At 38.0% G+C, this 72,089-nt stretch overlaps 1 protein-coding gene across 6 annotated transcripts; it reads right to left on the bottom strand.

The window, feature by feature from the left end:
- Positions 1-22,841: 22,841 nt before the first annotated feature.
- LOC132121500 (protein phosphatase 1B-like) lies at positions 22,842-68,009 on the bottom strand. 6 transcript variants are annotated; one of them, XM_059530971.1, is made up of 7 exons: positions 67,590-67,954; positions 33,228-34,073; positions 32,065-32,182; positions 31,606-31,717; positions 28,481-28,538; positions 24,905-24,967; positions 22,842-24,744 (listed from the first exon to the last, which is right to left on the bottom strand). In XM_059530971.1, the coding sequence occupies exons 2-6, from the start codon at positions 34,056-34,058 to the stop codon at positions 24,938-24,940; spliced, it is 1,149 nt and encodes a 382-aa protein (XP_059386954.1). In that variant the 5' UTR covers positions 34,059-34,073; positions 67,590-67,954; the 3' UTR covers positions 22,842-24,744; positions 24,905-24,937. The 6 variants fall into 6 exon arrangements, with proteins under 6 accessions (XP_059386954.1, XP_059386953.1, XP_059386952.1 ...); XM_059530970.1 differs by having other exon boundaries at positions 22,842-24,667; XM_059530969.1 differs by lacking the exon at positions 22,842-24,744 and having other exon boundaries at positions 24,752-24,967.
- Between the last annotated feature and the right edge of the window lie 4,080 nt (positions 68,010-72,089).

Below are 72,089 nucleotides of genomic sequence, written 5' to 3'. Positions count from 1 at the left end.
AGAGGAATTACACCACCCGCCGGCGATATTAGAGCCAGCTTTCATTCCAAACATATTAAACTACTGGATGTTACATGTAAGGGATGACAAGTTGAAGAAACCATCATTAAATGCTTCTGTCTGTCAGTACTCCCTCCTGACCTCCATGGCCCCGTACCAAGCGATCGGCCCCTTGTCTAGGGGGATTCTCAGCAGGGTATAGGGAAGGAACTGTCAGGTCATCTCTGATGTCTGCCACGGTGGCCGCACATCTCCCCATAATCTGCCCTAATCTCTCGCCCGCTCACCTAATCAGAGCAATGAAACCTGAGTGATCGGCCGGAACAATGGGCGAGAAGAGCATTTGCTAAATTACTCAGCTAAAATCATATGTTGCCGCTTAATCAGACACTTCTTCCAGTCAGTTATGTTACCAGTTGATGTTCTAACCGATTAGGTGTTTATGGGTATGTGTGCTCTTCTGGAACTAATAGGGTTGACATGGTTTTTTTATTCACTTTCACTGAATTGATTTTAATTTTGTGATCTGCATTTCTGGTGCACCATGAGCTCTCCTTTGTTTAATCTCAATCATGACTTGGGTTTTGTGTTTTAGTCCTTTCTCAAGCAAATCGATTGACATAAATAATAATGAATTTCATATTTCATCTGATATTTAATTTCAATCCCAAAACTTGACTTTGTTCTGTGTGTGTGTGTTTTATAATTGAATTAAATTTTTAAGATCATTTGAGAGTTTAATTTTTATTATTTTGGCATTAAAATTTTAATTTACAATTTAATTTTATAGAAAAAAAATTAAAGTCATTTGAGAGTTTCAGGCATTTGAGAGTTACAGCAAAATATATTGAATAATTCAACATGATATTTTTATGGTTGCCAGTAAAGAAGCTTTATTTTTAATAATGTAACCTATATTCTTTTTAGTTTTTTTTCTAGTGCTATTGATTGAGCTTAACTTCTATTGAACATTTCTTTAAGGTATTTCCTCAAAAAAAAAAAAAAAAAAAAAAACGCCTTGCATTTTCCAGAGGTAGCTCATGTGTCTAAAATGCTCTAGTATAGTTTTCCATTTTCACGTGTACTTGGAGCACCACCACAATAGTGAGTTTTTCAGGAAAGCCAAGGCTGTGTAGTTACACTGAGTGGAGTTTCAAAATGCCCTTCGCTTTAAAGAAACAAAAAATTACTTAGACACCAGATCATCTAAACCCTTGAACAAATTGAAGGTATAAAATGTATGTGTGCGTGAGAAGAAAACTATTTCCTCCCACTCACTCCTCTTTCCTTTTGGCACTGCGTCATCGTCATATTTTGCAACCGTTTGCCGCTTCTTCCCTGACTACTGATGCATGAAGATGTTTCAAACAATGAAATGATGCTGTCACATCAGACCAGAGGGGAAATTATGTGATGCAATATCCTTTGTTACGGGGACCATCTGATAACTGTCATGGGGGCAAAGTTGCCCCCGGGCACGGACGGGGTGGCAGAAATGCGCTTCCCTAGTGGCTATTGGCCAGTGTCACCACATGTGTCACATAATCAGAGCGTCACAGCATCAAAACCGACTGCAAGCCCCTTTTCCCTCACAAATGTTCCCAAGCCACCTGTCAATCATTGTACTTCATATTTCAGCCCGCTCTCAATCTAAATCTTGCTTACTCTAAACCATCACAGTTCCTCACTGAGTAAAGGGAATTTGAACATCACCCCTGAGCTCTCGGAGAGGAAGCTGTGATCACACTGCTGCGCTCTGATTAATAATCACTCGTTATTCACACTCACTACACTAAAATTACGCCTGGGGGAAACACTATTTCTGCCCACGGCAGGGTGCCTCGACCAGCCCCCCTTCAGCCAATCACGCTGCAAACTTACAACCCCCTCAAACGACATGTTCAGACGGTGCTCCTAATCTGCAAAGACAACAATGGAAACTAATTACACGTTTATGTCTTCAATCTTTGCTCTGAGTGTAAATACATGACAAGGAGGGAGTGGAGGAAGAGGAGGAGCACTGCTCAACAGTTCAAAGTCAAAAGCTCTCTGAAGGACACAATGAAACACTTAAACACAGATCCTCAAGTCAAACATGTTTTTTTTTGCCCCCTCTATCTGGCTCACTCAAATTCAGCTCAGTGCAGCAGGACATATTCAGATGCTCTGATAGGATTGTTCATCTGGCTTGAACTGTATCTGTGTCCGTGAGGAAAAAATGGTCACAAATCCTGACAATCTGTCCTTATGTTATTTTTTCTTAAGTTGCAATCATTAAGTCACATCAGTCAATAGCTTTATTATCTGCTTGCCTGCGAGCCTCTATCTTGCTATCGCCCTGTAGAGTAATTGCATTGTGACAGGGGATGATGGGGACTGAAGAGCCTTTCATTTGCAGGTTGGCATTTATCAGTCAAAGCCATCACACGGGCTGTCACTCTGCCATCGGCTCACTCGGCCTGTCTGATGTCCTTCATGTAACTTTGCACAGTGGTTTTTTTAATTTTGAAATCTTTATCCTGGTGTTTGTAGAGGTAGGTGTTTGGGTGGGGGACGGAATTCAAGAAGGATCCTGGATTAATATCAACACAGTTTCTGAGATTTTTGCAGGTGCTTATTTATTTATTTTTTTCTCTACATTGCAAATATCAATTTGTCTTTGTGATTAACAAGTGATTTACTAAAAAACATTTACTTGGCAGAGACCTGAAATATAATTAATACTACAGTAAGTTAATGCTCAAATGTGTGACATCTGTATCACTTTGCAAACATAATTGGATATAAAAGTCTGAGACCATTAGAGACGCTTTTTTTTCAGTTGAAGTTTTTTTTTTCCTTATATCAAATTATTTAATTAACACATCAATTTCAATAAAAACTTGAATAGAAAAATATGAAAATTCTGTGATCATTCTTCTTCTGAACATAAAAGATGATATTTTGAGGATCTTAAATGTGGGTAACCAAACAGTTGGTCCCCATTGACTTCCTTAAAGCGGAAAAACAACTGTAGAAGGCAATATACACATTTCTAAGTTGCCTTTATAAAGCAAACTTTCTCATCTGGAATGGACAGATTGATTGTTACGTGTACAGACACTCATTAAGATTGGAAAAAGAAAATGTATCAATCAATTGCTCGGGTGCAATCGATGTCACAATTCTAGAATTCAAACGTTGATCTGAGTGCCTCGGACTAGAAATAATTGATTTATGGTTTTCCTTCACTTTGTTCCTCTTCCCCTAGAAAATCCTCTCTACATTCCACTCTCTCCTTTGTATTCATGCCCTTTAACGGTGCCCAGGTTCAAAAGAATTAACCTTGATTGGGATAATTGAGCCCAGGCCAAAGTGGATTGATTGTGTTTTATGAACATGTTCTCTTCTTCTTCCCTTCTCGTCTCTCCTTCACTGACAATTTACCTCACCCTTTCTAGATGTCACCATCATAGCCAAGATTTTATCTTTTTCCTTTTCTGTTCTGTTCTTTTACTACGATTTGAACAATTCAGTGACGCAGTCATTGTAAGACAGACATTGTGAGATTTTGCTTTTGTACGGGACATTCTGGACAAAGGCTGAGTGACAGCTATTTATTTGTCTTCACCCTCTCTGAAGGAATAGCCATGTTACAAAAGCTCAATACCATTTCTCCGGGAGAAACAATGCTGAACTGACCTTCAGTTGGTAGTATAGAAATGGGAATGGTGAACAATTTAATGATTCAGGTTCTTCAATGACTTGATCAAGGCTTCTTTAAGCATTTTTAAGTAATATTCATTTGTGAGATAGAAATGCTATTGCATTGCCAAATTCTTTCAGGAACTGAACAACACAAATTGCATTGTATGTTCTGTACTGTATGCACTGTATTGCCTTGTCCAAATACCCACTCTTACAGTCTTGGCCACTTGAGAGCACGTGCACGGGACAGGAAGTGTACAAGACTGTCCAGATCTTAAAAATACCAAAGCGCAGTGCTCTTAACGCACACTAAATCCACACTATCTAACAGGTTTAGTGTATCCCATCATGCATTATGTTGTGGAAATAAATCGCGAGACTTTTTGCCAAGATCACTAGAGGTCATGGAAACCTTTCCAATGTAAGTTAAATATGAATAATAATTAGATATTACATACAATTTGGTAGTAAAACAAAGTGCTAACTTTTATTGCTGCATATTAGTATATTTATTTTGTACAACATTTGGAACTGTTTTTATCACTTAATTAGAAGCACCACAAATTACAATTGTGATGTTATAGGGACTACTGAACAGACATTGAAGTTGATTTTAAAATGCAAAGTATAAAGCTAAAAATAAAGCTATGTAAACTCTTGCATTTTTACAATAATAAAAGTGTCTCCCATTAGGTAATGAAACGTTTGACACACTTGTGGTCTTCATCCTCTTTTGAACACTTATAGGAAATATACGTAAAAATAGTCAAGTGCAAAGACCGCAAGTGTGGGTAGGCTTTAATAATTTTGATTTACTTAAAGAACTGATTCATATGAATCCTTAGTTAGTAAATTGGACAACACTGACTGAGCTGAATGTTTTGGATTCACTATAAACCAACAGATTCATAAGAGTAATTCTCTCTGAAACTGACTACACTAATTGCATTGTATAAATTCATTAAAATATAATTAAAGTGTACAAGTCATTCTTGAATCAGACTTTACTAGTTTGATTCAGTAAAAAAAATTTTTTTTTAATCGGATTTCACTAGTTGTGCAGTATGGGTTGGACTCAATTAAAAGTTCCAAATCAAAAGAGTAATTTATTTGGGAAATTAACTAAACTAGTTCCATTGTGTGTTTTGAAATCACTAAAAAGAATCAATTCATAAAATCTATTTGTTCGGCAGTCAGACATCAATGATTGTGCTGTTGTGTGTTATGTATAGAAGTTGTGGTATTGCATGGCTGACAAATAAGTAATGAGTCGTTAAGTTCCAGAGTGTTTAATATTATTATTATTACTTAAAAAAAGATTAAAGGAATCGATTCTGAATAAGAATGGTTTCTCGATTCACTCTCTTAATCAATACCCAATGCAGTCCACTTGATGGAGAAAGAAACATTCTCATAGCTTTCTCAACTTTCATACAGTTTGAGTCATGAGGGACAAAATAAGAATTTTCTCATGACGACACATGACAGACTGTGTGAGTGTGTGTAGACCCATAAGTGGCTGGGCCACACTGAAAAGGAAAGGAACCAGGCAGTCAATATCATAAGCGGCTTACAAGCAGGCGTCCACTGCCTCTCACAACAGATAGAGAGAGTCTTGTATAGCAGCCCTCTCTGTCAGCTCAAGATTAGTGGCAGCGAGAGGGATTTCATCACCTTTATTCAGAGCGGAAAAAGCAAGGGAAGATTGCTACTCTGGAAATGTGCATGCACAAACTACTGTAACCCCCCCCCCCACTTCTGAAAAAACTGCTCTATCCTTTCTCCACAGAGGCCCATGATTGTTCCACACTTCATTGGACTTGGGGGCAAAGTCGGAAGGACAATAAGCCACAGCAGATACATTAAAGGCCCTCTAACACTGTCCAGGTTACTGACGGATGAGTTTCTGATAGCGAAGAGAGGGAACAGGTGAGGAGCACAGCGCTGAATGTGTGCGATTACAGAACCTCATGAACCTGCACAGCCGCACACAAAGCTCAGAGAGGTCTGTAGCGTCCCTGATTGTGGAGGAGCTTTCGGCAGAGCAATATACAGTATTTCCAGCATGCCATATTCAAATGAGGAGTTTAATGGAGCAAAAAAGTGGGTGGGAAGTGGTTAAAAAATAAATAAGTGATGCAGGTGTTGGGAATGTAAATGCATTGAGGAAAAAAGTAAGCTAAGCTTCAGTCAGCCAGTCTGCTTGGCAAAGCACATCCTTACATAGAGGCAGGCTAAAATCATTTCAGCTTCAATAAACTAACCGCCCCCCCTTCCGCGTCGAACAAACGCACACTTCTAAGAGGAGCCGAGGGGAGATCATTCACATCAGCTTAGGTTAAGGTTTTTGAAGCTGTGCGGAGTGTCAGAAACCTCGGGCTCAATCGACGAACATATCCCACATTTCTCTCAGAGACGGACAGAGAGGCCCATCTCTACTTCCTCTAGAGTCAAAGTGGACTTTACTTAACTTTATTTTACTAGTTGACCTACCAGACCTGCAAGGTTGAATCAGAACGTCTCCGAGCACTCATTTAGCAGAGCTAATCGTCTTACAAGGTCAGACAAAGAAATGTTTCAAAACGTGTTTTGAGATGGCAGACTGCACATTCACTGACTGTCAGAAGAAACACGCTAAAGCAAATCAGCCGGCAGTGCAGCTGTACTCACCTCTTCAAACATCAAAGTAAACACACATTTTCAGTCCTGTCTGACTTGACCTTGTCCAGATTTTTCTAAGTGCTGATGACCGCCTTTATGATCTGAAGCTCACTTTTTGTATGACAAAGCTGGCCTTTGGATGACAGGGGAGGCAAAGATCAGAGTATTGAAAGGAAATGTTACTTTAATTTGGACTCATCATGAATTGTCTCTTCCATTCTCTTGATCTTTTACATTCTCTGTGGATTCTTTCAGGTTAATTGCCTGTTAACCCTCCACTTACAGTAATTACTGGCCCCAATTACCATCTGACAGAAGCGCAAGGCGCCTGGGAGAGAATATATATTTTTTCCCCTTATTTTTGAATACTTTAATATCTCTAGTTTGTACTGACTTATAATTAGAATACTTAAATGTAACATTTTTAAGAAAGGGAAACTCATGTTTTACACCAAAGTTAAAAATATCTTCACAATTAAAATAAATAAATAAATAAAAATAAGTCACTATACAATAATGGTTCTCATTAAAATATCCCTGCTTCCAAAGTTAGGGGAATAACAGCATTTATAAAAAAGAAAGTTTCTTAAATGGTTCTTTTTTGAGGCTTCATTAAAAACTAATTTTCTTCTCTATTTTAATAATATAACCTTTTTTTCCCCATAAAGAACCTTTTATACAATGGAAAAGTTCCATGGATGTTAAACATTCTTCATGGAACTATAAATGCCAATTAGGAACCTTTACTTTTAAGAGAGCATAGAACTGATTTAGGTTCTCAAAATAACCTTTTTTTTCAGTATGAAGAAGATTTTAATAATCTGAATAAACCTTTTCTACTGTAAATAACCTTTTATGCTACAGAAAGGTTCCATGGACACTTATGCAACCATAGATGCCAATAAAGAACCTTTATTTCTAATAGTGAAAAGTGGTTCTTTAGATGACGAAAAGGGATTTTATTTCAAGAACCTTTGACTAAAAGGTTATTTGTGTCATCTTTATGTTTAAGAGTGTATAGCAGCACATTCTGTACAATGTATATTCTGTATATGTTTTTCCTTTTCACAGTGATTTTCAATAAAGGTTAATGTCAACAATATTTAAAACAGTATAATGTAACTCTCCAAAAGAGAGCATGCACACTTCTTAAGCCTTGCTCTGTTGTTACACAGTACATATAAGCGCAGAAAACCAAACAAGAGCTGAAGAGTCAACAACCCTTTTTTTTTTCAATGGTTAAAATGGATAGCGAACAAGCGGCTACAAAAACACAACGAAAGTCTGAGATAAGCCCAAGTGTTTGGTTTGACATTAAATAGAACTTACAGAGGACATGATGTTTTAAATGAAAACATAACTGCTTTTTTGAATATTTTATCTGCAGAAATGATTTTGTCAGAGTGCTGAAATGGCTCCCAGGGACCCTCGAGCACTTTGCATTTTCCTGCCTTTTCTTTCCAGCCATTCCCCACAGACGCTTCTTCGTCACTGCCTGGCAGATCCAACAGTCACCATTTTCCACTTCTTGCACCCCTAATTACAGGAGACACAATTGGCACAAAAACTTGCATGACTGTAAGTGTAGCTAACTTGCAGTGTAACAGTTGTCACTGATATAAGAATGAGGTCTTTAAACAATCACAACATTTGGTGGAATACCGAGAATCAATTTACAATAAGGTTAAATTCATTAACATTAGTAAATAAGCGAAGTAAAAATTAACATGTTTACAGCATTGAATGTTGTTTTTTCAGTCATAACTCATTTTCATAATGTTATGTCATTTGAAATGTTAAATATACATACAGAGAGACAGAGAGAGAGACAGAGAAACAGATGAAGAAATGCTTGTTTTTTGTTTTTTATCTTGTGCATAAACCTGTTTTCCCATTTCTTGCTTTTTTGGCATCAATACGTCAATACTGTACTTTAACTTAAAAGGAGCATAAAAGGATTCCTGAGACCATTTACAACTACAAATGGTCAGAATTTCACAAAGCCACTCAAAAAAAGGTCTTGAGAACTGGCATGCGAAAAAACCTTCAACTGATTTCAACTATAGCTAAGTGCCATGTTCAATCTGCTCTTTCCCGTCTCAACTAGCTGAACTATTCATAGAATGACAGGACGCAATTTAAAATATTATCTGATGAAACGTTTGTGCATCTCAACCCCAGATGTTCACAATCAAATGAATAAAAGAATCAAACAAATGTTTAGATCTGAATTTGATATGCAACACTTCTCCATGATTTCACAGCTCCCATTTTCTTCCTTACGACTTCGATTTGGCTTCCAAACCAAAATGCTCAGAGAACGGTCATGTGTTCCACTCAAGGTTAATGGATCTGCAGCCGTACAGACGATCTACGGAGAGAAAGATGACCCTCTTGTATTATGAAAGGTTTATTGCTTTGTGAGATCTAACGTTGCCTGTTTGGTTCAGTCTAGCTACTGGCATTCACCTTTTGGCCTATTGTGACATGCGGCTCCAGGAAAAGACAGTGTCTTTATGTGCACTGTTCAGCAGAGCCCAATGCAATGAAAAGCCTGTTATCAAATGCTTTACCCAGCTATTCTTTTACCCTCTTTGCTGAGTATTTCTGATTTCAACATCTTTTCAACAAAAAGCATCATACTGCTACATTTACTACTTTATTTAGATTTTTATACAATGCAAAAGACACATGCTTTGAGGCATTCAGTAAGGTTCTGTTAGGGGGAGAGTGACTAAGTGACCACACAAATATGCACATAGAAAACACACACACACACACACACACACACACACACACACACACACACACACACACAGCACATGTGGACTATCTGCAATCAGCATCCAACTGTTCTGCATTCCCTCCCGCGCTGTTAAAAATGAAATTTCTCATGGAGTGGTGAATATGAAAAACAAACACACACGTAAATCACTTCCACCAGTAAATTACCTGAGTCCCGATTACATCTGACCTTTCACCCTGCTGTCAGCAGCCAATTACAACCCCTCTCTGCGAACACGGCACAACCTTGGGATTGGGATGTCAGAAACAACTTCTTGAATTCAGATAGAGCTATGCAAAATCTCTGATCTTTGTTTGTACGGTCAACTCGTCATTTCTCTCATCTCATGACCTCACTATTTTTCATATGTGCTGCAAACCAGTGAATTTTATGGCAGTGAGTATTTCATGCTCACATATTTTTAGAATGTGTTCACAACATGGTATAAAAAAAATATGACTAAACAATTGAATTGTATATGTTTATATTTTAATTATTATTATTTTTAAATAAATATAACAACATAATTAAATTCATATGATATAATTTGACAATAAAAATAATAATAAAAAAGAATGTCTTGAATTAGGTTATTACATCATTTGCAAACAGTTTTTTTCTTCCCTTTTTAAGTGAAGACAAATCCTGCTTAAAACATGTTTAAAACAAGAAAAAAAAAATTCTCAATGATGAGATAAACATAATTCAAGAAATATTCAGATTATTTATTAATAGATACATAAGAATTTTTTTTAAATGCATAGTGCCAAAGTATTATTATACATTTTTTTTTTTTAGAAAATATATTTCTCTAAAAGTTATTTTCTTGTCTTTTAAGGTGTAAACACCCCTGCTTAAAACAAGGAAACATTTTTTGACAATGCTATAAGAATTTTTTTTTTTATTTAAGACGTATTTTCTGAAAATGTTATGCAATTTTGCTTCAAGTTAATTAATCTTGCTAAACATAAGAAAAATACTGATTAAAACCATTTTTGCATGTCAGATATACCATCTCAGACTTCAAGCAGTCATTATTGTTTAAACAAAACAATTAAGTTTCTCTACATCTCTATTCTTTTCTCCCCATCCATCTCTCTGTATTTTCACACACACTCTCTCCTCTGCAGTGCTAAAGTGCTGCATTAATCATCTTAAGTCTCTGGTCAATATGCAGGCGAAGAGCAAAGCGGCTCAGCTCTCTGCTTATTTAACGGCTCAGTGCTTTTCCACCTCTGTGGATTAGAGAAGAACGACCTGCATTTACACATTTATTCACTCCACAGAGACCTGCTCATCTTCCACTCTTCACTATCAGAGAGAGAGAGAGAGTGACCTCACTGGCCATCAACATACTGTGGAAAACACAGTATTCTCCAGTTTGGCTGCCTGTGCGCATATGTGTGTATACTCCAGTGATACCGCTGGAGAACTCGATGGATTGAAACCACACAGTGGATTAAATTGCTCTGTTATGAAATTGCCCTAAAAGTGATAAGATGAACAGACACAAGGGGAACAGCCGTTAAACATAATGGCAGCTTGACAGACAGCGCAGCACTTACATTTTAAGAGGCACTTAGGGGCAATAATTGAGTAATGTCTTCACGCGCCATCTTTTTGAAGGGATGCAACAGGCACATCATAGCTTTGACAGAACACATAATTTTTTAAAAAGTGACAGTCATTGTTTTAATGTTTTCGTTTTTGCCAGTCCTTTTGCGATAAGCTTGGTTCAGCCCGTCTTCATTAACTGCATTTTGTTATTAGAACTCTTGGAAGTAACCGGGCGAGGGTTCAGGTGTGTCTACTCCATACTGGTCCGAATTATGGGCATATGCCAGACCTGCATTTTGCCCAAACTGTGTCCTGTGAAATTCTAACCATCAAAAATGGGGCGCTGAGGATGCTTGTTAGATGGCATACTGGGCACAGCAGAGAGTCTGAATGGCGGGGTCAGTGGTTGGGCCTGTTTCTTTATGAAGGCCTGCTGTGGAGGGAGGAATGAATGGAGAGCAATGGAGGAAAGCGTGACGCACAGGGCAAAAGAGTGCATGGTGACAAGAGGGTTCATTTCAGTTAACGGCCTCCCAAATTTACAATGCCCATGCTTTCACAATCCAAACAGCCAAGTGAACGGGATCGACCAGCTGATAGGAGGTCATGGCGTAATTACGATCCAATTTTTACCTGCAGGGCTTTTTAATCCTCAGGTGGAGCTCACCCACGATCACTAGTGTAAAACGGCCCCTGTTGAATAATGAACAATATTGGCGATCTCTAAATTAAAACCCCATTACATGCATGTAATATTCAGAGGCTCTTATTCAGGCTTTTAAGAGGCCGCCCTGGACGCTTGCAGGATGCCCCGCAGCAAGCGCAATCTGTGCAGCAAGAACACCTGCTCGAAACGGTCCCAGAGTCTCCAAACGCATCCACCAGGGACTTGTTGTGCATGCAAAAGTGACGAGGGGAACCAACTCTGGTTTTAAATCTTTCCATGAGCCTCTTACCCTAATTTGGTCTGTTTTGGTGCACCTCTAAAAGACAAGCCATAATACAATAACCTAATGGGTGCTCGTTTACTATGATGACCTATATTAACATAGCAATGAGACGCTGTGACAGGGCTCTTCCTGTAATGAGAAGCTTGAGAGTTTTGGGGAGAGCTTTGCTAAATCCTGTCCCATTACAATATGAAATTAATCACAAAAGAGCAATTATATCAATATGGTCTTTTGTCATCAGAGAGGCCACACCTGCCACAATGCCGTCAGGGTGACCTGGGTAATGGCACACAGAAGTGCACCAGTCATCCATCACCAAAATTATGTGGGTTTGACCCCTCACAATGGGCAGCGACAATGCAAGCGTAATCCCTTAATCCAGAATCCTGATTGAGAACACCTTTCAGTTATGATTGCATTATGATAGACAGCAGGCCATCATTGAGCTTGTGGATACAGAGAGAGTGCGAAGACATCGAAATACAAGAGAGAGTAGAGTCACTCTCCTTATCCGTCAATCCCAACCGAGCTCCATGGACCAATCAAAAATTATTAGAGAATTATATTAACATCCTTCCACCAACCAGGTCCAGTATTATTGATCTGAGCCCTACTCGACTATCTCATCCCTGAGCCAAAATCACTGGCCAGAGCCAAGCACACCTTCCACTCCAATTAAGACCTGCATCCGATCATCAGAGCTCCATTCTTAATCTCATAATACCACACTCACACAGCACAGTCACGGATAAGACCTCCGCAGGTGTATCTGAGGGAAGAGGACAGAGGGAAAGAAGGGGAGATGGAGATTTTGGAAGGTGACAAAGTTCAGGGATTAAAGCAAGAAAGAGAAGCATTTCTGTCCATGGAAAAGAGAGAAAAGTAACAGGTGGAATGGTGATGGGGGAGTTATGAATCCCTTTTTGAGTGCTGTGTGAACAGGTCTGAGAGTAGAAGGCTTTAGGTATTGCTTTCATATGCATTAACTACCCTTTAGTCTTCTGGTTATTCACCACAGTACACTAGCAAAAAAATCGGTTTAGAAATTGGCAGTAAATTTCACATCATGTAACACTGAATAATGTGAATTTAAATAATCTTTTTTTAAATACATAAATCATTTACTTACCCTCATGTCATTCCAAACCAGTATGACTTACTTTCTTCTGAGTAGCACAAGAGGAAATTATCTTTCTATCTATCTATCTATCTATCTATCTATCTATCTATCTATCTATCTATCAGATAGATAGATAGTGTGATAAAACTGTAAAAAAATATATTAGTAAATAAATAAAGTTCTCTCTCTCTCTCTCTCCATACAATAAAAGTCAATTAAGACCATTATTGTGTTGGACCCCATAGACTTACTGTATACACAACAACAGTTGAAATATTCTTCAAAATATCTGCCAAAAGAAAGTGTTTTGCAAAAGAAAATAATTTATACAAGTTACAATGTGTAAATGATGACAGAATTTTTATTTCTGCATAAGCTGTCCCTTAAAACCAATGCACACTCCCTTGCTAGTTCGGTAAGTGTGTTTTGCACGTCAGACTTAAAGTAAGCTTTTCTCTGACAAGATTGCTTTTTGCTTTGAGGCACCCTGCAAATGAGCTCAGAGCTAAAAGCCTAAATTAGAAGCTGTGAATGTTGCATGTTTTACAAGAAGACTCTTACCAACAGGAGCTGTCAGGTTCTCAAAGACCACCAGAGGACCCCTATATGAGCTTCCCATGCAAACAGTGGAGACTGCTGCCACCCGCTGGTGACACACGGTAAAACAGCACCGCCGCCTGCACTTCCGTGTCTGTTATTGGATGAAAACATTTCACACTGAACAGTAAAGTAGGATGAAGCACTCAGAGCCACAGATCAGTAAATGTTCCAATCATTGGGAAGCCTCGCTAGTATGATTCAGGTTGATAATCCCTGTTACACTCGCAGGCTATTGTACAGTAAGTGCATTAGCACTGCTTGCTGTGTCCAATCTAATTGTATAAATTGAGATATGGCCAGACAGAGGCCAAAAGTGATCTAGCAGCACTACTGTTCTCATAGGACTAGATTACAGATATGTTACTTCATGTTATTATTTCAAAACTGAAACTAAAGTTTGAGGCTTTATTGGTTGTATACAGTGCTATAATGTTTGAATGCCTTTCTAAAAGTGAGAAAAGAGAATAGAGATTGTTGTAACACTGTCACTTCAAACACTAAAAAAAAAAAAGAAAAAAAGAGAGAGGTAAAGGGATCATACATAACCACCATTCTCCATAAGTATCTCTGTACAAATATAAAGCGGGGGAAAGTGAGGTAGAAACACTTTTGACTGAATTATTTCATTTGTGATCATGTTATTAAAGGATTAGTTCACCCAAAAATTACAATTATGTTATTAATGACTCACCCTCGTGTCGTTCCAAACCCGTAAGACCTCCGTTCATCTTCGGAACACAGTTTAAGATATTTTAGATTTAGTCCGAGAGCTCTCAGTCCCTCCATTGAAAACGTATGTACGGTATGCTGTCCATGTCCAGAAAGGTAATAAAAACATCTTCAAAGTAGTCCATGTGACAGCATCGAAAATAGATTTTGGTCCAAAAATAGCAAAAACGACGAATTTATTCAGCATTGTCTTCTCTTCCAGGTCTGTTGTGAGCGCGTTCACTGCAGTGTAGTGATATCCGGTTCGCGAACGAATCATTTGATTTAACCAGGTCTTCTTGAACCAGTTCACTGAATTGAAATGAATCGTTTTAAACTGTTCGCGTCTCCAATTAGCATTAATCCACAAATGACTTAAGCTGATAACTTTTTGAATGTGGCTGACACTCCCTCTGAGTTCAAACAAACCAATATCCAAAAGTGCACTGACTGAACTGCTGTGAAGAGAGAACTGAAGATGAACACCGAGCCGAGCCAGATAACGAACGAACGATTAACTCGAGTAAAGAACCGTTTCTGTCGGATGCGTCCGATTCAAGAACCGAGGAGCTGATGATACTGCTCATGTGTGATTCAGCGTAAAGCAGACTGACACACACAGCGTCTGAACCGAACTGATTCTTTTGGTGATTGATTCTGAACTGATTCTGTGCTAGTGTTATGAGCGCGGGTAAACCGAAGGCTTGAATCAATGGCAATCATCGCTAATGACGCCATTACGTTGAGCGCAAAAGAACCGGTGAACCGTTTTCTTCAACCGGTTTATTGAATCGAACTGTCCGAAAGAACCGGCTCGCGGAAAAGAACCGAACTTCCCATCACTACTGGTGATCCGAAGAACAAGAACGCGTCAATCTTTCGTTCGTTCGTTATCTGGCTCAGCTTGGTGTTCATCTTCAGTTCTCTCTTCACAGCAGTTCAGTCAGTGTACTGTTTGAGTAAATGAATTACTCCGGGATATTGGTTTATTTTATTTTGGTTAATTTATTCTTGTTATGGCAAAGCCGAATTTTCAGCAGCCATTACTCCAGTCTTCAGTGTAATGTGATACTTCAAAAATCATTCAATCAAAAAAGTTGTGCCACTTACCGATAGTTTTTTGTGCCGAAGCTTTTTTTCTAGAATTATTTAATGTCACTTTTGATCAAATTAATGTATTCTTGCTAAATAAAATATATTCTTCTGATTTCTACTGACCCCAATATTTTGAACAGTAAAATTTATTATATATGTTTCTTTATTCAGAAAATTTTTTTTAAACCGTAATATTGCGAAATATTACTGCAGTTTATTTAATATTTTTGAATCTGTGATACTTTTTTCAGGATTAGAGGAATAAAAAGTTAAAAGGAACAACATTTATTTAAAACAAATTAAGTTTTGAAAGTTAATTTAACTTTTTTTTATTAATTAAAACAAAGGCTGAGCAGGGAAAGGACTAAAAACTAAATGTGAAGGTGCAAAGTCTGAGGTAAAAAGAACAAAGAAAAAAGTTTTACAACAATTAAAGTTACAATTGATTTACAACAATTAAAAAATAAAAAATAAAAAAAAGTGCTACAGCCATCCTTGCTCAGACATTCTGTGGCATCTGTAGCTTATGCTGATGGAAGAGGCTCACAGTCATTCCCTCTGCCTCCTCATCTCAGTCTCTCATCATGACACCCATGTACTGCTGCTACCTCTCCCTACACCCCATAAATAAGATATATGGCCTTGTCTCCACACTCAGCTGTCATCATCTAAATTCATACGGCTCACAGGAGAAACTCAGCATTGTGTTTCACAATGACCGCCCAAAGGAGCGCACATTGCATCCAGATAATGCACATACACAATTGGGCAATGTGCATTATAGAAGTGGATTAAGAGCATTCACGGAAGTGGCCTGAGGGCACCTCCAGAATTAAACGCTTCAGTTGATCTGAATCAAAACTATTTTTCTCTCTCTGACCTTGTGGTTCTTCTCCTTCAGCTAGATGCAGCACACAGGGTCACATGACTAACAGGTTGGTGGACAAATCAAATGCAATGAAACAGTTGATTGCGAGTTTTCGATTTGCTAAACAAAAGTGAGTGTTTCCAAGATGCCAAAAAAAAACTTTTAAAAAGTGAAGTACACCAGGCTTTAGTCTCTCCAGACCCACGACTGTGGTGGAGTACAGTGGATTTGTTTGGGCCGGCCTCCACGGTGATCTTGTGATAATCCACTCCTCTCAGCAGCAAATGAGGTACAAAGAGCGAAAGAGAGAGTAAACCAGAGAGAGGGTGGCCTCAAGCAGTGATTACTCCATTTAATTCAACATGGTTTCTGAGGCATGAAACATGCTCAGCTCATAAATGACTTCCTCCTCTTCTCTTCTCTCCTGTCCTCTCCGAGCCCGCGGACTGAGGCTCCTGCACCTGATCGTATCTGCCTCTCTCTCCTCACTTACAAAAGAAAAGCCATAATATGGAGATAGATATTAGGAGCGCATTGGTCTGGATCCCCAGGCTAGAGCACATCTGTGAAGGAGAATATAAATACATTTTACACAATAGTATGTTCACTGATACTATTAAGTGACTGTTAGTTCAGTTACAAAATATTATTACTTACCTACAAGGCCTGTAATTGTTTAGGTCCTGCGTACCAAACTAGTCTCCTACCACGCTTCAATCCATCACTCTCCCTAAGGTCACAAAACTCTGGACTTTTGGTAGTTCCAAGGATAGCAAAGTCCACTAAAGAAGGTAGAGCTTTTTCATATTTGGCTCCCAAACTCTGGAATAGTTTTTCTGACAACGTTTGGGGTTCAGACACACTCTCTCTGTTTAAATCTAGGTTAAACACACATCTCTTTGGCCAAGCATTCAAATAATGCACTTCATAATCTTGTACTGCAGTTCTGATCAAACGCACATTATTATTCTTTAGCTTTGGTTTGAACAAATCATTTAGCTACGTTAATTATGTCTCTATTTGTTTATCTGTTTCTAACTAGGAGTTAAACAAGCTTCAGTCTGGATCCAGCCCTTACAAAGACCTGTGATGACCAAACACCTGAGAAGAGATGATGCAAACCTCTCAGAGGACCTCAGATGATGCCAACCCTGAAACAACAGAAACTACCAAATTTAGATTTTAACATAATCATTGCTGTTAATAGTGTTCATCATCTGTTTGGTTATGTCATTAACTGAATTTTATCGTACATTTCTGCCATATGTAGCTACATCAATTTGACAACCACCACTGATAAGCTACTACTAAATATATTGTAGAAACTAAATTTTCTGTAAAGCTACTTTGCAAGGATTTGGATTGTGAAAAGTGCTATACAAGTAAACTTGAACTGAATTGACTATAGCATGGCTTTTTAAACATCTTGAGACCAAGGATCCTCAAATAACCCGTCTAAAATGAATTTTATAATATTCTACAAGTATATTAATGTGTGATAAAATTAAAAACCAACTGTTGCTTGTGAACTTAATACAAATCATTAAGTTAATTTAAAAACTTGATTAAATTGATAAAAAAAATCTTAATTCTAAAATTAATGTATTAAATCAACATTTAAAAAAAACAATATATTAATGTAATCAAATATATTAGTTATGGAAAATAAGCAAATTATATTTTTCTGTAAAGGAGAATACAGGAAAATACACACACACTTAATATAACAACACTAAAGTTATTATATGAAATCAATATCTTTTAAAATAATTGATACGATTAATATAATACATCCAGTTTTATGTAATCAGTATACTGAAAATATTTCTAGAAAATATGTACTAAATTATCTGTTTATATAAAATATGCAAGAAATGTTTAGCGATAACACCTTGCAAATATTTTATTATAACAACACAGCAATTATTAATATTTATGTATTTATTATATTATAAAGGAAAACTACACACACACACAAAATACATTACATCTTAAATATTAAAAATATTATTTAACATAAGTAAACATTAATTCAATGTGTTATAGTTAAGTTTGAAATATATATTCTATTAATTACATATAATAATACAAATACATACTTCATATATATACTGATAGGTTTTTCTCTTTAAATATCTTGCAGTGGATCCCTGGGCCACAATTTGAAAACTCCACGTCTACAGAACTACAGAGACTCTTAAAAACATGTTGCAGAGAGCACCAGGATGTTCTCATCTGTGCTGCAGAGTGGTTACACCTAGTACAGTGCCCTTTACGCAGCAGACGCACGTTACAGCATACATAGATTCTCACGCCCTATTAATTGCGAAAAAATTGCTGACAAACCATACGAGCAGAGCAGAGACGCATGTGAATGGGCAAGCCTGAAATTGGAGCCTGGTGTACGTGAGCAGCTTATCCTACCCTTACAAACACACACGGTCCTGCCCTGACCTCACAGGGGCTCCGAGGTGTCATGTTCTGATCCGCTCTCACCGGCATTCCTGCTCTTTTCACTTGACTTGACAGTGTTTTGTGGTGAATCGCATAATTAACACAGGGATCTACAGAATTCAGTGACTAAACATAATTACTTCTCCCCTCCTATCCTCTCTTAATTCCTTCCTGCGGCCAGGGGTTTCGGCCTGGCTGGACAAACACAATAGGCTGTCATGTCAGGACAGCGCCGGCTGGTGGGCCAGTGGCTGAGAGGGAGGGCGCATTCAGCTCCAATGGACGCCGCATGCTGAGACTCACGGATATCCACTGACACAGAGGTGACAGCTCAGAGAGGGAGAAACAGAGAAAGACATAGCGGGGGAGAGTCGTAATTAACGTCACTGACAAATACAGAGTCAGATAAGACTGAGAGAAAGTTTATCACACAAGAACATTAGCCGTACAACACCTGCTGCTCGCAAGAACCGTGATCTGTGACGGTGATCTGCGAAACAAGATGAAGCAACTCATAAAATTAACTCTTGCCTCGATCCATACGAACAGCATTCTGCTCCCATACAATGATGTCTGAGAATTCACAGAGCAACTGTGTCTCATCAGGTAGGAACAAATCCTGCAGGAATGAAGAAAAGGTGGGGAAGAATACATGCGGGTTGTTGAATGTGGTTAATTAGAGCTGAATTACCTGGCTCTCGGGTCCCCTGCTCTGTCCTCTCATTTCCTCTGTAATCTCAGCAATCGGGCGGCGGTTAAGCTTCGGCCCCCAGGACGTACGGCTGTTCCTGCCCTGGGTGCATTCTTTCAACAGCTCATTTACTACTACAGTGTAACTAGGCTTTGGAAAAGGGGGTAATCCCTAACACCCCCACCCTCCTGATCAACGGCTCAGACCCCCGCTGCTAACTCTATACACCCAAGAGCTAAGATATTTTAGCAGGAGGTTACAAATGATGCTAACATTATATGTTTGAAAGAACACAAGTAACCAATGGAGAGGCAAGCTAAACATTAAAGGGTCTTTTTAGCTATACAATGAGGCAATTTGTTGGCTAAACAGTTAAGACATCTTCTACACCTATTGTTTGTTTTTTTTAGAGCGTGAATTTTCTCAAATGAGATTTGTCTCTGGAATTGAGCTGCTAGGAGTTTGATTTGCAGTTAAGAAGAATCTTCTGTCATATCAAGTGTATTTCACACATTGCGTTCCATTAATTTTCATATGTAAACATGAGCTAAATGGATGCATTTGACTGTTGCACTTTTGTCTTTTGCAGTCTAAAATACCATTCTGCATTCAAATAAAATGCTCAGCTTTTTTTGCATTCCACTCATTGCTTTTCCATTGTTTTTATATGCAAACATGCTAAATGGACATATTGTGCTTGCATCTTTTGCAGTGTCTAAAAGCGTAAATTAAAAGCTCAATAAAAAAAAAAGCATCTTTAGACCTTTGAATGACACTATTTATTTTGTTTCATTATCCTGTCTTGCATATTTAAATGTAAAAATTGTGTGATTGGCCTGTTAGGCTGGCAAATCGTCAAAGAACTTCATGTGATATGGAGAAAAAACACAACAACCCCCACACCTGGTACAGCCAGCTTAAAGGCATAATTTGTTCATAAATAAATGAACAACTCAATTAATAACATTTGCCCAGAGTCTATAAAATCCTTGCAGAGTCTGTAAGTTTTAAAAAGACATTATGGCGCTCAACTAAAAAAATTGCTCACTTTGGGGTGAACTATCCCTTTAAATCTATGTCTTCGGTACTTCCTGCTTTGCTTCACACCAGGCATTTTACAACATTGTTATTTTTACATATAGCCTCCATCAACAGGTGTTTCGACTAAACTAGCTTCCCCATAACACTGCTCAGACCATTTAACAACCTTCCTTAATCTCCCAATCCACAAACCTGAGAGGTTGTGGACAATCCACTCAAGTTCCCCACCGCTTCAGCCTGAAGAGTGTGGATTACCTTAATCCACAGGTTTGGCATCCTGCTCCAGGGAAACAATACTGTTTAACCATGCAAGGACACTTTTTAGACTGGGGTGGGTCTACACTGGATCATTAAGGGGATTTAGACTTTGCAGTGGAAGACATTGTAATGAGGTACAGATGTGTAGAAAAACAGTTCAGGATGTCTCTGCTGTTGATTAGCAGATGGGGTGAGAGGTGACGAGCCCTCGACACCCTGCAGTCAGGTGAGCACATGCAGTCAGCTGTGGTGTAATGCACTCAGTTCCTCATCTTTTAACACTTCATTTACACACACTACCAGAGTAAAGTGACATACATCCTCTTAATAAAACAGGATCTTTTCAGTTTCAAAAAGACAACCGTTTTTCACCAAGAGGAAATACACTGCTGCCTCTAAAGCTAAACCACAGTTTCTTTTTCTATAATAAAATCAATTTAATTTTAATGACTTTGGGGAATGGAAAGACTCAAGACTTGAAAGAACACTAAATACTGGTTTTAAAAAAATAATAAAAAAGCCCTCAGAGGATCATAGTATGCTTATCAGCACTCACAACTCTAATGAAAGTTTGACTCCTTTAACTCAGTTATCACGCCCTCTTGTGTCAGTCCTCTGACATTTCTTTTAAGCTCGATTTTTCCAGTCTCGGCTGCTTCCAGTTATCTTAGCAATGCAAAAACAGTCTGTTATGCTGCAAAGCGGTATTTGTTTTTTTATTATTATTATGATAATCATAACTCTTTGTAATGCAAAGAGTTTTTATAGGGCAACTTTAAAGGTCAGCAGTTTGATTCCGGAAGTAAAAATGCCATTTATTGTTCCCATAGGGGAATTGATTTATATGTATTAACTTATAAACCTTTGAAGACAGACTAACTTTGAGCTATGAGGATAATCACTGGTATCTGCTTTTGTTGAAGCCACCCGCCTGCATTAGTTTAACATTTTAAAAATACTGTTCAACAGCAGAATTCCAAGTTAAAAAAAAAAAAAAAAAAAAACTCATTACCCATTATGTTCTTCTCAAAATAATTGTATGACTAATTTCTAATACATTTAAAATATGCTTTCTATATAGCACAATCAATATCTTCAAATAACCTGGTTTTATATTTATCCATCGTTTTATTTCGATTGTCGTTTGCAATGTTCCATGGGAACTCTGACTTTCCTTCATTAAAGCCCTTAAGTACAGTCTTTTCAAATACTTTTGCTTCGAATCAAAGTTTATAATGTTGTGATTCATCTCAGTTGGCTGGTTTGACTGGTTTCATGGCTTACAAAACTTAAAGGAAGACTTAAAAAATGGGGAAAACACCCTGAAGGACGCTGAGAAAGTTGACCGACTGAGACTAGACTATAGACTGAGGTTAATTGAAGGTATTTGCTTTGGTGAAGCCATCAGTCAGCTTTATGTAAACTTAGTGTTTGGCAGCAGAAATCCTGGTGAAAAGACAACATTACCCATGATTCTGCAAAGAAATCGCCTCCAATCAGAGAATAATGACATACCACAAAAAAAAAAAATATATATATACACAGTACAGACCAAAAGTTTGGACACACCTTCTCAATCAAAGAGTTTTCTTTATTTTCATTAATATGAAAATTGTAGAGTCACACTGAAGGCATCAAGGGCTATTTGACCAAGAAGGAGAGTGATGGGGTGCTGCGCCAGATGACCTGGCCTCCACAGTCACCGGACCTGAACCCAATCCAGATGGTTTAGGGGTGAGCTGGACCGCAGACAGAAGGCAAAAGGGCCAACAAGTGCTAAGCATCTCTCGGGGAACTCCTTCAAGACTGTTGGAAGACCATTTCAGGTGACTACCTCTTGAAGCTCATCATGAGAATGCCAAGAGTGTGCAAAGCAGTAATCAAAGCAAAAGGTGGCTACTTTGAAGAACCTAGAATATGACATATTTTCAGTTGTTTCACATTTTTTTGTTATGTATATAATTATATAATTCCACATGTGTTAATTCATAGTTTTGATGCCTTCAGTGTGAATCTACAATTTTCATAGTCATTCAAAGAAAACTCTTTGAATGAGAAGGTGTGTCCAAACTTTTGGTCTATACTGTACATACATATATATATATATATTATATATACATATATATACTGAAACCGGGATGATGATGTTGTATTCTACAGCTGGAATAATAATTGGAAGTCTCATACTTTCACAAAAATATAGCTTCAGCATTAAAATATAAGGTAGATCGATAGTTTCCTGAAAACAGAAAACAACAACAACAACAAAAAAAAACAGTGATTTCACTCAGAAATGATTTAAGATGTGGAGCCTTCAATCCCCTCCCAGAATATTGTGAGATAACATTTCAAACACAAGCAAGTCATTGTGTTAACATCAAACTTTAGCAATCCTTTATTGAGGAGAACAGATCATATTCACGGTTTGCTACTGAAACATCACAACATCATACTGGGGACGTTCATTACATGAGCTCGTCAGGTGGTTAGAGAGAATCAGAGAGAAAGAGAGCAAGGACGTGAGAGCAAAAGCATTCAATCACACTCTCCAAAACACACGGGACAATAGTTTCCCCCTCCGACAAAACCCTCTCTTCTTAAGCCAACAGACTTTAGAATAAATAAAATACTTTGTCTCAGTTATTCTATGCATCAATAATTGTTGATATACACACAACGCAAATGAATGTCCATGAGCACTCACCGCACAAAATATATCTCTTTACCATCTCAACTGGAAATGGACTCAAATCTATTCATCTTAAAATGAAGCTTTCCAGCAATTATGGCTACAAGTTATGTGTACCAGAAGAGGGGAAAACTGCAAAAATATATATACATACATAATCATCTCATAAAATTCAATTAAACACTCATTTTAAAGCTACACACCAGAGCAGGTGAAGTCGATTAATAAACAACCAAAAACAAAAAAGGAAGGAAGAAAAAGGCCTCCAGAACATGTGTATGTCCGGTGATCGCACAGCGCAGAAAAAAAGAAGAAAACACTCACATGTGAAGTAAATGGAGTAAGAATGTGAATGTATACAATAAAGCTAATCAAACAATAAATGCACATATGAAAATGTTATGCATGAGAATGTACAAATGGGTGCGTGAAGGTATATGTATTGTGTATCAGTGTAAATAAGGGGTACATTCATTCAGAGCCAACTATCCTGTAAGTACACCCTTAGAGCATGGTTCACCTTTTACAGGCACAGTTAGAAAACAATCCTACAGTAAGGATTACTAAAAAATAAAACATCAGAACCACTCATAATGAATATTCAAGTACCTATCAGTCAGTCTGAGGAGAGAGCGTCCCCTCCCACTCTTTCACTCCGCTGTTTAAGGAGAAAAAAAAATATATATAGCTATATACACATACATATTTCTGCAGTTTCACTTTAGAAACACTCTCATAGCTTCGCTTTCATAGTTTTTTTTTTCAGTATTTTTTGTTTTCATAATCAAATGTGAGTGCAATCAAACAATGTCAAATACGCCATATAATCTGCAATAAAAAACATTTTTTAAAATGATGAGTCAAAATGATAGAGGGGGAAACCTATTTGAAATTGGACTATTTTGTTAGAGAAAACCACAAACCAAAAGGCAAGCTGATGGGGATAAATCAGTGGGGAGAGCAGGTGACGAAGTGTGCTGCGAAAAAGAGGAGGAGTTCAGTTCTTATGTACGGTCTCTGAGGCGACTGTAAGGACGTCACCGTGACAAGCTCCTCTAAATAAAGTTCTCTCCATTCAGAGAGTAATCTCCTGCTGTCAGGATTGAGTCTCAAGAGTATCCTAGGGTAATTCTTTTCTTTTTTTTCATTTTTAAAAGCAAGCCCCAAAATGAATGACACTAGAACAAAGTCCCCTAGGCCCCAAAAGAGAAAGAAAAATCCACAACAGATAAATTACATTTCTGTGGCTGCTGTCCAAGCTGGTGGGATAGAGCCTGTAAGAGTCGCAGGGTTAAAGAGGGTGGCAAAAACGGTGAACAAGAACTGAGATCATGCCTCCAAAAAGCTGCACATGCGTGGTTGTGAAGGGGTTCAAAGAGAGCCGTGTCTGAACGAGGGTCCCTGTCCCTCTCAGAGCTCACTGGCCCCGCCCTCCTCCAGCTGAGTTCAGAGTTCACGCCTCCAAATTAGCATCCAGCAACTTCTGCTCGAGCAGTCCCATCACTGCTCGTAATTGACACAGATTTCAGGAGGGAGGGGGGTGGGAGTAAAAATAAATCTCTCTACTGTACAATGCAGTTCTAAAAAAAAAAAACATTACGATTTCTGTAGTTTTCTCATCTTTAAAAAACAAGCATACGTATTCTCAATCTCGTTGTTTTACATTTCCTATGACGCTCTCCGAATTGAAACCAAAAAGTGTGTGAGCAAAGGTTTTTCTTGTGTGAACTGAGCACATACTCGTGTGGATTCAGAAGCCGTTGGCTGCTCGGGCTACCAGGGGTCATCCAGGTCACCTCCGCTCTGCGACAGGGAGAAAACAAGAAAGGGAAAGAAATGAGCAAACAGAGAAAAATTAAAAAAGGTAAAACACTTACTAGTGAGAACTGGGGGGTGTAAAAGAAACAATGAAACCTGTGGGGATGTGAAAGATGAGAAAATAAGAGAAAGGAAGATTTCCTAATTTTTGAATCATGAAAAATGAAGCATGGACTTGGATTTACATAGTTCTGAATAAAAATAAATGAATAATAATAAAAAGTTCATGGTCAGTTAAATTATTATTTTATTTTATTTTTTGAAAAATAATACTTTTATCCAGCAAGGATGCAATATTTCACAATATTACTGTATATTTGATCAAATAAACTAACCCAAAATAATCTTGGTGAGCATAAGAAACTTCTGATCCTCAACAATGTTTTTCAAAAACATCAAATACAGACCCAAAATTTTTAACAGTAGTGTCTCTGAACATACAGGTGACTCCAATGTAGAATGTGAGCCAACAAACTATCCAAAAACATTAAAACAGTATAAAACCAAAACAGGAGTGGTTATATTAATCGGTGTACAAAAAAACAAAACAAAAACATAATACGCTTAATCATTAAAAAAGGGGGGTGGGGGTTGGGGGTTTAGACCTGCAAGGACGGGCCAACATACTTTTTCTGAAATTAGTTGTGTCCATATGAGAAGAAAACTAAATTTCCCCAATTTAAAACAATTAATGCACATTTGAAGCTCACTTACCTCAGCCTCAAACTTCCACTAACAAAACTCATGAGTAAGAACATAAGCCATGTTTGATTATGAAGGATAGTTAGGCGTGAACAAGTTTTTATAAGAGCTATAACTGGCACCCATGAAACTAACAGCATTCTATGTGGTTTGTAATCTCAAATGTAATAATGAATTGGAGCAAAGACAGATATTAATAGTTAAATTTGATTTATTTTGAATTTCAGCGTGAAACAAAATGAATACAAACCTTTGCCCAGGAAAAAAAAATAATAATAAATGAACCCAAGAGAGCAAATACTGCTCTATGGACAATAAAGCTCTTTGATTCTGCTGAGCCTGTATTTTAGTAACAGTTTAATATAACAATGGCAGCATTATGCATGCACTTATGCTAACTGTTAAGAAGATTATACAGTTTGTGTTATGCATTAACTTCCAAATCAGCAAAGTAATCGGCTTCAAATGGCGTGATAAAATCAGCCAAAGAAATCACAAAACAAAAGCAGTTTGGAACATCAGATATTTTGCGACATGACAATCCACATGGACAGAATTCAGCTTGCTTTCCAAAAACTTGGGTCATAAAATAAGTGTGATAAGAAGCCCTGTGCAAATACTGCAGTGTACAGACATTCATGAATGATCATGTAGTAGCGTTGCCTAATTTATAGATTGCAAAAAGTCCTTCTAAAGGTATTGTCCCCTTTCAGTTAATGACTGACATTCACTGACTGATTCGATCAGCACAACAGACGAAAGAAGAATTTTGCAAGAAGAAATTATTGTGTAAGTTTCTGTTATCTCATATGGTCCATGCTTATAAAGCCAGTGTATTTCCATTTTGTGCTTCTTTCTCAAGGACACACCTGGAGAGTAGTTAACGGTGAACACTCAAAGAGCAGACACAGGACAATCATATTCGAGAGGTCAGATCAAATTCTAAACCGATATGAAAGAGATATGGAGAGAGGGGAAGATATACATATAAATGCCATTAGATGGAAAGAATTGCTTTTGATCAGTTAAATCATCTCGCATTTCAAACATTTGATTCACACACACTCAAGCACACTAGACAGTTTACCAGAAGTTGTACCTGATTTTTACTAGAGTACGTTAATATCCTATAACTATGATCAGCCACAAGACAACCCAGAATACAGAGTACATATGTATAGCATGGCACGAGAGCAAACAGTTACATGTATTCTTGGCATGGCCCAGATTGTCCATTGCCATTTCAAATGTTTAACTACTTATATGGGTAAACTCTTTGGGTGTGAAATGGTGATCAAATCATTCAGGGGTGTGTGACAGTATTCAAATCTCCTCAAAGGGACAGTTCACCGAAAAATGAATTATTTACCTTGATGTCATTTTGTCATGACATTGATTTTTTTCATGTCATGTCATAGAAAGAAAGAAAGTAAAAATCCTTTTAACACTTATCTATTAGATTACACCACCATGTCTCATTTTAAAAAGACTAGGCTAAGTGCAGATATGAGAAAGTGCTTACTGCAGACAGAGCTGGGATATGCCAAGGTTAACCTCACTTGCAGTTGCAGAGCAGGTTTTTAGTGATAAGAATTCTGTGCAAAACGTCCTCTGTATGCTACTTTTACTGTTTTCAGAGCTCACAAACACAAAAACACAAAAGAATACCACCCAAAGTGCTATTACAAATCTATAAAGACAACCAAAAACCTGCACTGGAAGTGCTCTAAGGAGGAAAAATGCCCAAAGCAACCTAGCAGTCTGGACCAGAGAGAAGGTCTGGGGAAAGGGGTTTGATAGCAAGGCTGGGTTTAGTAGGTACTAAATAGGGTCATGCAGTGGGGGCGCCAGAGAGCTCGTCCAGAGACTGTGATGTAGCGGCTTCGTCTTGTCCCTCCTCAGAGCTGAGGGGTTCAGTGGCTGGGGATGGTAGAGGCGAGGGAGGCTCCTCCTTGGGGTCGGTCCGTGTCGTGGTGCCCGTCCCGTAGGACATCCGATAAGTGGAGAGGGCCTGCTCCAGCACTTGGCGATATTCACCTCGGTGACTGACCCGGAACTGTCGTAGCACCTCCAGCAGGTGGGCGGTGGCGGAGCTGCCCTCTTCTTCCTCCTCACCGCCAGCTGCTCCTCCCTGGCTGTCCTGATGCAAGACGCCAGTGTCAGTGGACAGAGCCGGTTAAGAGACCCTGCTTAGAGCGGGCCACCTGCCCATGACCTTACACTGCCTTTTCATTTAGAAAGCAGCACGCTTGAGAAGTGATAAAATAAACTAAGTTGTGGCGAATGTGTGTGCACGAGGTTACAAAAGATCCAGGTGCTTGACAACACGTCTCTTCTCACAAGTCTTAAAGCAATAAACTCGCTGAAGTATGCATTACCAAGATGCGGACATAAACAAACCGTCACAGAGTGGCAACAAGCACAGACGGACAAACAAAGCCAAGGCTTGCTCAAAAAGCCTTGCATTTACATCTTAAACGCAGAGGCACTGTTTTTAAAGATAGTGTTGTTTGGATGTTTAATCTGCCCTGTATATAAAGCCATCTCCAAGTACCAGACATGCTTCCCTAAGTAGGACATTTGCTAGTCACTTGCTAAATGCATCACTCTCAAATGAACAGGGGAGTAAATGTATGGATGAAAACATCACCTAGACCTACATTAAGTCCAAATATTTGCAGGTGTGATGCATTAAAAGAATTGTAAGATGAGTAAATGGATGGACTCAAGTCTAAGAAGACTCAAGTGACCTTTTGTTCTGTTCTCATGAGATCACAACAGCAAGGAAACACTCACCCCATCTTCTTCTCTGTGTGGGTTTAGCCTGTTGTAAACAGCCTCAACTACACTACGTCTAGAAGAGAAGAGAAACAGATTAGACAGAACTCTAAAAACTCTACTTGTGAGAAAAGTTTATCTGGTTCACAGCAAAAACTCAGATGTCCAAAATTGAGCATAAAATCACTATTTCAAACATAAAAGAGAATAATAAAAAAATTAAGCATTGCAATATTATTAGCTCTTGATTTCTATATAGGTGATATTTCCAGCTGTATTGAAATTCCTGCACCAGGAATCAACATTTTGTTAACTTTAGTATAAATATTTATATAAATTAATATATCACTTTATCCACACATATAGCAGGGGTAATAAAAAAAGTACTGCTATATTTTACCTCTTGAATCCTGTAATTTGTTATATTATATAATTATATTCTCAAGTGCTATGCTACCTGTAAATTTAGGCATCACAACATTACAGTACACATGCACAATATGAAAAATGGATTTCATTTTGAGATTTGGTTCAGGACTACGTTATTTTAAAGACAGTGCTAATCTGAATATTTTTTTTTTTTATAATTAATTTATGTTTTAACGCCATATCAGCAAAAATGGCTATGTTCATGGCAACATTAGCAATAGAATTTCAATACATCATTTACAATAACACAACATTTTCTTAAACAATCATTAAACAAAAACATAAAAGAATCAACAATAGTACTGATAAAAATCATATACAATCTTTCAGTTTAATCAGTGATAAAAATTCTTCCAGGAGATACTTGGAAAAAAACACATTTTAATACAATGTCCAATTTTAAATGATATCAGACAAATAGACATATACAGTATATCTCTCGTTGTCTGATATCATTTAAAATTGGACATTGTATAAAAATGTGTTTTACACTCAAATAACGCTCTCTTGTCCTTTCAATAAATATGAATGAGTGAGTTTTGAGTAGGGATGTCAAAATTGCTCAAAAATGACGTTCGAATATTCCCTCTAAAGAATACACAAATATTCGAACTATTCGAACATCTGGTTGCGCATGTTGTCAATGACGCGCATTACGTCAATAACAGGCAAAAATAATACAAAGAGACATAACTACTTGTATAGATAGTCTATTTAAGTTTAAACATATATGACAACGTATTACCTACACAAAAACAAGGAAATCAACTAATGGCCAAGACTGCAGACCTCACGCTCTCTCACCCTCACGTTCTCTGCGCATAATGGTTTAAATGAACAAACACATTTTTGTGCAAGCAATTTAAGGTCGCGACTGTTGTCCCAAATATAGCAGGCTTCATTCAGTGATTGAAACAAATATTATTAATATTAATTGAAGTTTTGCAGCATATAGAACTGACATTGAATGCTCCGAGCGAGCTGTGGTAAACATGGAACTTTTCCTTGACATGAAACGATAAATAATCAAACCTCGGATCCATTGCTTGACAGAACTCCCCGAAGCGTGCCCCATCCGCGATACTGATCGGTCTCATGTCCTTACAAATGAACGAAATTATTTTATCTGTTATGGCCTCTTGTCATGTTGCAGACAAAGTGCTTGAGGCGGGCGATGCAAATTACGTTAAGTGTCAAGACGTGACTGTTTAGCTGGAGTTCCACACATTATGCCATGCTCATTTGGGTGCACATTTTTGAGATGTGACCTCATGTTGCTAGTTGTCGAATGGTATGCTAACTGTATCTTAAATAGCTTGCATACAACTTTATCTCGCGGGTCAACAATTTTACCTCATTTTCTCTGCTGCGGTCGAGTTGGGCTCTGCACTTGCTGGCATCTTCCATGAAGACGCGTCAACTTTCAGCAGTGATGCTGTGCCAGACAGTGCGACTCCTGTGACCTGTTCCTGAACCCTCAGGCGCACTAGCGCGCCCACTCGCAAAGCAGACAACCACGCCTCTACTACCACGGGCCTTTTTTTCCACATTTTTTTTTTATTCGAATATTAATTTTCACCTTCGAAATTCGTTTTTTAAAAACCATTCGAATACATATTCGAATTTAGAATATTCGTTGACAGCCCTAGTTTTGAGTATGTCCTATTTGACATCTTGCATATACAAACTGGTCAGATCTATTATAAAACAGTAATTACTTCTAACTGGATTCACCTCTTAAAGTTTGTTGTATATGCATTAATTCCATTCACCATCCATTGTTAATGTACAGATTCAATATAGGTTTTACATCAGACAATGGAATATTACATTGTTATTTCCAACTGAAGAGCATCCTTAGCCACTTTATCTGCTTTTTCGCATAATCGCCGGGTATCCAACAAAAAATAATGCTGAAATCTTGTTTCTTTAAAAAGTCAACTTTTTTTTTATAATACTACTAATTGTAGGGTGTTCAGTTTTCAAAGACTCGAGTGCTTGTAGGCAGGGCATAGAATTTGTGCAAATTAACAAATGACGTTGGGGTTCTGAATAAAAAAATTTGGAAAATTAGCATGCACAACTAAACATCTAATATTAATCAATATATGATAAATATTAACAAAACTCGATAAAGGAAAAAAGATCTTGGACCAATATCACAAGATAAATGCACAATATTACCGTATTTTCCGGACTATAAGTCACACTTTTTTCATAGTTTGGCTGGTCCTGCGACTTACAGTTAAGTGCGACTTATTTATTAAAATTAATTTGACATGAACCGAGAGAAATGAACCAAGAGAAAACATTACCGTCTACAGCCTGCAGAGGCCTCTCACGGCTGTAGACGGTAATGTTTTCTCTTGGTTCTTGGTTCTAAATAAATGCGACTTATAGTCCAGTGCGACTTACATATGTTTTTTTCCTCATCATGACGTATTTTTGGACTGATGCAACTTATACTTAGGTGTGACTTATAGTCCGAAAAATACAGTACTTCTATTCAAAGAAACATTTTGCAACAAATTATTATAGCTTTAAATAATTCAACATGAAAAGAATAACTTATTTTTATCATGACCCAGATATCAATATAATATTGCACCGTCACGTGTCTGCAGTTTACAACCCCTATTTCAATAGTAGGGCAAATACAAAATTTGCTTGACCAGAATAGATGTGATATTTTGGTAGCAATTTTGGATCCTTACTTGCTAGCGAGGCCACCTCCCGGAGGCAGGTTAGGGATGCTCTCAGGGTGAAGGTTATGCATGACATGGCTCAGATCTGGGATGCCTTCCTCCCCTGACTTCTCCATGATTTCTGCAGAGAGAGACAATTACATTACACATGTGGGGCAACAAACTGCTAATGGAATCCTGGAGCATTTTGTTTTCAGAATTGTTTTCAGAATTAATATATTCCCCATCTAGGAAAGATCCTGCGAGCCTCCAGATAGTTTAGAACATGCCAGAATGTTGAAAGAGAAGAACCAGAGGGAGGTGGGGACTGCAATCCAAACAGTGCTCACACAGAGAGCAATTTCAAACCCCATGACTGAAACTAAGGTCTTGTATTAGGACTTTTGGAATAACAAAATTGCCATTTCCTCCACACTGGATATACAATGCAGAAAACTGGCTGACAAATGAACAAGTGCTGCCTCTTACCTTCCACACGAGCCTCCAGGAACTTGTCCAACTCGGCCTCTCTCTTGACAGCCTCCTCTGATACCTTCAGCGCATTGGGGAAACATACTAGAACAACACTCATGTTGTCACGGCTTCCCTGGTTAATAAAAAAGGAGATGGTACGTTAAAAAGAGACAGTTCACTGGACAAAATCCAACCTGTCAAGCAAGTGTTTATAACACCACACGCTTCTATTGTAAACCACTATAAATCTAGACCAGCTCCAATTTTGCCAATATTTACCTCGGATGGAAATTTGTGATATCTATTCCTAGTTAGACACTAAGCAGACCTTCAAATCTTCCAAGTGGAAGGGGGAAAAAGTCTAGTTTCCAATGTATATAAATGAGGCATACATCATAAAAAAAAAAAAAACACAAAGAAGGTTACAGACTATTAATGGAAAGCCCAGACATCAACTTGAGCAAATCCATGCCAGATACAAGAGCGGCGACATCACTCACAAGGTCCCTGGCACTGTCTGAGCATATGGAGAGCTTGTGTCTACACAGGCAGAGGGTTGGTGTGGTTTTTTTTTTGGAGGGTTTGGATTGTTGAGACCATCAATGAAACACGTAAATGCAGCATGGAAAAGATGAGAGATTGTTTTTATAGAAGCAAAGCAGGTCTGTCTAATGAGACTAGCAGGACTGTAACAATTATGTAAAGACTCAATGATTCCACTTCATAAGGCTGTGCAACTTATGTAAAACAGATTAAACAGAATTAGAAGGAACCCATTGGGCAAAAAAAATATATATATATTTAAAAGGAAAGTTGACCCAAAAATGTCACTATTTACTCAGTTTGAGTTTAATGCACAGAGCAAACACAGAACAAGCCGTCAAGTCTAATTAAAAAACACATGAACTTGGCGAATAGTTTCTTTTAAATTAGTCAGTTTCTATAATGATCAATATTCAAAAAACAAATAAAATGTAAATTTTATTGTTATTGAAATTTTAACCAAAATAATGTCGTTCTAGAAAAATTCTTCATATTTTGCATCACAAATGTAATCAAGATCACTAGAGTGAAAGAAGCGCTTCTTCCCCAAATGATTTTGCGGTGATTTGGCTCCTAAATGTTTAAGATGAATAACCTGAACTATCCTTTAAATACTACTTCTGTGATCTCCTCACCTTATGTAAACAGGTGTCCACCACAGAGTTGCAGATCTTCTCCAAGTCATCCCACACCTCTAGCCGAGAGCGCACAAAATCACACAGCTCCTCGTTGCTCATCACATCCCAAATACCATCGCAAGCGAGCACCACAAACTCATCCTCTTCTGAAATGCGTGGGATTTCAAACACCTCCGGTTCTGGAGATACCAGCTGCTCAGTGGGGCCCTTCCCATCCACACACTTGTAGTCATAGTCTCCCAGGGCACGTGACACAGCAAGAGAACCATTCACCCTTTGGATCATCACGGAACCTCCTGCATTTTGAATGCGCTCTTTTTCACGTGGGTTGCACGGCTTGTGGTCTTGTGTGGAGAACCGTACCTGTGCGGCACGGCTGAGAACAGCACGGGAGTCTCCACAGTTGATGAAATAGAGGTGTTCAGGGGACACCAGCACACCGACTGCTGTGGAACCGCTACGGTCCATGCCATTACGTAGGTCCGAGAAGTTGCGCATGTACTCGTCAATCTTCAGGAAGCCAGAACGAATGCCACTTTTAACACCCTCCACAGTGTCGGGCCCTGAACGGAAGTCCTCGCTGCTGGTTATGATGTGCTCCAGCAGGTGTTTGGAGCAATAGTTGGCTACTCGGGAGCCAGCGTGACCGTCATACACTGCGAAGAAGGACCAGTCATCCAGGCCATGTGGTAGACCCACAACAGCCGTATGTGCATCCTCCATCTCCACCCGCCAGCCCTGCATGCTGCTCAGGCCGAAGCGCAGACCGTTGCCTGCACCGTGAGCATTGTGTTTCTCTGTCTTCGGTTTGTCCAAGAAGGCCCCCATGGCTCAGGACACCGTCTGCAAGAAAAGAGGGATGCAAAGTTGCTTTAAGGGACAAAAAGCAATATGAGACACTTTAGTACTAACTAGGGTTCGGAACCGAGAACCGGTTCTGTTTTTTTTTTTTAATAACTGGAACCGTGAGCAATTTCTAAGTTTCGGTTCCGAAAATGGTTCTGGTGCGACACATGACCAAGCGCTGTGAGCAGCCTTGCGCCTGTGTTCTGATGATTCACCGTTTGCCATAAAGGATGTCACAAACCAAATAACAGAAACACCGCCCTGCATCTTTAATAACTGAGCACATTGTTTCCAATGACACACACTACACAGACACGCCGCGTTTGTGTCTTTAACTGCCAAACACTTTTCCCACGACTGTATGCACACTTGCACCTTTGATAACTGTGCACGGTTTTTTGTCTGGCTGTACATGTACCGACAGGGCACCTAAGTCATGGTATTGAAGGTATCATTGGTATCATTACCCTGTTAAAAAAAAAAAAGGAAATTCTTTTGTTTTTGTCATTATTCCAAAAGGAATTACTGTTGTTCTATCCAATACAATTCCCATTATAACCCTGAAATCCTTTCAATTGTGTCTTGGGAGGGGTTATATATATATATATTTTCAGCAATCAAGATTATAATGGTATAACTAATTTTATAGAATTAATTTACTGAATTTCACTGGAAAATTTATTTTTTATATAAATAAAGAACTATTAAAGAAAGAAATTTCTTTAATAAAGTATTATATGTTACATTGTGCTTTGGATTTTAAAAACAAGTGGAAAATGAGCTGAATGTTTCATTACATTCAAGTGAAATTAGCAAGCAGTTAGACTGAATTTACATTAGTTTTAAATGCGGAGCCAGGCGCGCAGGTTGTGCACGTGCGTCAAGCCTCATCCATACTGCCAGATGCGCTCGTGGAGATTCGCGGTGCACGGCCGCGTGAGAATATAACCGAGCGTTACGAAACGGGCTGCGTGAGTGCGGCAAGTGTGAACGGCTCGTCCGTGATGTGGGATTCGCACCGCTTCGATTTCGATTAATCGCACAGCCCTAGTGGAAAACACTCATTAAAATCACACCATCTCCAGACTGCATTATTATTTGTAAAATATGGGCTTTATGGAGTGTGTGTATACATGGTTATAAGTATAACAGTTTAGATTTCATTTATTTAGGGAAATTAACATGTGTCTTGGCCCTCAATGGACTATTTGGCCAACCAGCTTATTCCTGCTTGAAAAGCAAAATGTTATTGTTAGTAGGGCTGCATGATAAATCGCATGCGATCATCATGCACATCTCGTCAGTAAAGCCAGTTCTTTGATTAGTAGTAAATCTCAATCATGTGTGTTCAGATGGAGCGGCATTTAATACAAAGATCCGTAGTTCGCTGACAAGCTACGCAATATCGCATTCATAATCGCAGATTAATCGCATTCGATTATGAATGTGATATTGCGTAGCTTGTCAGTGATCTACGCCCTAATTGATAGTCTAAAAAACTTTGAAGCACCTGCTGATTGATGGACTAGCATTACTCAACATTACTTACTACCTTCCAGCAAAACTACATTCAGTGAAGGTAAAATAGTAAAAAACAATAGTTCATTTAAATGGAACCGGAATCGGTACCTGAAAATTTGTATACTGTAATATATGTTGAATTTTGACATTGCCAACCTTTAAATTAAGTTGACAGCAAGTAATAAACAGTATAGATGAACCAGCATTGAGTAGTTGAGTATTGTGCATTTTTCCTTACCACAATTTTTTAAATAGTTAGGGTATTATGCGGAATCGGAACCGTTATGCAGAGCCGGAAAATTTCCCAAAAACTGGGTAAACATTTAGGATGATGCTAAATGATAACTTCTTTGTAGAAGTGGAATGTATTGATTTATGTCACTTATTAACTTGACCTATAACATCATAACCCACAATACAAGGCACTAAGGAAGTACTATTTGCCATGCAATGTCAAATTGTGGATATGCAGCAGGTGTGTCTAAATGTAGAGTAGTGATCAACGCTTTAAAACAGTTGTGGTCAAATCCAATTTGAAATCAACGGTTAAAGAATTTCTGATATTTTTTACCAGCGTTCATGCCTTTCTACATCATTAGTATGGTCCAAACCTAACGACAAAAGTGTTTACCACAGACCATTATGTTTATGCAAAGTTAAGTGATGACACTGGTTCCATGATACGTCCTTATTAATAATACAATAATAATATTGCATATGTATTTACTGTTTTAGTCTAATTGCTTCTTACCAATATATACAAACACTACCATTCCTTTTTTTAGATCTCTTATCAGGGTGCCCAAACCTGCTCCTGGCGATCGACTGTTCTGCAAAGTTTATCTTTTTTGGCAAACAAACAAAGTGCTGCACAACTGAGGTTTACTGTTAAAATTAAAAAGAAAATGTGACCAAATGTGATTATTCCTTTAAAAATAAAGATTTATTAGTATTTATTAGTAGTAGTAGTAGCAGCAGCAGCAGCAGCATTGTTGTTACATTGAGTCTTAAGCTAAATAGTAATATATTTTTTGACCGTTTCTTCACATGAAACTAAACTTTATTTTGACAGGTTGCCGTGAGGAACTTGCAGCTGCTGTGTATGTGATATGAAAGTAGTTTTGTCAGATTAAATGGTAAAATGCTAATGAAATGACTCTCAGAGCAACTGGGGATGAAATTTGTACATTCATATCATCATAGGGAGACGACGAGAACACAGCGAAAACACCGTGAGCGTCGTCTGCGCTTGCGTAAACAAAAGAGTTGCACCATCTGCCATTCAATGCGGAAATTAGGGCGCCTTATTTACACATGATATCAAACAACAAAACAAATTTTTTGTATTACTATAGAATTTTACCGGAGCATTGCACAAAATCGCGCATATTGCTTTGCTCTTGGTTCATGTCAACAGTATATCCGCCATGATAAGCACTGAATAGCCACTTTTCCACTGTCGGGCCAGTGCGAGCCAATGCTTTAAATGGGCCAGGCAGGGCTAATGGCCTCTGACCAAGTGACAAGCTTTCTGTTGTAACATTGCACAAGGTAAAAATGAGTGATGGGAAGTTTGGATCAATTTACTGACTCGGTCCTTTGATTTTCATTCAGCAAAATGAACTAATCTTTTTTTTTTTTTTTTAAAGTAATTTCGTTCATTTTAGCAAAATGTAATTAAAATGTTACGTGTTACTTCCCTAACACATCTTGTACTTAAGCAAACATTGATCACACTACAAACAATATGAAACTATAAAACTATAACAAACAGAAAATATTAATTTGTTATTTACCTGGGTCTTTAGCCCATGATTAGCTCACTTCACCTCTTATCTGAAAAGTCTTCAGGTTTGATTCGTTCCTTCATCACGTGACAGCCGTGCCAGAAAGAGAATTAATTAGTTGATCTATAGAGTCTTTGGGTTTTCCCAAATTATTCTTTTATCATGTGACAGCCCCATAAACTAAACCTATGCTGTCTGAGCAGGAAAGAGAATTGATTAGTTCATCTTTCGAGGGGTTCTTTTGTCACGTGACGTGACAGCATTGAATAGAGAAATTAATTTCCTTACAAACAGGTGCATAGTTATTACTATTATCATCTCCATAATTATTATCCACTCTTACAGTTACGTGATGCGTTTTTGGTCTCAAATTTTTGTGTTTTTGGTCTCATTTTAGTTTTTATTTCTTACAGTATAGAAATGTGTGAATTTCTGTGATGATGGTTCTTTTTCATAACACTGAATGTGGTGACAAAGGTAATAGAGTTATTTGGTTATTATTAAGTCTTTTTTCGGCTCAGACTGCATAGGTAAAGCTTATGGGGTTATCACGTGATGAATGAATGACTCGCAAAACCAGAAGACTCGATAGATGAACCAAATCAATTCTCTTTCCGGCACAAACTGAGAAAAGGAGATGGAAGGAGGAGCGACAGAGACGAGAGAGGGGAGAGAGGAAAAAAAAAAAAAAAAACATTCCGGTTCCGAGACGCACCGCTGCTCGGCCCTCCACCAGCTGGGCGATCTCCTCCGCGGTGCCTGGCGGTGGCACTGGACGGCCCTCGGCGGACGGCACGACACTCCTCCGCTGCCCGGTGGACGGCAACGGCTCCTCCGGTTTTGGGCAGCCGGCAGGAGTCCCCCGTTCCCTGCTCCTCCCTGTTCCGGCGGAGGCAGCAGGCTCCGGCCACCTGGTGAACGGCGCCGACTCCTCCGCTCCCTCACGGACGGCAGCCGTCTCTCCACATCGTGGGCGGCCGGTACGAGCTCGCCCGTCCCCGGCAACTCGCTCCAGCCCACCGCCTCGAGCGTCCATGGCGGCACACTCCTCGCCAGCTCGATGGCACCGCGGATTCACCACAGCGGCGAGGGATCTTCAGCAGAGGGATCTTCCTTCTCCCGGGCTTCGGCACCACTGTAATGAATTAAACCTTCGTATTCATCCGGAAGAAGGAGGCGGGAACCGGCGGACAATCAACAACATTTTAATAACAAAATAAACACAAAAACAGCGCATCAGCCCCTCACGGACGACTGATGCGCGCAAAATAAAACCCAAAACACAACTAAAAGCCCAGGCCTGGTCCTCTCTCGTCCTTCACTGTCGTCGCTCCAGTTTTATATCCTTCCATCTCCTCCATGGGCCTCGAGACCGGCGGGTCGAACAGGTGTAGTTCATCTCCAATCACTCCCTTGGCCTCGCTCCCATGTCCCTCGGCCCCGCCCCACTCGTCACAGTTTTATATTTAATAATCAACAAACAACTAATAAAACAAGCAACTCTATGCACTTAATTTAAAGAGAGATTAAATTCTGTGGCATTTCCTTCCTTACAATGAAAAGTGTAGAAGCATAGAAAAGCATAGAAAAGTCACTGACTTTCGCCATTCCTTCTCGAAAAAAAACAAAAAAAACATTGTGCGCTGCGCTTGCGTCAGACTGTTGCTGGCTGGACATGATTTAATAGTGAGTTATTAAAACCACGATAATCAAACACTGTTTTAATGATAATTCATTTTTAAACGATATTACTAACCTTCAGCACATTTTATCACGGTTATCAATAAAACCGGTTATCGTCCCATCCCTAGTCACGTGATGAACGAACAACTCAAAAAACCAGAAGTCTCAAAAGAGGTGAAATAGGATGTTTCGCATGCTCGACTGAATGAATCACAGAGACGATTCGTTTGTTCGGAGTCACTTTAAAGATTTGTTCAAAATGAACAAATCCTTCAAGAACGGTCTATCACTAGTAAATAAGAGGGTGACATCTAGTTGAGAGGTCTAATGAAAAAAAGATTCATATTAATCAGATCTTTTAATTGTTTGGCAAAATACATTCCGGAAAAGATCAATTTGCAGCTTTTGAGAATTGATATCGAATCAACATCATTTTAAAAAACCCATTTGCCCAGCCCTACGTCTTATATGCTCAACAAAAAGACAATTGAAAAAAAAAAATGTTTCATTTCAATATTTTACAACAGAATTGATTCCTTAGACAGCAAAGTTTCTTTTTCAGAAGCCATTACTCCAGTCCTTGTGGCATGCTCCTTTAGAAATTATTTTAATATCCTGATTGAAGCGTATGCTCAAAAAACATTTTATTATAAAGCAATGTTGAAAAAAAGTTCAGTTGCTTAATGCTTTTCATGAACACTGTGATCCATCACTATTTCCTAGATGAACAAAGTTCAAAAGATGAGCATTTATATGAACAAATGCTGTTTCAACAATATTGATCAATCTTTATTCACAAACAATGAGTTGTGAGCATGACTTTAGGATTTTAGTGAAGGTGAAGCTCAGAGATACAGCTTGAATGAAAGGTTCCTGTCAAAAGCTGAATCTAGCTCCTCACAGCATTATAAAAGGAGCAGTACCTAAAATAAAGCTTAAGGAATAAGGACGTCAAAAAACGCTTGTGGACAAATAAGCTACACAGACTGATGGGTGTGTATGGAAGGTAACTCAAGCTACTGCATCCCCTTACATTTCGAGTATCATCTCTTACATGAACCACGCTTAAAGAAAAACACATACTGGTTTTGGCTATCTTTACCTCATCCTCAGGAAAAGCACACAGACATCAAATCACACGAGTGTACTGTAAAACCACTAAATGCACGCAAAACACTCTTTAAAAGGAGCTTAGCAGAACTTACAAGGCCAGAGGAAAACTATATTATTGATCACTAATAAGACAGAAGGCAAAATGTATTTTTCATGAGTCTGAATGCAGGATTAGAAAGTGTGGAGCAGCTTTAAGCTGCTTTGGGCAAACCTCACCCATAAGACCATTACATGACTCCAGGAATAGCCACTGAAATGTATTACAAGCCCAAATAAGCCATTAGACAAATGGAACTGGAGCCGCCTCATAAGCTATGCAATCATCGCCTGGGACCTTGACCTAGCAAAGCCAGTATGCTACTGACCAGCAGTAAGTCAAGGTTTGCCAGCCGATATTACAATCAGGTCAAATTAGAGTTGCTCTCATTCTCTAAACGTGTCCCTCTTCACAGGTCTGTTTATCTGTTGTGAGAATGAAAACTAGTAGCGGTCAGCAGGGCTGAGATCCAGTAAAAGTTCCAGCATTCAGAGGATCACAGGCTCATCCAAACCAGAGCATGTGGCCCATCGGGGATTGAAGCTACCCAAAAGGGTGGTGTTCACAACCAGCTTTTGTGCTCTCTACTCCACACACGACAGGCATGGAAGGCATGTGACCAAAAAAGGCGGTTGGGAGCTGAAGAGTGTGTTAGTGCGTGTGGTTGGATGAGGGCACAGGTTGTTGTGCAGTGTCATGGCTCAGCTGGCCAGACTTGGCCGGTCCTCCCCCTCTGAGTATGACTATTTATATCCTTTCAAAACCGAGATTGGGTTACTTGCTGTTGAAAGTATTGGGCAGGGGCGAAGTGCTGCATCCTTATGGCTGTCTTTCATGCAGGGCTTCATCCCAACAGACCTAAAGAAGAGAGGGTTGAAACCGGACCGGAGTTTAGATTTATCCTTTCACCACAAACTAAGAGGCAAAATTAAACATGTATGTCTGGTACAACTTACTGAAATAAATTATTTTCAGTCGAGATGTAATTCAAATGTAAATGTTCTATATATATATATATATATATTAGGGATGTGCACGGATAGTCGAACATTCGAATATTCGTTCTGCTCTAATTATTCGATAAATAAAAATGATATTTGAATTTCGCAAAAAAAAAAAAAAAAAAGTTCACAAAACCCAATTTGGTCACTTTCTGTGATTCTCCACGGCATATTTGAAGGTGTATGCAAGCAAAAAAATAATTAATGAATGATTAAGGGGCCATTCACATATCGCGCTTAAGGCGTGGAAAAGGCTATGCGCGCCGCTTTCTCCTTCTTTCCAAAGCGATTGGGCAGAAGCGCTCCTGAGGCGACGAGTTCTCTCCATGAAGACGCGGAAATTTCAGCAAAGGATAAATGGATTTGCAGCACAAAAAAATCGCTTTCAGTAGCTCTGCTACTAAATTTATTTCAAAATGGCAATCCATATACAGCTATGATCAGCTGTTCCTTCATCTTGGCTGAGCTTTCAACGTTGTTACGGGAAAGGATGAAGCTGAATGTTTAATTCTTTTCACATGACCTGCGGTGCGCTTGCGGCATTCTGAAAGTAGAGATGTTTTTAACTCGATGCGGTGCGGACGCGCCTGGAAAAAACGGGACCGCGTCGCACCGCGAGCGCATCGCGACCGCGTCGCTTCCATTATGAGCGCGCATACCGCGCGCCTACATTGGAAATAACGAACTTGAGCATGCAAAAGACGCGATATGTGAACGCCCCCTAAAAGAACTGCGGTCTTCTAGTACTTCAAATATGCCGTGGAGAATCACAGAAAGTGATCCAAGAACATTGTTGCGGCATCTCTCAAGCAACGAATAAACACCGCTAACTTGGAGAACGCAGTGAAAACTCCTCTTCTCGCGTCTGCCCTAGACCCTCGGCACAAACATCTCAGGTTTCTCGATGAAAACATGAGAGAAGAAAGAAAAAAAAGAACATTTTCCTTGATGCGAGTGGTGCGGATGCAGCCGCCGTCACCAACGATGAAGAGGATGCAATGCCCACTCGTCGGAAAAGGCTGAGCCAGTTCTCCAGCGATGATTACAGAGAGTCCAGCCGAGACGAGTGGGAACAGTTCTTGCTGGAGCCATGTATTCCACCAGATGAGGATCCCATTCAGTGGTGAAACGAAAACACGAAGCGCTTCACAAAACTTATTCGCTTAGCACACCGTTATTTTTGAGTCCCGCCAACGTCTGTGCCATCAGAGCGCCTTTTCTCCGTGGCCGGCCTTATTGTTAACAGACTAAGGAGCCGACTTTCCCCCAATCATGTTTACATGCCCGTATTTCTTAACAAGAACATTTGAAACAATAGAAAAAAAAAGCAAAAAAGATTTGCTGACAGTTTAAAAGTTAAGTGTAAGCTACATTCTGTACAATAGCCTAATTGCTGCAGGATGGTTTACGTTTTTTTCTTTGTTCACTTTTTTTTTTTTGCTTTTAATCTGTACTTTTGTTTGTTTGCACGCATTGTTAAAGTTTTTCAGCTACAAAACACGATGTGTAATGTTCAAGCTTATTGTAAGCTTGTTCAAAATGACGAAAACGGATGTTGCTGAAAAATAACGTCTGACTCATTAAACTTAATTTAAATAAACGAATATTCGAATATTCGTTTTCTGTGAGCTCAAATATTCGAATGTGATATTTGTGGAAAACGCCCATCCCTAATATATATATATATATATATATGTGTGTGTGTGTGTGTGTGTGTGTGTCTCTCTCTCTCTCATATATATATATATATATATATATATTACACAGTACAGACCAAAAGTTTGGACACACCTTCTCATCAAAGAGTTTTCTTTATTTTCATGACTATGAAAATTGTAGTCACACTGAAGGCATCAAGGGCTATTTGACCAAGAAGGAGAGTGATGGGGTGCTGCGCCAAATGACCTGGCCTCCACAGTCACCGGACCTGAACCCAATCGAGATGGTTTAGGGGTGAGCTGGACCGCAGACAGAAGGCAAAAGGGCCAACAAGTGCTAAGCATCTCTCGGGGAACTCCTTCAAGACTGTTGGAAGACCATTTCAGGTGACTACCTCTTGAAGCTCATCATGAGAATGCCAAGAGTGTGCAAAGCAGTAATCAAAGCAAAAGGTGGCTACTTTGAAGAACCTAGAATATGACATATTTTCAGTTGTTTCACACTTTTTTTGTTATGTATATAATTCCATATATAATTCCACATGTGTTAATTCATAGTTTTGATGCCTTCAGTGTAAATCTACAATTTTCATAGTCATGAAAATAAAGAAAACTCTTTGAATGAGAAGGTGTGTCCAAACCTTTGGTCCGTACTGTATATATGACACCCACACATAGGGCTGGGGAGTAATGTAATACATGTAACAGCGTTACGTCTTAAAAAAAAACTAAATACCGGTAAAACCGAACAGTGAAATTAATCAAATAAAATTAGTTAAATGCACTCAAATTAAATGAGCTTTCATTATTATTTAATTTAAATAAGTTCAGTAAACTAAAAATTTTGTTGTTGTAAAGTGAACTTAAAATGATTGTGTTTTCTAGTTCCCAGCATGCTTTGCATCAGAAAACAAGGAAAATAAATGTAGAAATTAAGTGTTATTTTGTGTGTTTTTACACAAGATTAACAGAGGTACATAAGTTAGTACTTAAATGTTGTATTATGTTAGAATTTACAAAGTTTTCTGTTATGTTGGTTTTGTAGTGTTACCGTTGTGGAAAGAGTAGAGCCTGTGGTTAGGTTGAGGATGGACAGCAAAAGACTAAATTTGAGTGTATTTCCCACATTATAGGCGTTGAAAAATAGAGAAAATTTTGAGTGAATTACTCTAAGTTGAGAAATATCAATATTTATAAGATAACAGATAATTTAAGGCAACTGGAAATGTTATTTTTACTTATGAAAACTTAAAACATTTAAAAACATCACTTAAATATTTTTGTGTTATCGGTTACGAAATATTTTTTAGTTCTGTGAACTTATTAGGGTTTACAGTGTATGAGTAACTGTATTTCATTATAATTACATTTTAAATAAGGGGTAATCAGATTAAAGTTACATCTGAAAAGTATATTTTAGACTACCAAAGTGATTACTTTTTATTTGTAATTTCTTAATTTTATATTTGAGTAAACATTTTGGGGATTTTAACCAATACGGCAACTGATTCTCCATTAAAATAACAACAACAAAAAAAACTGCGTGCAGCCGCCTGTTCATTTCGCAACTACTAGTGAGCGTGCATATATGCTCATCATCAGGACACAAAAGTTCTCCTAGAAGTCACACTTTGCATTCAGTTAACAGATCCATATGAATCACGCATTAAATAAAAGTGTATAAAGTCAAACGATAGCTTTATGTGCTTTACAGATGAACTTGAAGTCTTTATTTATTTGAAATGATCAATATCATCATTGGCTCGGTAATGCAAGTTCATGATCTGATTTGTGAACAGATTATTCTTTTGTTTAACGAAACCAGTGTGCAAACTAATGGTTCACAAACTGGATCGATCTTTGGTGCAGGGCTCGCAAAATTGCTAGCCCAACGTCCCAGGGCTATTGTGTTTTCCAGTCGGGCTCCAAAATGTATTGCCTCCCTGCAAGACGGGCTATCTTGAATAGAGATTGACAGTTATTTTGTGTTTCTTCCATTTGCTAATAAATCACACCAACTGCTGTCACCTCATCTTGTAGCCCATTCCAGCCTTGTGGAGGTCTACAATCTTGTCCCTGACATCCTTGGACAGCTCTTTGAGGAGATGACGACAGCCTTCACGCGGCCTCCTCCGTGAGTAGCAAGAAATGGTTCAAGACCAGCTTGCGAAACTAATGTCGCCAACCAGTCATCATCTAGCTGGCAGACCGAGGTGCAAGAGACCGAAGGGACATGGTGCATCCATGTCAGGACGAGTGACCATCCCGACCATCGAGTACCAAGGTCTGTCGGTGTTCCAACTTAATGTAGAGGGCCTTACCACCGCCAAAATGGAAGTCATCTACCATCTCGCTGACTCCCACAAAGTAGCAGCCGTCCTCCTCCAGGAGACACACCATGACAGTGATAACATCCTCAAACTGCCCGGTTTCCAGCTTTCTGGGTCTACCCACAGCAAACAGCATGGACTTGCAACCTTTGTAAGGAACAACCTTAGTTGGACAGCCACTGGCCAATCTCCACCAGGCTCGAGTATCGAATGGCTGTCCACTAAGGTGCAGACCACAACGGTTGTCAATGTCTACAAGCCCCCACCATCAATGCTGACCATGACATCACTTCCACCGGCACCTGCACCCGCCATCTATGCAGGGGACTTTAACTGCAAACACATAGACTGGGGTTACAGTCATACTACACCAAATGGAGAGACATTAAGCCAATGGGCCTCCAGTGCCAATGGGTTGCTACTGTTCGACCCCAAAGAACCTCCAAGCTTCTTTTCAGCACGCTGGAACACCCACACCAACCCGGACTTGGCTTTCGCTGTGTGGCACACGGCTCAAAAGCCAGAGAGACGTGTCCTGGATAGGTTCCCCCGCTCACACCACCGACCGTCCATCATAAAGGTCCCATCCCTGGTGCAGCCAGTTGCAGGGAAACCCGTCAGGAGATGGAACTTTCGTAAGGCAAATTGGCAGTCATTCACTGAGGAGACAGAAAAGACATCATCCTGTCTCCCAGACAACGCCGACGCTGGGTATGCAGCCTACTGCAGAGTACTCCTTGGGGCAGCAAGGAAAACCATCCCCCGTGGCTTTAACACAAACTACATGCCGGGCTGGGATGGAGAGTGCAGCCACCTCCTGCATGTCCACCAGCAGGCAAGCTCCAGGGAGGAAGTGGAAGAATCTGCAACGGTACTTCTGCAGAAGCTAGATGCCACCCGAAGGTCAAGGTGGACAATAATTAGTCTTGCCACCACCACTATATATTTCTCGGACAACGTATACAAGCTGGATCTTCTTCAGTTTTTGCCTTGATACCATGGGTTACACCAACAACACTCCCATGGACAATGTCTAGACACTGGTCATAGAGCTCATTGTAGCAGTGCATCTGGTGTTGAAATAGATTTGTTTCGCAAAGTTCAAACGCACTCTGTTTGCAGTGCGTGTACACTATGTGTATGCAGTACAGAAGCAGCAGCGAGAGCGCAGTAGTAGCGTGAAAGCACATTAATATAATGTGTGAGCGCTAGGGGTGTAACGGTACGCAAAAAAACTGCAGGTTGTTTATTACTATACACTTAAAAAATACTTTTTAATAAAATATATAAAATAAAAAAAGAAGAAGAAATAAAATACTGCTGCAGTTCTCCACTAAATAAAATACTCTCAGTCTCAAACCAATATCATATAATAAAATATAATGAAAAATATAAATAAATGACTATGATTACAGTGCAGCATTACCAATCCCAGCTTGTAGGCCTGCTTCACCAGAATCGTGCCTGACGCGGCTCTGACACGGCGCTGGCGCGCTGCTGCTGCTGTAGGTGACAGGGAGACCGCCGACAGACCAGGCTCTTGTCTTCATGACAACAATATCTACACTTCATGTTGAGCATAAATATAAAGCCTACTGATAAAGGACACCGTCAACAGTATTGATGGCAAAATAGACTATGTTTGACAGGTGCAATATTTGAAAATCGATAATTATTAATTTATTTTTTAAATTACATTTATAGCTGAATTTGTCAACCTATAGACTTTCAAACATCAAAGTGTCATGAATTAATATGTATTTGTGTACAACATGACATATAAACATATTTTACTATTCTATTTTGCCTGGAAACGCTTCCAATACGCTTGCGTGTCGCGTGAAAAATAGGCGTCGGTTCTATTTCTAGCATACACGCGTTTTCAGCGCGTCTCACGCAGGCAGTCTGCAAGCTCTAACCTGTTAACATGGGAGCCGAATTCAAAACGGACACGCTACACAGCTGAGACGCTTGCGCCACGCATCCAGTGTGTTGCCGGCCTTATTAGAATCAGCTGCAGGGCGGGATTTGCACTGAACGCGGAGACTTCTGCCACTTAATATGTTCGTTTGGAAACACGAAAATGTACTTATGTTCCACGCACAAAATATTGCATTCCGTCATTCGGTACACACGTGCACCGTACCGAAAAGCCCTGTACTGAAACAGTCCGGTACGAATACACATACCATTACACCCCTAGTGAGCACGAATTATAAATATATAATATACATATGCTCGTGGACAGACTTTAAAGATTTAGAGAAAGTATTTCATTCCTAGAACGAAATTGCAACGAAGGTTGGTGTCGACAACACAGAGTTATGCAAAAAGCGCCGCAGAGAAACATCCGAGACAAGTTTTCCAAAGCCATGAAAATAATAAAAGGAAAGAGTAAAGATATAAAGTAGCAAGTACCAAATACATGGGTTTCAAATACATTTTACAACAAACTGCTGCTGCTGCTGTTGTTGTTGTTGTTCTTTCAATAAGCAAATTTAAAGGGTATACAGTAAATAAAATGCCAAACGAACATACAATAATAAACCTTTGTTTTTATCAAAAGTAAATCATGACGCCACAAAATATATTAAAAAAAGCATACTTTATCCGGAAAAAAAGAACACACTAATAAAATTTAATTAAACTGACCAATATTTTTTTCCACATCATAGAAAAGTTCTCAGACTATAAGCCAATCACACACACACACTTTTATTTTTTTACCATTTTTACCATTACTGCAAAGCAAAATATTTTTAAGGATGGCCCAACAAGAAGCCACAGTATCAATTGTAAACAAATTAACGATACTGCTAATGTACACAAAGCTGACAGCTTTACTTGTTGCAGTTTGTTCAAGTTGCGCACACTTTGCACATCTCTGCTCTCTCGTGCTGCACATCTAGAGCTGCTTTTATCAGGTGTTTCGTCAATGCTGCTAATCAGCAGGCTGATTTTCCAATAAAATTTAGATGCGCATCGACTAAACATAACAAAAGATGTGATCGCAACACAATCAGAAAAAAAAATCATTACATGCAAATTTTTAAATCATAACAGAGATTTCTATAAGTAGCCAGTGGCCACCTCAGCAAAAACTTGACTCACAAATTAATATTTTTAGTGGCAAATGCGGCTGTTTTAGTTGCAGTCTGAAGCCAATTACTACTACTACTAAAATAAAACAAACATGATTTAAGGAATAAGACAAGATTTCTTCCAGGTTTTAAAGTAAATCCCCTTTGTTTGCCAAAAAATAAAGTTTGTTTAAATTTCAATAATTAAATTAATGAAATTAGTATTTTATGCCTTCATTTGATTAACAGAAATTTCTGAGGAAAAGAAAAATCATAAGGCTATGTTAAGAATTTTTTTTTAATATAAATTAAGTTGTTTTATGCATTTAAATAATTAGACATGCTAACACACAGAATTTGGTAACAAACAAAAAAAAGTTTCATGCTTTTAATTAATTTGGCCAAGATGATGATGGTGGCCGTGCGCTCTCATATGAAAGTGAAAGTTGTGACATTTGCCAAGGTAGCCCATACTTGGAGTTGGTGCTCTGCATTTAACCCATCCAAGTGCACACACACACACAGCAGTGAGAAGTGAACACACCATAAACACACACTCAGAGAAGTGGGCAGCTATATCCAGCACCTGGGGAGCAACTCGGGGTTCAGTGCCTTGCTCAAGGGCACTTCAGCCATGGCTACTGAGGGTGGAAGAGAGCACTGTTCATTCATTCCCTCCCACTTACAACTCCTGCCAGCACCGAGACTCAAACCTGCAACCTTCTGGTTACAAGTCCAACTCTCTAACCATTAGGCCACAGCTGCCCCATGTGGATCTTTGAGCGTGTGCTTTGGGTGTGAGCTCACAGAAAGAGGTCTCACAGAGAATTCCCAAGTACTGAATTTAGCACTAGAATGTTTAAAATTGTAAGACTCAAAAGCATGTGCAAATGATACATTCTGTCATCTGTCCCAAGTGTCTTTCACGCTAAAAATATGTGCAGCAATAAGCCCTGCTAAAGCACTTAAATTAATGATTGGAAATGTCCAATCTGGACTTCTGTATGCCATGTTGTACAGAAGTTCTAGCCACTTTATGTTCCCTTTACCAAAAAAACACTTAATTTTGACTACACTATATGTAATTATGGGCAGATTATGTATTAAAGTCAGTTACATCTACGTTTTGTTCTCAAGTCATGAACCGGTTCTGACAGAGGTTCACAGATAGCCTACAAGAACGCTTCGAGAACAAAGAGATGTTCTTATGATTAGAGTGCTACAGAGCACCCCAGATCATACAGTTTCAGGGTACTCCCTTAGCTAAAGGAAGATGTGTTGAATCGCCAAGGCACAAAAACAAAAGAAGAGCAACAAGGCCCGGTATGGAGAGAGCTATATCTGTCCAGTTAGCCTCAGCTGAGTAAACACAGAGCTTGGAGAATGACAACCAACCCCTCTTCTATCATTGACACCATATGTGGCCTCTGCTTTTCTAGAGGCAGGATGAAAGATGCAACGTTGGGTTCCTCTCCCTATGCACACGTCAAGTGCAGAAGAGCATCACATTTACTGTACAAATTATCTACCCCCCTCACAGACACACTGTAACACCCACACCACTATCACAGTTGGAACCGCAAACTCTCGCCATCTTTCCCCTCGAAACTGTTGTCACTGGCCAGTCATTTGTATCAAAACCACATGACGAAACTTGAAGCACAAACATACATACTGAACAAACGGAGCCAAAATACATTGTATCACTGTAAGAGGGAAGTGGATTCTGGCAGGCTTACACAACCACTGTGGGTGTGAGCTAACAGTCAGCTCGCTAAAAGGTCTAAAAGGTCTGTGAGAGGAGAATGAGAGAAAACCGAGGGCAAAAAATGAAGGGAAAATTCAAAATGAACAATTAAATTTCACATTTTTTGGTGAATGAAAAAAAAGTATACAGTATACAAAAAAAATACAACAAAAAAAATTATTGTACAAGAAGTATACAAATAATCAATACTGTGTCACAATGATGTTACAGCAAGGCAAGACGTATTATAGTAGGTGCTGGAGACATTCGAGCTAAAGTTCAATGCAACTATGTACCTATGACTCAAAAACATTCAAGGCATGACTTTTTTTGTCCCAAAATGACAATAAGGAAAAAGCTCATTTTTGTTTTTCAATTGTATATTCACTACATGTACTATTCATTTTTATAGTTTTCACTCACCTCAATATTGTTAGTCTCACGTAGAAAGATTTCTGACTACTGGCATAAGCCAAGCTCACATTCACTCCTAGAAATTGCGCAGAAGCCAATCAGATTTGTAGCGTAGAGTTCTTGCCATTTTTGTGTGCAATATACATCAGACGATCTGTAGGCGTGATGGCTGAGGGTTAGACTACAGTAAAATCAGAAACAGAAACTTAGCAGCAGTGCAATAGATTAAACAATGCAACGCTTCTTTAAAACAGCTTTCTCAGTCTTTGACTTCACTAAAATGGCTTTGATATTGGCCACACAAACTGGTAAGAGAGCCAAAGCAAGTTGGTGTAGTGGCAGCACAAACTGAATGGTCTATTGGGATACAAACTGATTTTGTGATGTGACCAAATACTGCAGGTAAGACCACTAAGCTGTTTAAGTTCAAAACACAACATCCACAAATTCCCTCAAAACTGCACCTTATGAATCTTTCAAATACACTTGCAGCAGACGCTCATTTCCTTCTCGCCACAATGGTGATGCTCAAGCACGCAAAGGAGAAGTTCCTCTGTGAACTAAATGGTTTGCTGGGGGGAAAGAAAGCAGCATGAACAAAAGGCAGACAATTTTGTGCTGTTAAAAGAAGAAAGAGAAACGGTTTTACGATAGATGAGACCATTTAAAGGGTTAGTTCATCCCAAAATTTTAATTAAGCCCTAAATTACTCACCCTGAAGAATATGGATATGCGCAACGCTGACCTTATATAGGGCCCTATGAAATCAGTTTTATTTCTTCCCAAATTCCATTTTATTTTTTTCCATTTAAATTTTTCTGGATTCCTTTTTTTTCGGTTTTAATTTTTCTCAACTCCTTTTTAATGGTTAAATTCAATTGTATTAATCAAAAAGCATGTCCAATTAATTAAAATCATAAAACTTATACAGTTTCACATCAATTTATTAAAAGTAAAAAAAAAAATTACATGTTTAGGGCCCTATGAAATGTTGTATTTTTTCTTCACCATATGTTTTATTGTTACCTAATTCTGTGTTTTAGCATGTGTACTTATTTAAATGCATAAAAACTTAATTTGTAAAAATATTTCTTAAAATAGCCTTATGAAATGTTTTTTCCCCTCTGAAATTCTGTTTTGTATTTACATTTTTCTGGTTATCAAATGAAGGCATAAAACATTCATTTAATATATCTTTTAATTATTGAAAATTAAGCAAACTTTATTTTTTGGTACACAAAGGGGATTTACTATTAAAAATAAAACAAGGAAGAAATGTTTTGTGATTATTCCTTAAAAAAATATATGTTTGTTTCCTTTTAGTAGAAGTAGTAGTGGGCTATGTACATTCTGCTGAACAATAGGCTAGTAATAGATTTCTGGCAAATACTTTTATTTTGATGGGTTACCGTACCTTTACAGTTCTGTGTATGTGATAGTACAGTCTATGATGTGATATGATGGTAGTTTTACTGAAATCAAACGTTCAGATGCTCATGAAGTGACTCTCAGTGCAGTTCTGGAGATGTTTTTCATGTGTTCACGTCCTCATTTAGTGAGAGGAAAGACGCAGAAATGACCGCGAGCGTCATGTGCGCTTCCGTGTGTGTAATGAAGCTGCGCTTCTGCGCCATTCATTAACACAAACATGCAGGATTCATGTTTAAATAGATTTTTCCGGCGTAATATTTACAGATATTAGTCCACATCGCGATTTGAAGTAAGTGCAATGACCTACTTTTGATTAATTAATTCAAAATTTGAAAAATTCCTTGACATTCCGCGTTAAACTGTAAATTCCGTTTTTATGACTGGATTGCAGAAAACGCGGACGGAATTGCGCATCTCAGAAATCATAGGGCCCTACTTATGTCATTCCATCGGAACTGCTTCTGTTTTACATCAGTGAGCGCAAGCTAGAGTAAAGTGATTACATTTTGAATATGGATATTTTTCTTACAAAAACGCATCGATTCGCGTTTTTTTATTTACTTTTTATTAATTGAAAGAATATAGTCTTAAACACCCTTTGATTTTTTTTTCTTCATTATTATTTTACTTTCTTTTATGTAAAGCACTTTGAATTACCATTGAGTATGAAATGTGCTATATAAATAAACTTGCCTTGCCTTAATTTTCATTTTTGGGTTAACTAAACCAATAAGATCCTCATAAATGAGTCAGTAAGACATCATCACAAGATATTCCAAAACCAGTAGTGCTTCCTTTCTGTTAGAGCACAGATGACCAGATACTGGCTTCAAGTAATGACAAAAGTGTAAAGACAATACTTCATCTAAATATTTTTACTGCTGTCAAGGAACTGAAATAGTCAAAAATGGAGTACAAATAATCAGGGAAATTTTACAATACTACATACAATTACACCTAGTAATTTTAAGAAGGATCAAAGGGATTTTTGTTTGAGATTCTAATGAAAATGAAAAATCATTTTTGTGCGAATATACAGTAAATAACAGAAAACAGTATTTGCCAACATAAATTTTTATGCACAAAATATGCTAGAGAGACATACGTGCATATTTTTTGGTTATTTGGGCAAATTTCACATGGACAACAAACTATCTGAAAGAGAAAAAAAGCTCATCAACCCCTATTAGGGCTGGATCGATCGATCTTAAATCCCAAGAATCGATTAGTCAAGCCTGTTTTCAGTTAAAGGGGTCATATGAAAAAAAAACACATTATTGTGTGTAATGAAATGTGTTTGTGGTTTAAGTTTCAAAAGTTTAAACTTAAACCAAAATGTGTGTGTGTGTATATATGTGTGTAAAGACCTCTAACACTAGCTTGCTCTATTCTTTTTTTATTCTATCGGTTTTCTTTTTATTATATTATTTAGAAGCCCATGCTACGTGTACGGTTTAAGCTAACTGAGACTTGTTATTGCACTTATATATCATTGCTCTTTTTGTTGTTTTTGATTGCTTCAACTGTCCTCATTTGTAAGTCGCTTTGGATAAAAGCGTCTGCTAAATGAATAAATGTAAATGTAAGTTGGGTGGTGTTGGATACAGCACAGTGGATAAGACACATGCCTTTGGTGTGAGAGACCCGGGTTCGAATCCACTGTGAGACACCAATGTGTCCCTGAGCAAGACACTTAACCCCTAGTTGCTCCAGAGGTGTGGGACCTCTGACATATATAGCAATTGTAAGTCTCTTTGGATAAAAGCATCAGCTAAATGAATAAAAACACTTTTCCACATACTGTACATTATTGTTTCTCCTCTATGTCCCACCTTTCTGTGAAACGCATCGTTTTTTACTAAGCTCATTGGTCTGAAAAGCGAGGTGTGCTCTGACTGCCCAGCTATCCAGTGTAGGGCTGTAGCTATCGAATATTTTAGTAATCCAGTATTCTACCAAAAATTCCATCGATTAATCAGATAAAATGTGTTTTTGCTTAATTAAAGTGCAATATTAATTGTGCAAGAGAAAATAAGACTCCTGGGTCTCTTAAAATTAACAACTAAGTTTCCTTTTTTAGAATTTTTTATTTTTTAAATGCATATAATGCAATGCATATGTCAGAAATAAACATTTAATTATTACCCATTGTTTCTCTGTCTGTACTTGTACTGTGAACAATGACAAAGTTGACAGATGAATTAAGTGCATTTAAGTGCCATTCAGTTGGGGTTTTAAATAAAGCATTTTCTGAGATGCACATTAAACACATAAAACATTCATTTAATTTATCTTTTAATTATTGAAAATTAACAACTTTTTGGTAAACAAAGGGGATTTATTATTAAAAATAAAACATGGAAGAAATGTTGTGCGATTAAAAAAGGTTTTTTTTTTTTTTTTTTAGTAGTAGTAGGGTATGTACATTCTGCTGAACAATAGTCTTTAACCAGACTTTTATTTTGACGGGTTGGCGTACCTTTACAGTTCTGTGTGTGTGATGTGATGCTAGTTTTACTCAAATCAAACTGTCAAATGCTCATGAAGTGACGGTCAGTGCAGTTCTGGAGATGTTGCTCATTTGTTCAATTCCTTATCAGACAGCAGATGCTGAAATTACCGCGAGCGTCACGCGCGCTTCAGACTGTGTGATAAAGGAAGTCGCGCTTCTGCTCCATTCATTAACAGAGACACGCAGAACATGCAGGATTCATATTTAAATAGACTGTTCCAGCTTAATATTTACAGATATTAGTCCATATCGTGATTTGATTTAAGTGCAATGACCTATTTTTGATTAATTAATTCAAAATTTGGCAAATTTCGGACGCAGCGTTTGTGTTTCCTTCCACTTTGTGGGTGACGCAAATGCATTGTCACATTAAAAAAATAATTGCGAAAGAACCTGATGTGAAATTTAAAATAAATTAAAAGAGGCTTCGAGGCAAAGGAATATTTTTTTAACGAGTTACTCGAGGAATCGTTTCAGCCCTAATCCAGTGCCAGAGACAATTTATAATAGACTTGCCACTCCCTCAATCCTCAATACAACTATATAAAGGAAAACACGTAATGGCAAAGATGGCGGTTGTATGCACATGTCCTGCCCCTCCCGCTGGAAAGCCAATCATCTGCTTTTAACAGTCCACTGTTCCACTGACTCATGCGCACAGTTGAGGTTTTGCGACAGCGGAGACGATTTGGTGACAGCGAGATGTGGTGTGTGCAAGATCAGATGGAATTCAAATGGAATTCCTGTGGGGAAAAAAGCATTTTAAAACTTATTTTGGGGCAAAGTCATCAAACTTTTTCAGACATTTTTATCATATTTTACTGCTGTTTCTATACATGCAGTTTTTATGTCCCGGTCCCGACTTTGCCAGTGCATTGTGATTGGTCGAATACCTCAAGCGTGTGACTGAAATGTTACAACCCTCACCATACTGTGATGCCATGTCGCGGTCAGAACACCGGCGCTACAAGACAATACCAATAAAATCCATTACAAACAAGCCATTTGTTGCATCCAGTGGGGACATAATTACGGATTATAATGACTTATACTGTCTTTTTACGCGTTGCATCGCGAAGCATAAACATAAAACAATGTCTGCATTCGTGAAAATGACAAACAAGTGCTACTCTACACTGCTTAAAACTCACAGTTGAATCATCAGTGGAAATCATTTAATTATGTAACCTAAAGGCACTTTAGCCAGCACAGCCAGCATTGTAGTCTTCTCTCCCAGGATCACGAAACAGTCCTCCAAAAAATGTGCTACACACATCTGAATATTTGGGTTGAACTGTTTTGGAACAGTGCTGTAAATACAACTTAACCACTGATTTCTATTCATTTCCTCTTTTGGAAGACCAAACAAAGTGTTTTAGCTTTCACAATGAATCACACAGGGTCTCCACAACATGGAGGCAGCAACAATTCTACAGCGAGAATGTTACGCCTTCTTTCTTTGCGTGAACATTTGGACAGTTTTATATGCAAATCTTATGACGTAGACAGGGGCATGTTTAAACGAGACATTTTGGGGGGTGTCGACAAGTTTTAAACTTTATAAAGGATATCTCTTAGAATTTGAGACTTTAGTCTTTGCAACTTTAGAGATCTTATCTGATCACAATCACTTATCTGATCACTTATCTGATCACAAACAGCTTGTAACACTTCAAAGAGAAAGGAAAACTTGAAATCACATCATATGACCCCTTTAATGAACAGAACATTGTAGCGCACATTCCATCCAAAAAATAAAATAAATTCACAATAAGCTTTTTTTACTTTTGTTATGAAACAAACTACCTTACCAAAATCTGTATCCTGCACAACCGCAGAAATATGTCAGTATAACAGTATGTAAACCATGTCAAATAATGTCACGTTCACCTAATAAACAACCTTATTCTGTGACCATAAACTCTTTAGTCACTCTAGAGGAGCATTTTGCTAAATATATACACACCATTTAACATAGGCCTATTCATCAGTGTTTCATTTGTTTGACCAAATCTGTCAATTTGACAGCCACCATTTATATGTTTAGATTTTAAAAAACGGAGTAGAAAGAAATAATTATGTAATTTTAACTATTATAATAAAAACAGTGTAATTTAAGCATTTGTATATAAATCAGTTAATTTGAACCTTTAATAGCCCTTTTATTGTAATGTTATACCAACTGCTGTATATTTTACAGAATTAGTTTTTTTTTTTTTTTGGCATGTATTTTAAGTGATATACATCCAAAATTAAGTGATATTGAATTAAACCGGATTCCTTTTTTCTTTTTTTACATTTTCATAATGCGGTCTAATTTTATATTAGGAGCAAAACAATGAGAATATATAGTGAACATTCAGTATATCACCCAACCATAATCTATTACTGCTGCATGGTTGTAAATTTCAAGCAAATCCATAATGGAGGTGAAAACAGATCTACTGTAATTAATATATATATATATATATATATATATATATATATATTAATATATATATATATATATATATATATATATATATATATATATATATATATATTAATAATGAAATAGTTCACACTCCAGGCCTCCAAAAAAAAAAAAAAAAATTTTTATTAAGGAGCCATTGTCTCCTATAATTAAAAAAAATAAACCTGTTATAGAAATTAATTTATGTTTTTTGGTGAGACAGAATAAACATGTTATTTTTCATTTTTTTACATTTCAATCATACTGTCATGCGTTTAGGTCTCATCGTCATTATCAGCATTTTGATCCTTCTTGTCTACTAAATGTCTTTTCCAACTTGAAATACAGAGTCACAAAGAATTGTTCATTATCTGTACCAATATCATGGACCATAAGCATCACTTGGCCAGTTTGGGCTCCTCCTCAACATCCTGTAAATGTTGTCATACACTTAAAAATAAAGTTGCTTCATGATGCCATAGAATCTGAATGAAATCTGAAAAACCTTTACGTTTCACAAAAGGTTTTTTATGGTAAAAGAAGGTTCTTCGGATTATAAAAAGTTGAGAAAGAGATGGTTCTTTAACCCTCTGGAGTCGTTTAACGCGTTATGAGCCATTTTCTTCATAACCCCCGAAAATAACTTAAATTACACTTTCAGTTTTGATCATACAGATAAGAGCAATACATAAAGCGAATCTGTAAAGGGTCTACTTTTTTGTATACAGACATAATAACAAAACTTTGTGCATTTATGAAATAAAGATAACAAACACGGTGTGCTGTCTGCAGCCTTTGTCTGCGCTGATCTTCATTTACAAACACGTCATTAAAATGAACTATAACTCAGTGAACACTCAACGAAGAGACATAAGACATATCTATAGAAAGCTTGACATTTACTTTTAAACTAAACAAGTGCTGCCGAAAACAAATATTCTGATAAAGTAATCCATATGAAAACAACGCAATGTCTGTTTTTCACGTCTCCCTTCGTTATATTCTAATGTGACCACGCCCCCGCGCTGAACGCGCTATTCAAATTCTAATGTTTCACTGAAGTGTGCGGCTTGAATATGCCCACACAACAGAAGACAACGCAGCGAGACCGTTCAAGTTCTTTTATTTTACTGTTTGCTTCAAGTTGAGAGGAATAAGACATAATTCACCCCAAAACGATGTGATTTGGACCTCAGGATTTGGATTTCCTCAGAAAAAAAAAAGAATGAAGTGCTTTATTCAGCAGAGATCATAAACATGAGTAAGTCTCATATACATATATATATATATATATATATATATATATATATATATATATATATATACACACATACACGCACACACTCACCTAAAGGATTATTAGGAACACCTGTTCAATTTCTCAATGCAATTATCTATTCAACCAATCCCATGGCAGTTGCTTCAATGCATTAGGGGTGTGGTCCTGGTCAAGACAATCTACTGAACTCCAAACTGAATGTCAGAATGGGAAAGAAAGGTGATTTAAGCAATTTTGAGCGTGGCATGGTTGTTGGTGCCAGACGGGCCGGTCTGAGTATTTCACAATCTGCTCAGTTACTGGGATTTTCACGCACAACCATTTCTAGGGTTTACAAAGAACGGTGTGAAAAGGGAAAAACATCCAGTATGCGGCAGTCCTGTGGGCGAAAATGCCACAACACGCACAACCTTGAGGCGGATGGGCTACAACAGCAGAAGACCCGACCGAGAACCACTCTTCTCCACTACAAATAGGAAAAAGAGGCTACAATTTGCACGAGCTCACCAAAATTGGACCGTTGACGACTGGAAAAATGTTGCCTGGTCTGATGAGTCTCGATTTCTGTTGAGACATTCAGATGGTAGAGTCAGAAAAGCGCTCGGGCAGAAGCGCTCCTGAGGCGACGCGTTCTCTCCATGAAGACGCGGAAATTTCAGCAAAGGATAAATGGATTTGCAGCACAAAAAAAAAAATCGCTTTCAGTAGCTCTGCTACTAAATTTATTTCAAAATGGCAATCCATATACAGCTATGATCAGCTGTTCCTTCATCTTGGCTGAGCTTTCAACGTTGTTACGGGAAAGGATGAAGCTGAATGTTTAGTTCTTGTCACATGACCTGCGGTGCGCTTGCAGCATTCTGAAAGTTGAGATGTTTTTAACTCGATGCTGTTCGGACGCGCCTACATTGGAAATAACGAACTTGAGCATGCAAAAGACGCGATATGTGAACGCCCCCTAAAAGAACTGCGGTCTTCTAGTACTTCAAATATGCCGTGGAGAATCACAGAAAGTGATCCAAGAACATTGTTGCAGCATCTCTCGAGCAACGAATAAACACCGCTAACTTGGAGAATGCAGTGAAAACTCCTCCTCGCGTCTGCCCTAGACCCTCGGCACAAACATCTCAGGTTTCTCGATGAAAACATGAGAAGTAAGAAAAAAAACCTTTTTTGAACATTATGAGAATATTTTCTTTGATGCGAGTGGTGCGGATGCAGCCGCTGTCACCAACGATGAAGAAGATGCAATGCCCACTCGTCCGAAAAGGCTGAGCCAGTTCTTCAGCGATGATTACAGAGAGTCCAGCCGAGACGAGTGGGAACAGTTCTTGCTGGAGCCATGTATTCCACCAGATGAGGATCCCATTCAGTGGTGAAACGAAAACACGAAGCGCTTCACAAAACGTATTCGCTTACGTCTGTGTCGTCAGAGCGCGTTATCTCCGCGGCCGGCCTTATTGTTAACAGACTAAGGAGCCGACTTTCCCCCAATCATGTTTACATGCCTGTATTTCTTAACAAGAACATTTGAAACAATAGAAAAAAAAAGTTTAAAAGTTAAGTGTACAATAGCCTAATTGCTGCAGGCTGCTTTACGTTTTTTCTTTGTTTACTTTTTTTTTTGCTTTTAATCTGTACTTTTGTTTGCACGCATTGTTAAAGGTTTTCAGCTACAAAACACGATGTGTACTGTTCAAGCTTATTGTAAGCTTGTTCAAAATGACGAAAACAAATGTTGCTGAAAAATAACGTCTGAATCATTAAACTTAATTTAAATAAACGAATATTCGAATATTCATTTTTTGTGAGCTCAAATATTCAAATGTGATATTTGTGGAAAACACCCATCCCTATTTCTGACCATGTCCATCCCTTTATGACCACGATGTACCCGTCCTCTGATGGCTACTTCCAGCAGGATAATGCACCATGTTACAAAGCTCGAATCATTTCAAATTGGTTTCTTGAACAGGACAATGAGTTCACTGTACTAAAATGGCCCCCACAGTCACCAGATCTCAACCCAATAGAGCATCTTTGGGATGTGGTGGAACGGGAGCATCGTGCCCTGGATGTGCATCCCACAAATCTCCATCAACTGCAAGATGCTATCCTATTTATATCTGCCAACATTTCTAAAGAATGCTTTCAGCACCTTGTTGAATCAATGCCATGTAGAATTAAGGCAGTTCTAAAGGGGAAAGGGGGTCAAACACAATGTTAGTAAGGTGTTCCTAATAATCCTTTAGGTAAGTGCATATATACACACAAACAACCATGTACTAGTTTTCACATAACGTGTAAACATTTTACTAGTTAGACTTTTTCCAAAATATAATTCCTGACTAAATGTATAATCAAGTGAAACATTATGAAGTTCAATAACAATATACATTACTATACCAATCAAAATGGAATGTATTTTTGTGTGTTTGTTGGATTGTTGTTGTGGTATTTCATGTTGCATTACCATGAAAAGAGAATAAATAAAATGAAACGCTTGATGTAAATAATATAAATGTAACAAATAAATGTAACTGTAACAAATGTAACAAACAATGCTGTTCTTTCAATTTATCCACTGAAAAAAAACATTCTCAGCTCTTTTCAACATTAATAATAAATAATAACAACAACAACATTTTTTTTTTTTTTTAGAAAATCAGATTGTTAGAAGGATTTCTGAAGGATTGTGTAACTGGACTAATGATGCAAAAAAAATCAGCGTTGAAAGTCAGCTCAAAAAGTGGATATTAAATTATGTTGTGGGATAATTAAACATTCTAAATAAACTACAAACATAAAATTATATACATTTATTTTGTCCTCACATTTTCTTGTAACTCTTCCCCTCTTCAGTGACAAACCTGACAGAACGGCTCATTATGCAGCTCATTATACAGGCCTTTGTCTTCTCAGGTGTAAATCACAATGATATTCATGATAGTTGACGCCTACTCTCATATGACTTTTACAAACAAAAAGTGTCTTAGAAAATTTAAATCAATATATTGTTTTCTGTGAGTGAGTAAACAAGATGATTTTCACATAATTTAGAAAGAAAAATTCTAGGCTACAAGCTCCAGTTCTCAAAAGTCCTGGGAACCAATGTTCTTGTATGTGTTTTATGGCCTTATTCAAGTGATTTAACATTTTTAGTCTTTCACGAACCACGCATAACATTTTTTTGTTCTCAAAAAAACAATCATCAACAGTGCTCACATATTATTATAGCCCAGTTTGTGCTGATTACAGTGAGATTAGACTTAAGCCATTTAGATATTTATAAGAAACTGAAAAAAGCACAAATGTCAGGGCATGACAAAACTTCTCCAGGCCCCAAAAATACACTTAGACTCCAGAGGGTTAAAAGAACCTTTGACTGAATGGTCAAGCACCTTTATTTTTAAAAGTGTATGTCTTTCACACTTTCAGTGTTTTTCTTAATTAGTAAAATGGAATTTTATAGGATGAGTTGAAACATGTAGACAGTTTAAAGTAAAAATATGAAAATACAATAGCGCATAATTATAGAAAAATTCAGCTCTTTGTAGTTATTTTTCTAGGTTCTGGACACCGAATGGTTATTCTGAAGTAAATGTATATTACGTTGCAATGTTTACAAGCTTTACACGTTTTCCACAGTTTGAAACACTAAATAAGCTTTTACACAAGACATTTCAGTAAGTTGTACTGTAGGATCTCTTATAAAACAGCCTTCCTTTTGATGTTAACTCATGTTCATTATGCACTATAGAAGTAAAGAAAACAATCAAATGGGTCACTTGCTGCTTGAACTGAGGTGCTAAAGGGATCCCGTCTTTTAAGAGCAACCAAAAACGGTATTTATTCTTTGCATTTCGTTATGAATTTTGAATAATTTTAAAGCGGATACTTTGTTTACTAAAACGTAACAAATAAAGCTGTTTGCGATTATTGGACAGCAAGTGCGCTTCAAATAATGAAGTTCACGCATTAACAGAACACCGCAAAAACCTAAGATCTTGTTAAGAAGAAGCCATATTAGTGATGATTATAAACTAGAATTGTTATTGATATTGCCAATATCCACACAGCTAACAGCTTTACCTGTTGTAGTTTGAGTTGTGCACGAAATAGACGTTGCTTTTCTGCACTTTCACTTACGTCTCCGCCATGTCAATCTCTCTCACGCTGCACAACTGAACTGAGCTGCATTTAGCAGGTGTGTGTCAGCGCTGCTACGCATCAAGAGAGGAGGACTTTTTGAAACTCTTTTTTTCCAATAAAACTGATGCACATTGTCTCAGTTAATACTTGAACATAGCAAATGATGCAATCGCAAAACAATCAGAAAAAGGCATTACATGCAGATTTTTAAGTTATAACATGTAAATACATAGGGCTACTCACCAGTGGCGACCTCAGCAAAAACTTCTCACAATTTAATATTTTTGGTTGCAAAAAAGAAAACGCCAATTAGAATTGAAATGACATGAGTGTGAGCAAATGTTTTATGAGGAGTTTTTATTTTTGACTGAACTATCCGTGATGTATACATCTACAAAGAGATGCCAAGGGAATGTGAGGAGACAGTAACTCATGAAACTTCTGAATCAAGATCTAATGAAAACGGTCCATTCAGCTGGCATCAGTCAGTCAAACCTGCTTTTACAGCACTAAACAATCCACTTATATACAACCTACTTAAGACAAAACAGAACTGCTACTTTGAAATAAAAATATTATCAACTGGGATATACACTGTAGTAGCACGGTTATGAAATTAAACAAACTGCATGAGAAATTATTATTGATTTCAAAATGGTTAGACTACTTAACATCCATTAGTGAATTGTTCAAGGTGCTTGAAACATGCTTTTTATAGCTACCTGACCTATTGCTTTTACTGATCCACTTATAAAGCCAACTCAGAAATATTCCACAAACTCTGGCGATCAAAACACAACAGGCAGATTCCCATTAAGATTAAAAGCAATGGACCTACTAGTCATCTGAAATAGAACCAGCAACGATGAAGTTTTTACCCCGAAGCTGTAACATAAGGACACTGTGAAAAATATATTTTTTAATATATTAAATAATAAAAGAATAGCCAAATTTCTATTTCATTATATTCTAAAAGGGAATTTATTAATGTGACAGCAAAGCTGAATTTTCAGCTGTCAATTTACCAGTTTCAGTGACACATGATGCTTAGAAATCATTTAATATGCTGATGGTGCTCAAGAAGGATTGTGTGATATTTTGAAAGCTTTAAAAAAAACAGCATCTTTTGAGCCATTATGGTTAGTTTTGATCACTTAAAAAATAATAACTGACTCTAAACTTTTGAAGGGTAGTCTATGTTGCATGCATTTTTTAAGCCAGGCCTTACTAAAGCTCCTCTTTACGTCAGACATTCAGCATAAACATGCGTGCACACCCTCTCACACACCCACACACAGGGAAGTGGTCAAGAAAGAGTTAATCCTGAGTCATTCTGAACACCACCCTGCCAAACCCATAAAACATACAAATACTCTGAGTATAGGAAACGTTGTCCATGTATTCACGCTGTTGTGGTCCTCACGCACCACCTATTCAGGCCTCTTGACATTAGTCTGTGAGATGGAGAGCTGGTTCAGCGCTGACAACATGATGACAGCGAGAAGAGGGTGATCCACAAAACCTGATTGTGACCCATCACGAAGCAGAAAACGAAGACGGAATCTCAAAATCCAGTCATGAAAATGAAACTTACATTTTAATATGGACAGTCATGGAATTTGTCAAAGTTAGCATAAATTAATCAAATCAAATCTCCATATGGACCAGTATCTGTAAATGTTAAGCTGCAAAAGTTGTTTGAAATATGAATCAGTGTTCTGCACGTCTCTGTGTGAATTAATGAATGACAGAGACGTGCGGGTTTGTTTACTACATAGACTGAAGCGCATGACGCTTGCATTAATTTCAGCATCTGAGCTTCAGAGTTCTCTCTCCATCAAGCGATCTGAACTTTTCAGTTCATCTCAATGGACGCACAGCGCACCTGTATTTGATGCTCTGTAAACTCTTTGTGAAGGCGCACGACTCACCGTTGCTTTACTGATAGCGCTGTTTCTCACACATGCAAAGAGAGAGAGAGCGAGAGTCTTACCACGCTGAATCGACACGCTATATGTAAACTATTCTTTGTTGTCTTCTCCTGTCAAAATAATGGAGTCCATTTAGAATTATTCATATTCATTTTCGTACAAGCAGAAGACATACCGGTTTCTCCGGTAGTGGGCGGAGCTAATGCGCAAATGCCAATTTCATTGGCTGGCGCTGAATAGTACCGTCCCGGTTTTGATTTCAGCAAATCAGTTCGACCTAACGCAGACACCGTGATTAATATTCATGAACCCAGCAGCTCATCAATTCATAGTGCATTGTATATACATTAGTATAATAGTAGAATTAGTAGTAGTATTATCTTTTAATAATAATTAATATGATCTATTACTATTTTTTTTACAGAAACCCTCAATGACCAGAAATATCTTAAGCATCACCACCAGTCTTAAGTTCAGTTAAAATGACAAATATGCATTCATTAGGCCTAAAAGTTAATTTTTACATAAAAGGCATTGTGCTAGAAATATTACTATTATTTAGTAAAATGTATGTGATACTGCTGCTACTGTTGAATTTTTTTTATAAAACTTTATTTTTTAAAGAAATTAATCACAATATTTCTTCCATGTTTTAATTTTAATAGCAAATCCCCTTTATTTACCAAAAATAAAATGTGTTTAAATTTCATAAATTAAGAGACAAATTAAATTTGGGTGAAACTTGTTTACAGTTTTTCATAATTATATAACTTGTAGAAAAACTTTAAACACAATTGTAAATAAGTATAAAGAATGGCATTGGTTTTATTTTTAGTGCTAAAATTTTTTTTTTAATTAGCATATTTTTGTGTTTTGCTTTGGTACCGAAATTGGTACCGAGAACCGTGGATTTTCACTGGTATCGGTATCGAATACTGAAATTTTGGTACCATGACAACACTAATTACATTTATATAGCGCTTTTCTAGGCACTCAAAGCACTCTACATTGTCAGGGGGTATCTCCTCATCCACCACCAGTGTGCAGCATCCACCTGGATGATGTGACGGCAGCCATATTGCGCAAGAACACCCACCACACACCAGCTTACTGGTGGAGAGGAGACAGAGTGATGAAGCCAATCAGCAGATATGGGGATTGTTAGGAGGCCATGATGGTCAGAGGCCAATGGGCGAATTTGGCCAGGATGCCGAGGTCACACCTCTACTCTTTTCGAAAGACATCCTGGGATTTTTACTGACCACAGAGAGTCAGGACCTCGGTTTAACGTCTCATCCGAAGGACGATGCCAGTGACTGTCATCATGATGATGCATATTTAAATGCCATTTTAAAATTATCTACATAATAGCCTCAATCCAACCATCATGAGGACAACACTTAAAAGGTGTATACAACAATTCTTAGCTGTTAAATATATTTTTCCATGACTTTTGTCTTCTGTAATGTAATGACACCAACCAATATGAAGTCAAACACACATCCAAACCCGTATGACTTCGTTTCTGTTTACAGAAAACAAAAGACGATATTTTAAAGAACTATTTTGGTCCATACAATGAAAGTCAATGGGGTGCAAAACAACACCAGACTTATCGTATGGACACAAACAGTTATTCAAAATATCTTCTTTTGTGTTCCACAGAAGTCAGTCATACAGGTTTGTAAAAAAAGTGTAAGTAAATGACAGAATTTTAATTTTCACATTAACTAACTTGCACAAGCGTTCAGCTTCAGTGGCCAAAACATTTTCCCACAGTACAAGCCATTCCATTGCCATCACAAGAGATCTGCATGGCAGTCTTGTGCTTCAGTTTCTGCCAATACTTCTGTGCCGGTCACAAATCTGGACGGACTTTAAGGAAGCCACTGAGCAAACAAAGGGGTCCCCTCATCTGTTTTTCTTACACCGTCAATCCTCCAACCTCCCCACTCATGCAAATCCATCCTTCAGCAATCAGCATCAATCCAACAACTGCAAACTCAGCACTATTTGAACGGCAGCTGGGTCAAAGTTTCGCACAGTGTTCAATCATGATAAAGAAAGAGTTAACTGCTGTCGTTATTTGGTCATGACTACAGTCTACAGTCGTACAGATCGGTTAACAAATGATGACCAAAGCACTTTATCTACAGTTAAAATCAGACATCTAATCTCTCTGCAGATGAACACAGTGCCAAAGTTTGAGTTACTCTAACATTAAACTGTCACTTTTTATCAATTTACTGCATGCTTGTTCAATAAAAGCATTGTTTAAGAATAAATAAAAAAATCTGACCCCAAAATTGAACATTAGTGTATCTGAGAACACAATCTGAAGTCATAAAGTTATCTCTAATGCCAAGTCAATTCTTAGATCGCTTAAAAAAAAAAAAAAAAAAAAAAAAAAAAAACGCTGTCTATATGAAACATCACTTGCAAAAGAAACTAGATGCCACTGCAGTAATATATAAAAAGTGAAATTAAGATTTGACAACCTCGTAGCCAGAAATTAGTCCGACACTTCTACAAACTGTATCAGAGGTAAAGTGAACATGAATATGCACTAAAAAAAATCAGGTAATGAAAGAACATAAGACATGAACTTCTCGGCCACCATTCATCTTTTTAAGCCAGATATATAATGTCAAAGTATTACACATTATGAAGGACTCCAAATTTATACTCCCCATCAATTCCATTTTTTGCTAATCCTAAAGTCAGCAGTCATTTTACAGTTACGTATTAATCACATTTTGTTGCATTAAAGCAAAACAATTAGCTGCACAAAAAAAAAGAAATCAATATAAATTAGGAGGCCTTGCAAGACATCAGATGATAAAACGACACAATTTCAGCATGAATCGCAGGCCTTACTTGCAAACACCCAAAGAGGCAAAAGCAACCAACTGTGGTAAGCATAAAACCAAGGGTAAAAATGTAAGGCAGCACAATGTATGGTAAAAGAACAAATGGAGCGTTAAAAGAGAGTGAGAAAAGCTTTAACCATGTCAGAGAATCAGAAGGAGAGCTGACAGGACCCGAGGTGATTACATAATGCAATGAATTCGTACTAACAGTGAGCACGAGCCGATGGGATTATTTTTGACGCGCGCTTGTTTGTCTGTCGCTGCTACCGGACAAACAAAAGCGTTAAACCTCGGAATTTACAGACAATAACAACAACAAATGTGTTTTGTTGTATCCCAACGGAAAGTGGTCGTTAATGTCAGTCTAGTATCGTTATAGCCGCTCTTGTGTGTCTGCTCGCTCGTTACACAACAAGCCTCGTACTTAGCAATGAAATCACGCGCAGGCTCGCGCTGGTTAGCTTAGCACGAGCTCTCGTCGAACAAACCCGAGGCCCACACGTCCCCATACTCACATTTCCAGATATACTGCGGATGTCAGCGTTCGTTCCCACTTCGGTCTCTTGGTTGCGGATATTTTCGGAGCCGATATGCGTGTCGCTTTCTTTAAAAACAAACAATCAGGGTGACTTCACGTGAGACGCGATCATTCCGTTTACGGCGATTCTCTGCTTTGATAGCGTGAATTTTTGCGCATGGTTGACGCCAACCAATGTCCTTGAACAAATATGTCGATTTACTGACTAAATATGTCTAAATTTCGTATCAGTATGGGATCATGGTGTGGGATAAATCATTACATAGATCCGAATAGTCAGCTTCTGTAGGGAGGCCGAGATATCCTTCGGTTCAGAGACTTGTGCGTCTTGGTGGAGGGGAGGGATAGTCTCTTCAAGTGGCTCGATGATTGGCCAAAGCTCCACAAGGCGTGTTTGCTAATTGGATTATTTTGCTGACAGCTAAACCTACAGATGGCCAATCCCACGATTTGATTGGCTTTCGTCTTGTCATTTACCGTCAAGACTCTTGAACAGTAGTTATATTACGTGCAAAACTAAGTTTGTCATGCTGAGAGTCACTGTTGGGGCGACGTGTTTTTAATTAACTTTACAGTAATAAGCCAACATTAGCTTAGTGATATAACGCTTGGTTAGTAATATGTAGTGTATTTATTTATTAATTAAGAATAAGGTATTGTGTTTGTTTAAATAAGTAAATAAAGTTTGTGTACTTAATAGTCATGGATTTTTTTTAATTGTTCTTTTTTTGTTGTTGTTGATTTTCAACAGTAAAAAGTAAAGTTCTCAAATCAAATCAAAATAAACCAATTTTCCTCACGTGGCACATTTGTGTTTTGCATTGCACAGATTTGTTTGACCTTTAAAATATACCGTCTAGGCATATACAGAAAAAAAGCTGACCAAATACATCTGAACATATTTACATTCCCTTTTAGTCAAGCACGGGTTCTCTCAAATGGAAGCATTTTGAAGCTTTTATCAAACAAATCAAAGAGGGTTTATTCTTGATCCAACTAAGTAAAATCCATTTTTTGTCCTGTAAATAGCAGCATTTGAACAAGATGAATGCCATATGGCGCAAGTGTCAGGTTGTTGTATGTCAATCCTAGAATAAGGAGCCATGAGTCCAAGGTACATATAACCAAAAACAGTGTCTTATTTCCTTTTGATCTTTCTCCAGATCCCATGCATTCTTTTTCAACCTTCGTGCAGATTTTAGCGACAAATTGCCTCAACATACTAGTCTGGAAGTTTCTAGTATGCCTAGTAAGAACTTGATTAGCTGGTTCAGGTGTGCATTTGGTGTTAAACTCTGCAGGACGGTGGCCCTCCAGGAGCAGGATTGGAAACCCCTGGCCTGCTGTGTGTCCACATTAAACTGTGGTTAACCAACCAGAGACACAGAAACACAGGTGCCTTTATGTCTTGAGAGCTGAATGGTTAACAGTAGTAGGTGTCCCTATGTTGTTTTATGAATCTTTTATCAACCTTTGAAAGGACAGACCACGATTGTCTGCTTGACAGCACCATCAAGTGGTCATGGGCAGCCGTTATACTTTACTCCAAAAATGCTTTCTTCCTCAGTATTCTTGTTGTTTTCCAACACAAAAGACTTAATATTTTTAAATCAAGATACATTAACCTGAGAAGCAAAATTACCTATGTATAACTTGTTTTCTATGGAGCTCCTTAAACGACTTGATGCTGAAAACAAGAAAAAATGTCTGTCGAAAACAAGAGTATTTTTCTTACCTAAATGGCAGACTTTTTTTTCTTTTCTTGTTTTAAGTGTAAATTCACTTAATTTAGATGTATTCCAGAAACATGACTTGTAATCTTGTAATTTTGCTTTACAAATAACTGTATCTTGTTTTAGTATTTAGGTGTTTGTACTGGAAAACGACAAAAATACTGAGGAAGAAAATACTTTTTTTTGCAGTGTCAGTACTTTACTGTATACAGGCTTGACAAAGGAAAATACCCAGAGCCTGGTCACGACTATGAGTCAAAACATAGGTTTTTAGTAACCACAAATGATGCAACAAACTATTAATCATAACAAGCTGTGCAGTTCAATAAATAGCAGCATATAAAAGCATGTTCAAGCACTCCTCTGAAGGAGCTAGATCATTATTACTGGTGACATCATGCAGCTGTTGCTGACTGCACAGTTTTGTCTGGAAGCAAGAGCATATTTAAATATTTGTGAATATCTGCATTAATGCATTTAGTATGCATGAATAATAATGCATTACTGTGTGTGTGTGTGTGTGTGTGTGTGTGTGTGTGTGTGTGTGTGTGTGTACATGGAGATGGTGTAATTTGTACAGGCAGTCAAATCCTTTTCTGACTTTTGTCACTATGAATGAGTGGCATTCTATATATATATATATATATATATAGCATGTTTGACAAGAAAATACTATTTCAGTTTTTCAATTCAAAATTTGATTTTTAAAACAAAAGTTCATCCCAAAATTATCATTTTTGAAAATTTACTCATACTCAGGCTATCCAAGATGTAGACGGGTTTGTTTCTCTATCGGAACAGTTTTGGGGAAAAAATTGTATTACATCACTTGCTCACCAGTGGATCCTCTTCTGTGAATAGGTGCCGTCAGAAAGAGAGTCCAAACAGACATTTATGTCTTAAAAAAGTGCTTATATGAAACAAATCCACCGTTAAGGAATTTTTTTCTTGATTCTGACAAGATGACCTTTTCACTAGAGAAAGTAATATTATGAGGACTTTTATTTTAGTTGAAAGCAACAGTTAAAAGCGTCTTGTTTTTTAATGATTGATTTGTTTCTTATAAACACACAGCTTTTTGCATCAAAATACATTCAGTGATGGACTGGATTCATGTGGATTACTTGCAGATTATTGTGATGTTTTTATCAGCTCTTTGGACTCTCATTCTGACGGCAGCCATTCACTGCAGAGGATCCATTGGTGAGCAAGTGATGTTATGATAAATTCCAATCTTGGATGGTCTGAGGGAAAGGTGATTTTCAAAAAAGTGTATTTCTAGGTGAGCTATTTCTTTCATTCATTGTGTTGCTTGCCTTTTTTGTTATTATTGTTTGTCAAATTTACTAGCAATTTCTGAGTGAAAACTGTTTCTACACCAATGTTTTCTTTTTCATTGTATCACACAGGATACTTCAGTACACATATTCCATTTGACCCTCACTTTTTCCTTCATAGTCTGATTTAATCCATTGTGAATTTTGAATGCGTTGAGGAGATTCACTTTGCAATAAGCACGCTGTCCACACATTGTTAAGCATGTCTTTTGTTTTTATAATTTCTCTTGCCACAGGTGCTGTTGGCAGCCTGAGCTTAGAGACCACAAGAGGTAACTGCATTTTGATGAGCTGTCAAATGAGTGAACAAAGCAAGCTAGAGGCTTTAGTCAGACAGGCTAGTTTATTTCATCACTTGTGACACAGAGCATGCACACAGATAGCCAACAATCACCAGCCTGCCTTTGTTTCTGGCCACATCTGAATGTTTTCTGCCACGACAGGCTGTTTTCTTCACGCTCTTACATGCCTTGTCCTTGTGAAAGCCTCTTTCTCATTCAACCTTGTGCCATATCTTCTCTCCACTGTGCTAAACCGAGAAGGAAATTACTTGTATGTGGAGTGTCCGGGAAGAAAACAACAGCTTGATTCAAGGGTTTAAAGGTCAGGGTCAGTCTACTTTCCTTTAACTTAAGGATGAATGGATGGCAGAGATATGGAAGGGGCATGTTCTGTATTACTGCCTGTTAAATCAAGCTTTCCAGATCCCCTTTCCCCCTTAAACATTTTAGCAGCACCACAGCATTTAAAAGCAAATTCATCTTTTATTCAGTGCAGGTTGAATATTCAAACACCATAATTTTAAAGCAGCAGAGGTCGGTGTTTAGCAGGCTTCTCTCTTCCTGAAGTACTGAAACAGAGTATGAACCAGGATTCATGGAAACACATTAAAATTTTTCACATTCTGAACAAGATGCGGACCAAAGCCTTAGCCTAAAACCCTGCTGCATATGCATTGGTTTCTGTGTGACAAAAGCTCTGGGCTTATATTCAGCACCCTTTATGGATTGTCTTCAGGCGAGGCCCTGAGTGTGAAGGCCTTGTTCTCGGGTGTGCTTGTGGGGCCCAGACGCACTTAATGGTGTGAATCAGTGGACCAGTGATGTGATTCAATTCAATTCAATTCAAGTTTATTTGTATAGCGCTTTTTACAATACAAATCGTTGCAAAGCAACTTTACAGAAAATTGTGATGAGTGTATGGTTGATCTCACTCCTTACCCTTTGGCATCTCCGGTCTCCTTGAGGCGTGTATGATGAACAAATTTTACTCTTGAATACTGATGGAACAGTTAATGGTTAGTTTGCTGATTTCATTTAAACTGGTATAAAATAGTTCTTGTAAAATAATCAAAAATAATTAACTGAAGCGATTTAAAGAATATAATCCTCTTTACAAAGTCATTTT

Source organism: Carassius carassius, chromosome 39, assembly GCF_963082965.1.
Source record: "Carassius carassius chromosome 39, fCarCar2.1, whole genome shotgun sequence".
Lineage (NCBI taxonomy): Eukaryota > Metazoa > Chordata > Actinopteri > Cypriniformes > Cyprinidae > Carassius > Carassius carassius.
This window is presented reverse-complemented; position numbering and strand designations above follow the sequence as displayed.

Excerpts from the sequence above, each read along its gene's own strand:
- LOC132121500 (XM_059530967.1), bottom strand. The coding sequence starts at position 34,058 with ATGGGGGCCTTCTTGGACAAACCGAAGACAGAGAAACACAATGCTCAC. Across the intron at positions 31,718-32,064 it reads CCTGGAGGCTCGTGTGGAAG|AAATCATGGAGAAGTCAGGG; the intron begins GTAAGAGGCAGC and ends CTCTCTCTGCAG. Across the intron at positions 27,825-28,480 it reads CACACAGAGAAGAAGATGGG|GACAGCCAGGGAGGAGCAGC; the intron begins GTGAGTGTTTCC and ends GTCTTGCATCAG.